Source organism: Camelus ferus, chromosome 16 (assembly GCF_009834535.1).
Source record: "Camelus ferus isolate YT-003-E chromosome 16, BCGSAC_Cfer_1.0, whole genome shotgun sequence".
In the NCBI taxonomy this organism is placed as follows: Eukaryota; Metazoa; Chordata; class Mammalia; order Artiodactyla; family Camelidae; genus Camelus; species Camelus ferus.
Window position 1 is genome coordinate 31,426,782 of NC_045711.1, and position 71,168 is coordinate 31,497,949.

Sequence of the window (71,168 nt, forward strand, 5' to 3'; positions counted from 1 at the left end):
AATCCTTCTGGAGGGCAATTTGGCATGAAGTAACACGAGCCTTAAAAATGTGCTTACACACAGCAATTCTAGCTGCGGGGGATTATTTTTTCCCTACGAAAATAATCAAAAATGCACATGAAGGCTAATGTACTAGGATTTGGTTCCTCTCAGACACATTGGTTTGCAATAAATATACACATGGACCCACCTAGGACCTGGAAATCTCTGGATTCTAGGCAGTTCCAAGAGGTGGATTTTTTTTTTTCTGTCACTCATGTTAGCATCTCAGCTTCTCTGTTTCTTTCAAGATCTTTTATTTTGAAATCACTTGACTCAAAAGAATTTGCAAAAATAATACAGAGTTCCCACATACCCATCACCCAGTGTTCCCCATGATGCCGTCTTACATAACCACAGCACATCATCAGATCAGGACATCGACCTAGCAAAGCACTGCTCACCAAAGTACAGACCATACTCAGATCTCACCAGGCTTTACGTGCTCCGTGTGTGTGTGTATGTGTGCGTGTGTGTGTGTGTGTGTGTGTGAAATTCTCTGAAATTCTAACACACACATAGATTCATAAAACAACCACCAGAGTTGAGATCTAATCAAGAGCTGTTCCATCCGGAAAGAAATATTCACTCGTGCTCCGTCACAGTCACCCTCTCCCCCGACGACAGTCCTGGCAGCCGCTGCTCTTTCCCCACCACGATAGTTTTGTCGCTTCAAGAGTGTTACATAAACGGAAGCCCACAGGATGGAAACTTCTGACTGTGCTTTTTGCTTCTTCTGCCTGTCTGTTTTCTCAAACTGTAAGGCGATCACACCTCTGCCTGTCTCCTCCACAGCGGGTCTCTCCTGGAACGCCTCCCCCACCCAAGAAGGGAGACCAGTGGGCTCGGGCACTTTCAGGTCAGGCCACGTCATTGGTCACCAAGAAGCCCGTGGGGTGGCGGCTGGGGGAGTCAAGTGCCCACATCTGGTCCAGTCATCTGTGACTGAGGGGAGCAGCCATTTGACTGAAAACGGCCACCTCAGCTCACCCTGTCGTCAAAGAGATGAGCAGAGAGAGGCCTCCTCTGAGCAGAGGCCAGGGCCGGGCCGGGGCTTTAACTGGTGTAGCTGCCCCCCAATCCATGGGGAAAACGGTTCATGTCCGCGGCCTGCCTGAGAGCCGTTCTATGTTCTTCTTTGCTAACCGAACTCAGTCTGGGGCTGATCTGGCGGTAACCATGTGCTGCCGGGGTCCTCCAGTGCCCTGGGGGTGGATGTCCACTGTGTAAGCCAGTCATGGGAATTCCATTCTCCTTTGCCCAGGGCTGGTTTAGGCGAGAGCCTGAGACACCGTGAATCCTGTGAACCGTCTCAGACAAACTTCCGAGGCCTGTGCAAACCACCCTGGGCTGGAGGGGTGGTGGGGTGCGGTGAGGAGAGAACAGCTCGACACCAAAGGGCTCTTGAGGGGTTTTCGGGTCTGAGGGAGCCTCCTTCTGTGTGATTTTTCCAGAAGTTCTTAGCCAGGGATCATTGACAAAACCCGCTGCTGCAGCAAGAACAATTTATGGCAAAACAAAACAGCACACATACACAAAATAAAACCCCACAAACCCATAAACTAACTTTGAAGAGAAGATTCCAGGCCAGAGAGGAGGTGTTGGGAAATGTTATTCAGCTGGGAAAACACAGAGTCATCATTCTGGGGAGTCAGGAGGGGCTTTGGGTCCCAAAGGCCCTGAGTGGTTTCTGTGTCTCTGTGAAGGTTCCCGTCCCCTCCCCAGGCACCTGGCACTCACCTGTCCCCTGGCTTTGATTCAAAAGGAGCAGAACACTGTCCCCTTGTCCGGGGGACGGTGGATGGTGTTGGTGCCTGGTGATACGGTGACTATGTAAACTAATTGTCCACACCAGGTCATGAATGAAAGTAAATCAGAGATCTATTAATCCTGCTGCCGCGGAGGACGTAAACCAGGGCCCCCCAAAGCAGACGGGGCTGGAAGGCCCCCTGACAATCTGCGCCTTTCTGGCGAGAGCTGCCATCTGCCCCACCCCATCCCACCCCACCCTTTGGGAAGTGTCGTAATGCCGAGTCTGAGAAACCCTCATAAGCCTGAGGCGCTAGGGTTTGTCCCCCTCCAGGGAACTTGCGTCTGCCTCCTCCTCCCCCTGGGGAAGGTCGGGGTGGGGGGCGGTCTGCATCCTCCCCTGACAGCATGAGAATAAAGGAGTAATTTAGAGATTCTCTGTCCTCTGCGGTTGTCCTGACTTATCAGTGGAAAAACTGCTTACCCTCCTACAAAGACCATCACTTCTGAAGTTTAGGAAGATATCAGATGGTTCTGACCCAAGTCAAGACCCTTCCGACTGTGGTCATAGGTGGCTGGCACTCGGCAATGCCAACAGACTGACAGGAGACACCGCAACCGGGAGAGATGTAAGCTAACATCCCTAACCCTTCCTTCTAGGTGGAGTAACCACCTCCCTCCCCAGCCCCCACCCTCCCAGGGGGCCCTAGAGGGGTCCTGGCGCATCTGTACCAGTAGGCCAATGGTGCCCAGAGGGCATGCTTCCCCCCCTGCCCCCCGCCGAGTTCCCTCCCTGCCTCTCCCGTGCTCTGGGGCTGCCAACGCCTGCTCTCAGGAACGTGTCTGGCACTTTGGTAGATGAACAATCTAGAAACACTCTCCTCCCCATAAGGATTTATAACTGAACATGCATCCAAATCTAAACAATAATAATAAAAAGTTGCTACTTTTTGCCAGACCCTGTGCTGCACACTTGGAATATATTGACTTTTTTATTCTCTCAACAAACCCTCGAGGTGGTGTTATGTAGGCGTTACGTGCATTTTTCAAATAATGAAACCAGAACTTAGAAGGATCGTGTAATTTACCCAAGTCACCCAGTGGCGGACAGAGGAAATTTAATCTCAGACCCATCTCACACCAGGGCTCATGCTTACACTTCTCTGTGGATAATGGACTCGTCCCTTCACCCGAGCGGACCACCCGTAATTATCAGCATCTTGAAAAAGGGCGGGAAACACAGTCTGAGCTAAACTTTCTCCTACCAATTCACAGAAGACCCGCCAGGAAATTTTAGACATTTGCCAGTAGGTGATAATGACTGAGGGAAAGAAGATTTTTTTCTTCCTATCCCCATATATGAGCAGAATCTATGACCTTTACAAGTGATGGCTGATGTCATTTTTAATCAAGATTTCCAGAAGCTAGAGGCTTTCAGGTAACCTGAAGCAGGTCCTTTTTTTTTTTTTTTTTTTTTTTTTTTTGAGAGGCCAATTTGTCGTGCCCAGAGGGAGACCCACTTCCTAGAAGCAAGCCCAGGTGAATCCTGCAGAACTTCGCCTACTCTGAAAGGACAGCCAGAGCCGCTGGCAAAGCAGCATTGCTAGGATTTCCGGGACCAGCTCTGCCCATTACTGACTCCCATTCCCACCTTTGCTACCCATCTCCTCGGACTCCTTGTCCTGGAAATCAGCGTCATATGCTTCCCACCAACTAGGATGGCGATGGTTAAAAAAAAATTAATAATTTTAAAAATGGAGAGAATGTGGAGGAATTGGAGCCTTTGTACATTGCTGATGGGAATGTAAAACAGCTTAGCTGCTGTGGAAAAGTCTGTCAGTTTCTCAAAAAGTTTAACATTGAATTATTGTACGATCCAGCAATTCCACTATGAGGTATGTGCCCCACAGAATTGAAAACAGGTGTCCAAACAAATACACGTCCATGCACGTTCATAATCGCACTGTTCACAATAGCCAAAAGGTGGAACAGCTCAAATACCTGTCAGCCGGTGAACGGATAAACAGATTGCGATATGATGGAATATTAGTCATAAACAAGAACGAAGTATTGACCCATGCTACAATGTGGATGAGCCTTGAAGATATAATACTAAGTGTTAGAAGCCAGACAAAGGGCTGTATATTGGAAGCTTCCATTTGTATGAAATGTCCAGAAGAGGTAACCCCTCGGAAACAGAAAGCAAACTGGTGGTAGCCAGGGGCTGGGAAGAGGTGGGCCGGGAAGCAATTGCTTTTAATAGGTACAGGGTTTCCTTTAAGGGTGATGAAAGTGTTTTGGAACTAGACAGAGGTGGTGCCTGCACAATATTGTGAATGTACTTCCAAATTGTTCACTTAAAAAATGGTTTATTTTATGTGATGTGAACTTCACCTCAATTAAAAAAAACCTCTTATTTAAAAATATTAGTGACATAGTTCTACCAGCCTGGGCAGGGGGCCGGGCTGGTGCATTGTAAGAACAATTCTTCTGTTAATGTCTGTGTGGCGAGCATCTGCTGATTTGCTGAAAAACATCTGCCCCTTCTTCCAGTGTCTGTTCCCAGGTTTTCCTCTGAGGACCCGTTGCCACCATCCTCTCTCAGTCCAGATGCCAGTTACATAAGTCAATTAATCCCCTTGCCTGGTTTTCTCTCATTTGCCACCAGAACACTCCTGACTGCTACAGTCAGTTTTATGTTTCTGTGGAGCAGACCCTAGTTTATGTCTGAGTCCATTTCAGGAGACGGTTCATGTTGCAATTTGAAAATTCTAGCTTCCAGCTTTCTGCCTCAATCTAAACAGAAAACTTCAAGTTTCAAGTTACATTAAGAATGTTGTTTTTTTATGATGGTGATGGTTCCCCAGCAATGTAAATATACCTAGCAAACACCAATGAACTGTACACTTAAAATGGTGAAAATGGTACATTTTGTGTAACACATTCTTTAACCTTAATTTAAAATAATAACAGCAAATGTTATTTTTTCTGATTGTAATATTAATATACATATATTCATAGTAAAAAATTTTTGAACAATATGGAAAATTATGAAGAATATAATTATCACCCATACCCTTTCTTCCAGGATTAATAATTGTGCACACTTTGGTGTATTTCCTTGGATCCTTTTTATTTTTCACAGCATGTGTATATGTATAATTTTATTTTTCACAAAGTAGATCATATTATATAAATATTTTTGTGCCCTAATTTTTACTTAACTATCTAATAAATATATATGTGGTGTTTTTATATATATATGTATATATGTAATTAATAATATTTAGAAACTCTGAGTATTTTCTGTGTCTTTAAATTGAAAACTTGATTTTTGATGGCTGCATAGTATTCCATTCTATGGGGGATATATATATATATAAATATGCTTATCCTAACTGATTCCTGTATAGTAGCTGTTTAGGGAGTTTCCTATTCCTCTCTATCATAAATAAGGCTGTGATGAATACTGATCACTAGATTCGTAGAAGAAGGGTTTCTAGGTCAAAGGTCACTAACAATTTCAATGCTTTTGATACCTGCTGCCAGATTGCCCCCCAGAAAGTTGTTCTTTTCTCAGACTTTAATCACTGCCTTGGGGAGGGGGTCTGATGCAGCCCAGGACGGAAGCCAGAGGGTCTCTTAAGCAGACCTAGGGCTGGAGGACACTGTCACGGCTGAAGGGGGCCCATCTGGCCCCCACCCCTCTGGCTGGCTCCTCAGTGACCCACACTGCTTCCTTCCGAGATGCTGCCTGCTTAGAAAACCAACCTCCCTCCTGTCTTTCAAAGTTTTTTTTTTTTTTTTCATTAACTTCAAAGCTAGAAAATAGCTATATACAATGCAATCTTCTGTCATCTCAGGAGCCAGGTAAGAGGGGAGGCAGTTGGAGCCTGGTCCTGCTTTCTTTGTTCTGAAATCCATGGCCATGCTCTCCTTTCCTGGCCTCCCTTTCTCCTCACCACCCCCTCCTGCCACCTTAGTGGGTGCCCTCTCATACCACGTACTGCTGTCTACCCCGCCGCTGCCCAGTTAGCTGAGCTGCCCCCTGCCCAGGGAGCATCCACAAGCTTGCTGTGCTTCCAGCCACTGTAGTCGGTCTTCTCATGGAGGGAATCACTGGATGTTCTCTAAGGAAATGTGCATACGTCACCTGGCCTATTTAACACCTTAGCCCGTGTGAATCCGCACTGATGCTGGCATGGATTAACTTTTCAGATGAGATTGTTGTCTCCCTGAGGCCCAAGGACATGAGTCACCAGGCAGAGAATTTTTCCTGGGATCAGCAGAGAGCAAGAAAAAGTCTCTGACGATTGGGCTGCAATCACTACCTTTTGCAAAGATTCTCCTCCAACCACCTGCTTCCTGAGTCCTGCAGGGACCTGTCCAGGTGTTTGAGGGCCATCTCCCCGGGGCCACCTTCAGTCTTTTCCTGCCACGGTCCTCTTTCTTCTGCCTGCCCTGCCCCTGCTGTGTTCAGCCCCAACCAGGACCCTCATTTTAATGCCATTTCCTTTAACACCCTGCAACTTTCTCAGCGGTCAGAATGGAGAAGAGTCTTCATTTGGTTGATGGGTTCCCCTGCCCTTGGAACTGTTTTATAAGCAATAATCTAGTTGCCAAGGGGACAAATTATGAGAGCAGAGGCTGAACAGCTGGTCTTGGGGGACAGGGAGGGCAGCTTGGAGAATGGCCAGTGGGGGGAATACAGGCGTCTGCTCGGTCACCCGGCAAGGACATGAACAGCCGTGTGAACACTCCCAGGCTTCACACTCCGCTGCATCAAGAGGAGGAGAGAGCACATCCAAACTGAAGAAAAGATGTCAGTTCTTAGCAGGCCTCGTTGGAAAACCTGACAAGCCACTTAGTGGGCTGTGTGGAGGAGAGGGGCACGAGCTGGGAGTGTGGAAAACAGCTCAGACTGACCTGAGAGAGAGGAGATAGAAAAGGAGGGGTGTGGTGAGGTCTGAAAGACAGGGGGATGGGTGAGGCAGACCCAATGTCCCAGTCAACCCCTCCCTCACCAGCAAAGTCAGGTCCAGGAGGAGAGGAGGGAAACTTACAGGGTTGAATCCACGCATCCGTGGGCAAGAAAGAGCAGGTGAGTTAGCCATCTCACCTGGGCGGTTCAGCACAGCCCACCTTCCAGGTCCTGCTGACCAGCTAGTCAGGAAGCATCGCTGATTGGCCCAGCATCCCCCTTGAGGAAGAACAGAGACTCAGTCTCCTGCTTCTTGGAGCCCAGTATCCTTTGAGCCCTGAATATTCTCGTGGCCAGCCTTCCCTGTTTGCCCAGTCATCCGAAATGTGTGGTTCCCAAACAGCTCCCTAATTCCCCCGCTGAGACGAGATCCTGCATGCCTGGGCCCTGACATCCAGCCTAAAGATTCTGGCTGTGGTCCCCACTCATGACATGGGCAACACAGATACAGGTGGAGCCTGAACATACCATCCTCTGTTGAGCGCTATCATTTTGCCATTTCTAGGACAAATTGCTTCTTTAAGCCTCCATTTCCTTATCTGGAAGTAGAGGGTACTAACGTCCTAGCTCTTAGGATTGTTGTGGGAACCAAATGTGCCATCACGTGGAAAGTGCTTAGCAGAATAAGGAGTACTGGTACTCCTGGTAATAGATACTAACATTATTATTATTAATCAACCCTACACAGGAGCAACTGTACATCAAGCTCAGTTCCCCTCTCTCTGGCCTTGCCCAGTTCTGCCCACGCCCTTACCCACCCTCTGACACTTTTACCGGGCCTTCTCCCCTTCCTTCCAACTGCCCCTCTCCCCGTAACACCCACACATGGAAACACCACAAGCCTTGAGTTCATGCCCATTTCAAACTCCATCTGAATCTGCTGAGAAACTCTGATCTCCATCCCAACACTTCTGAAAGAGACTTCCTCTGTCTGTTACCCATTATCCCCACCAGTGTTCGTGACCACTTAGACCTGGAATTGAGGGGTCCCCACACCATTGCCTCATGACACTGAGACCATAACCCATAAGCTTCTGAGTGAATTATCAGGGGTCCCTAGAAGGCACAAAAAAGGGAAGGCGGGCAGGAGAGCTGAGTCAGGTTAGACCTCCCTGTACAGCAGCCACAAACGACCCTTCCAATTTAGTGACTTCGCAACAAACTTTCTTTTTTCTTGCTCAAGCTGTGTGTCTATCACAGGTCAGCAGGGAAATTCTACTCCGTGTAATGACTCGGAGATTCAGAGTGACAGATGCTCCGTCCTGACTCGTGTCTCTACAATCCCAAAGGCAGGGAAAATGGGATGGCAGAGCACTCAGGGGCTCCTACAGCTTCCACCAGGAAGAGACACATGCCACTTCTGCTCATATTTCTTGGCCAAAGCAGGTCCCCTGGACCAGCTTGACTTCAAAGGGTATTGAGCATCAAAACAAACAGCCTCCTACCCCAAAAATGTATCTCCTGTGGACCGTGCCAACCAACCCATCCCTCCCAGGGCAGCCAGCCCCCACCTCCACTGCCAAGGGGTCTGGCCGGACCTTTGCTCCTCCTCCTCCCCTCCTTGATGTCCTCCCAGGCATAACTGGGCATTTCACTGGTTATAAACACAAGGCGCGTGCTGCTGAGTGTGCTCCCATGTATGTGTGTTTCTAATTAAGACCTAATGCATGAAGCCATCAGATTTGCTCAGATTGGCTCAGGATTCAGAAAAGGCTGAGGTTTTATAAAACTCCTCAGCCAAGGGAATGCATGAATTATTGAACGGAGAGAAAAGCGGCCCAGAGAGGAAGGGCTGCTCCATTATTCATCAGGCCCGGAGTCCCCAGGTCCCTGAGCACAGCTGCTGGGTTTAACACCTACAACATTTCCCCATCACGTCTACAGCGAGCGTTTCAAACAAGCTGTATTGGCAAGCAGGGCTCCCGCCCACGCCGCCATCCACTGCCTGTCTCATTAGCTCAACCAGCCCCCAGCCGACTGTCGGATAATGACGCTGGTGTTGGTGCCCACCCACCTTCCCTTCCTGGGGTTTTCTGCTCACAGGCCTCCAAGCCTGAGGTCCAAACTCTTTAAAAGACACAAAAAGCCTTTCACTCTGGGTGCCACATGGCTGCACAGTTTTATCTTCCTCCGCTCTCCACCACCAACCTGCCCCAGACCATTTGCACTTCCCTGAGTGTAACTGATGTTCTCATACCTTTGCCCGTGCTAGTCCCTCTGCCTGAAACTGCCTTCCTGTCCCTTTGTCTAGCTGGTGACCTTCTCTTCATCTTTAAGACCTCATCAGAGGAAGGGAAACTAACTTCTGTTGCCAGCCCCTGTGTTAGATGTTTGTGCAAACATTATCCTGGTGAAATGCCTCTGGCCTTTGCTGGGAATGTTAAATGCAGATCTTGAGAAAAGCACATCTCTTGGCTGCTATGCCCACTTTTCATCTTTTCGTATCACTTATCCAGCTCCACCAGTTTTTTTGCTGGGTGGTTTTCCCCTTGACTTGACAACTTCAGTCTTGGGGAAATTCATCCTACTTAGATTCATTCATTCAGCAGTGCATTAACTGTGCACCTACTATATGCCAGACCTCTGCCTTCAAGGCACTCACAAGCATAGCTGGGGAGACTGACAATAAACTCACCATTGCTAAACAAGGGAGAGCTAGTCAAGAGGCTCCTGGGCCAGACTGAGGGAAAGAAAAGTTAATTATTGGGTCAGAGGGAGCAAACTGAATAAGGTTTTGAAGGATCTATAGGAGTTTTCCAAGTAGTGAAGAGGACAAGCCAAGCAGAAGAAACTACACATTTGCTAGAGTTTAGGGGTGATGAGGGTTGAGAGTTTGAGAAATGTGCGAATCCGTCCTAGCTGAGAGATGTGAACACCTTCAGTAGGGTGAGAAGCCTCTCCATTAGGGGATTCTGGGAGGTAGGAAGGAACACTCATGGGAAAGGTGGGAGAAGAGAGAGAAAGCTGAAAAATTTTCAGGCCTAAAATGCTGTGAATAGGAACCTGGTGCATTCTTTCCAAAGACCTTAGGTTGTCTCAACTCCTCATGACCCCATTCACATGTGACAATGTCCTATGACATCCAGGTCAGGAGATTTTAGCAGTATAAGGGCTTCTGGCGGGGCTGCTGTCTTACAGTTTTCAACAAATATGTTCATTGATGATGTCTCATTATCTTACTTCTGCCCTCAAACATATGCACATTCCATGTATTTGACTACTTCATGGTCTATAGAGATTTTACATACCTTCCAGTGGAGGCTCCCCATGGCCTGGCTGACCAGGCTTACCTCCTGGAATCTCATCCTTGCAGGGTGACCCTGCTCGTTCATAGCAGAGGGCAGACGCTGCTGGTCTGCAAGTAAGCCACACAAGCGTGTACGACAAGGATGTCAGTCAGGTTGTCATTACAGAGAAATGAAGATGGGCAAGTGTTCAGGCCAGAAACAGTTAACTGCTGGCTTCTACCATCCAACCTGGCTGGACAGGCCACCCTGGCTCCAGCTGCAGCTTTCAGATTACTCATAGATTAACAAACATTTATTGAGCACCTACTGGGTGTCCAGAGCCCAGAGAATCAAGGAGACACACACACTGAAGAAAGAAGAAATTAAAAAATTGGGGTTGCTATCATTTACTGTACACATATTTCCATTCTGTACTTCAGAGGGGCAAACTATGTACCTAATGTCACAGAGAAAGAAAGCATAGTGATGTTTTCAAAAGTACAGATCCGGGAGCCTGACAGATCTGAGCTGCAGCCCCGGCTCCTCCATTTTCCACCGTTTGTCCTCAGGCACATCACTTCATGACTTTGTGCCTCAGTCTTTTCATGCATAAAATGGGATTGTTGGGAGGGATGATTTCATCGGTGCAAAGTGCTTTGAACAGTGCTCGGGGCACAGGAGGTGATCACTACATACTAGCTGATGGTGGTGGGGTGTTGTTTTGGTGATGATGATAATAATATGATGATTAAACGGAGCAGCAGCAGCTGAGATTTGAAGATAAGTCTAACTCAAGCCAGGGACATCCCAGCCAAGCTCTGTGCGACCTCCCAAAGCCTCCTCTCCCTTACTTCAGCCCCCAGCTCTCCACCTGCAAACCCCACCTAGGTGCTTCCCCCAGATGCGCTCACCTCCCGGGGTGGAACCCGGCGTCCGCAGGGTCCCAAAGCCGGCCGGCAGCTCGCAGCGCGGGGAGGCGCAGGGGTGGCGCAGGGGTGGGGAGGCCCCGCCCGCGGCCCCGCCCCCTGCCTGCCCCTCCCTCCCCGAGTTCGCGGCGCAAGCGGCGGTGGCAGCCACGGTCACTGGCGAGGAGCGGTTCGTGCGGACGCGACGGGGCGGGCGCCCCCGGGTGCCTGGCGCGGTACCGAGCCCGCGAGGGACATTCGAACAGGGTCAGGTGCCCCTGCGGGTCCAGCGAGGTAAGAGCCGGGGAGACCGGGAGAGACCCTCGCCCCCCTCCTGGGGGCCCCACAGAGTATTTCCCGCCAGAGCCTTGGCCACTGCGCCGGGTCCTTCCCCGTTACCGTGGGGCCAGGGGCTGGGGCCAGACTGTCCCCTGCGTGCTGGCATCCTAGCCCATCGCGGTGAAGAAAAGGGTAGGGTTGGGGTGTGTGTGTGTGTGTGTGTCTGTCTGTCTGTCTGTCTCTCTGTCTGTCTTGGGGATGTGCGAAGGAGGTGATGAACACCCCCTCTTTGTGGACGCTGCTGGGCTGCCCACTGCAAAGCGGAGGACAGACTCCCACGACAAACTTCAATAGGACTGGCAGCAATTATCTGTATAGCGTGGAAGGGGAAGCCCACCACCACCTGTTGAGCTAGGCTGTCCACCTGCAGAGTGGCCTCACTTCCCCAGCGGTCCGACCGACCGTCCCAGGACGCCTCCCGCCTGGCTGTGGGGATGGCAAGGATGCCCGGTCCTGCTGGGTAGGAGGAAGTGTCCCTGCTGGATGCCACAGCTCAGAGACGATCTCACAGGGGAGAAAGGGGCGGTGGCTCTGGGGGATCTGCAGGCAAATGCTGAGTGTAAGACATCCACCCGCCAGGCATGCATCGAAGTATTTCCTCAGTCACTCCAAAGCCTCACTCCTCATCTTAATGACTTGACCTGTCTCTTTGCCCTCATCCTAATTTGGCAACTGATGAAGATGCAGTGTACTAAAAATTTTCAATGAAGTCAGATTGTCACTTCCCAGGACTGAAAGGGACTGAAGAGATAATTCCTGGGAACCTGGTTGGGGGCCGAAGAGGCTCATATTCTGCGCCCCTCCAGTGCTGACCTGGTGCCTGCTCACAGTGGTGGGGCAGTGTGCTCTCACTGGCCCCTAGGACCTGCCAGGCACATCAGTGTCCCTTTTTATGGTTGAGGACGCTTTCATTCAGGAAAGGGCAGGGATTCGCCCACTTTATGCTGAATTATCAGCGACTGGACAAGGGCAGGACCCAGGAGGGGGTCTCCAAGAGGGAGCCTGTCTTAGTTTAATAGAAGTCACATTCCAGCTGTCAGCGGTGCTGGTTCTTCTTGCTTCATATCCGTCCCAGGGAGCACAAGATAGGACCTTCCCTCTCGGCCATCGCAGGCCCACTCTGTCTTCTCCACAATCCTCAGGGCTTGAATAATTAACAGCCCGGATTGCACTGGAAGTAGATGTGGGGGAACTTTGGCTCAGATCTGATGTCCTGCCTTCAGGACATCTCAGGACCACGGGCATCTTTGTGACAGGTTGGTTGCACCTCTCTGCTGACCCCCCAGCCAGCGCTCCCTCCCAGAGTCTCCTGCCTGCCTGGCTCTGTCTTATTCCTCTGCTAATTTGGCAGCTGGAGATATCTGGGGACATCTCATCATGGGTCAATTCCCAGGGTGCTTAGAAAGGGTGAAAATTGTAGCTGCACCTGAGACATCCTCCACCCCAGACTTCAGCCTCCCTCTAAGGTGTGGAAGGCTGTGGATGCCCTGAGGGGCAGGCTAGAGCCAGGGCTGCCCTGTCCACACACATCCTGTTTGTGAGACACCTGGCATCCAGGTGGGTTACACCCTGGCTCCCTTGCCGCCCCCCAGCTGGCAGCAGGCTTTGAGACCTCGGTCATTCTCAGGCTATGAATTAAAGTTCCATGACGTAGTGTGGGGGAGAGGAAAGCTGGGGAAGATTGCCTGAATTGGTCACATTTGGCCTAAGGAGGCAAGCCTTATGTCACAGTGGAAAATGTGGGCTCTGACCCCAGCTGGGTCACTGACTATGTGACCTGGGCCAAGTCACAGAGGCTCATTCCTCATCTGTAGACCGAGGCCAGAGGTGTGGTATAAATCGAGGACACAGATGTCAGTGTTGGGCTCCCTGGACATGACCAGGGCCGTTCCTCTCCGCTTCGTCCAGCCCCCAGCCTGACCTCAGACACAGGACTTGAGCGATGACTGTGCTGCCAGGATCCCGCATGCCATCCTCAGAGCTGTGGATTGGGGTGGGGGGGGGCGGCATGAGTTTTTGCATCAGGATAGCTCACAGATTGAGTTTGGATAAGCAGAAAGCACGGATAGGAGAGTCGGAACCCAGTCTCCACCCAGCCCTACCTCTGGGGGAGCTGGCACTTCTGACTCAGGCTTCTAGCCATCAGTGTCCTGGGCCTGTCCCACATAGCCTCCTGGCTCATTCCCCGGGTGGTCACTGGGCACACACCTGCTCCTTCATTCCATCCTGGGTTTTTGGGTCAGCCTTCCTCCCTGGCAGAATTGGAGCCAGCTCCATGTGACCTCAGGGACACCAGGAAAACCCCTGCCCACCAAAAATCATCCTATTCCCCCAAGCTTAGCTGTCTGCTGCCTAATATTCCACCATTAGAGACTCATTCCTTCTGCTGACGGCCTTGTACCCAGTTAAGTCAGCTGCTAAACCTTAGCATCAGTGACTTGTTTAAAAGCTTTCAGGACCTGTGAGGGGAGAGGGAGAGGGGAGGAAAAAAAAGGTGCAGAGAGTGGGAGAGAAATGGTACTTTGTCAGCGTGTTCTGCAGATCAGCTGTGAGCCCAAGGAGGCCCCCAGGAGAAGGAAGAGCTTGGGGAGGTGGGGCGGGGGGCAAGCGGCAAGCAGGGACAGTTGTGAATCTCAAGTGGGAATTCTCAGCGGGACTGCGGGGTGGGCGGCCTGCCAAAGGGGCGGAGGAGCCTTCCAGTCTTGTGGCTGGGGCGGGGCCGTGAACTAGGCCCTAGGCCGAAGCGGCCTCCGTTTTCCAACTGTTCTCCCGTCCCCTGAGAACACAGCCACATGGTGCTTAATGTGTTCTCTGGTGGTGTTCTCTGCAGGGGAAGAGCCCGGGCTAGTCGCGCTGGTGAGACTGTCAGTGGTAATTTATTGGTCTGCAAGAGGCCTGGGCTGAGCTGGGCCGGCAGAGGGTTCAGCGCCTTTGCCTCCCTGCACATCCCGCACCCCTCCCATGACCTTATCGCTAAAAGAGCAAAAACAGGGTCGTAATTCACTCAGTCTCCTGGGCTGTGGGAGGCCCAGGGGTGCAGGGTTTGGATGGGATCATCTAAAAGGCTCGTGGAAGTGGTTCCTGGCCCAGCTGGGCACACGGTCCTGAGTTTTCCAGTGGAGGGGGGGGACGTGGGGGTGAGAACTGGTGGTGTCCGCTGAAGGAGCCCACGGCAGGCTTGCCGGGAGGAGGGGCAGGCTGGCATCGCTTAGGCTCTCAGTGGGCCTGAAGCATGGACTGGTCCTGCCTCACGATGGCCCAGCCATGCCCCGTGGGCAGCCCGTTGTGGGTGCTGCTGAGGGCGGAGCTCAGGTCAGAGGGAAGAAGTTATAGTCACCAGGACGACCCATTGGCAGTGACCTCCTAAATAATGACTATCCTTAAAGATCACTCTCAACCGTATCTGTCCTTAAATAATAATAATGGTGACAACAATGATAGTAGTAGTTTTTGTTCCTCATCAATCATTTATTGAGCACCTACTATGTACAGGCTGGCTACTGTTGTCAGTAATAGGGATGCAGCTGTGGCACCATTGGCATTTGGGTGAGGGATTGGGGGGTTTCCTGTGTGTTGTAGGACTGTAGAAACCTCCTTGTCCTCTGCCCACCAAATACCAGGAACACCCCTCCTCCCATTGTGACACCCAAAAATGTCTCCAGACATGGCCAGATGTCCCCTGGGAGCCAATGTCGTCCACTATTGAGAACCACTGGGCGTACAACCATGAACAAAATAGACCAAATCCCATCCTGTTCCCTTAGAAGCAAGCATTCCAAAGGGGGAGGCGAACAACACATATGCTAAAGAAGGAAACTAGCTGGCTGGCTGCGTGGTGCAGATGCTACAGAGAAAGACAAGGCGGGGCTGGGGTTTAGAGTGTGCTGGGGTCCCAGGTGTCATTTTCAAAGGGGGCTCAGAGAGGCCTCCCTGGTGAGGTGGCACTAGAGCAGAGGCAGGAAGGAGGGGAGGAGGAGCAGAGACCTGGGGGCAGGGCCTTCCAAGCAGTAGGGAGAGAGAGTGCAGGAACAGGAGGCGGTGGGCGTGGCTGGGTGGGGAGCAGTCCGAGGAGCTTCCTTGGGCACGAGGGCCCTGCGAGGACATCAGCTTTGTCTGTGAGTGTAAGGGAGAGCCAGAGTGCACTCATGACCTGCTCGGTGCAAACACCGCCCCAAGTGTTTCTCCATGCATACTCGCAGCAGTCCTGTAAGGTGGGTGTTATTTCCTTACGTCATGTTTCAAAGCCCAGAAATTTCAAGTGATGTTCGGGGTACCACTGGGACATGAGCTCAAGCAGTCCGTGCTCTATTGTCTTATCCTAAAACTAGGACTTTGGAGACACACAGAAGTGGGTTCAAATCCTAGCCCAGTCACTTCCTAGCTGTGTGTGGCCTTGGACTAGCCTCGGTTTCTGTAGGCAGTGGTGCGTTGTCCTTTGTCCCCTTGTCTGTCTGTGCCATCTCTCGTGGGGCCTGCCAGTCCGTCCGTGCTCTTGTGCCAGCAGGAAGCCAGAGGGCAGGCAGCACCCCCCATTCCTCCCGGCCTCGGCCACGGGCTCCTGTTCCGGATTCGTGCATCTGCTCGCTGAGCTGCAGCAACACCATCTGGTGAGGTCAAAGCCGAAATCTCCAGAGGTCAGGGAAGTTAAATGCTCCCTCTCCCTCCCTGGCCCCGAGAGCTGGGGAGGAGGGATCACCCTTTCCAAGTCACCATCTCCCAGGGCCTTCGGGGCCAGGCTTTGCCCAGTTCCTCCAAGGATGCTGGCCTGGCTCCTCTTGGGAGCTAAGCGGGGCTCAAGCTCCAGACCTGTTGTGTGGTCGAGCAGGTGCTGGGGCGGCCGACACAAGACTCTGTGACTCCTAAGGCCCCAAGACTCTGCATTAGAGAGTCTCAGTGAATCCACTGGCAAGTTCTCACTTTTTCATGTCAGAAATAGGTTCTTAACTTCAACGGTAGGTTCAGAAATTACCCCAGAGAAGACACTGGCTGCCCTTAAAAATGATTGATTCAACTCCATAGGGGACTCGGGGAAAGAAATTACCCCAGAGAGTTGACAGCTAAGAAAAGAGGAGCCCTGATGGGAGGGGCAGACGATTCCCTGGTAACGCGTCCACGCATGCGCAGGGACGTCTTCCCTGGGCATGTGATGGGAGACCCCAGGAAGGACGTTTTCAGGACTGAACCCCCCACCCAAGTCACCCAGTTAGTAAGTGGCAGTTGGAGATTTGAACCAGGTCTCTCAGGGGCCAAAGCTTGAGGGCTCCTTCTGCTCAAGTAGCTCAAGCAGAAGCGAGGAGTTGATGGAGAGGCCCCAGGCATGTCCTAGAGCCCAAGGATGGCACTTGAGGTCTGATTTCACGAGGACCTGGAATGAGAGCTAGGGAGGAGGCAGGACTGGGGTTCTCAGAGCCCTTCCAACCTCAGGGCTCCCCGGCTCGTGTCCTCTGCAGACCACGGGCCACGGAAAACCCAGGAAGCCGGTCTGACCTTAAAAGGGTATGAGCACACCAGTCAGCTGTGTGCGACTCTGGGGACCGCTCCCGGGGCAAAGGGCAGTGCTTGAAGAAAGGGCAGGGGCCATGGGCAGGCAGACAGGCCAGAGGGTGAGTGGGACAGAGGGCCCAGGAGCAGGCTGTGTAATTTTCTAAAGTACTGTCTTCAGTCCCACGTGTCAGGCCAATGGAAAGAGACTGATGTCGGACATTTTCAGAAGATAGTGGTTCAAGATAGTCCCCACCACTTTTGCGGCATCTGGTTTGTACCTGCTGCTTCTTGCAGTGTTTAATTAAATCCCCACAACAGTCTTGGGCAGCGGGCTTTATTATGCCCATTGCACAGATGAGGAAACAGAGGCTCAGAGGCAGAAAGCAACTTGCCTGAAACCACGTGGTGGATAAGTGGCAAAGCAGGGATGGAACCTAGGTCTCTGCAAAGCTAAAAGGGGCAAGTTTTCACTGTGCCACTGCAAGCCATTCCCTGAGCAAGTGCAGGCCATAGGGGGAGACAAGACTTGGAGCGGAGAGGGGACACCGGACATTTCAAGAGCTACATTTTGGAAGGAGGGGGACTGAAGTTTTAATGACCCTCATTGTTTATTGTTTTAATTTCTTGTCATTGAAATGGTTCCTGTTTATGGCAGAACATTTGGGCCCCGTTGTGTGTAATTCCAAGGAGCAGAATCTGAATTGGCAGGAAAAAGAAGTTACTGGGAGCAGCCCTGGCATTATCTCGGGCAAAGTTCTGCTCACTTGGTGCTGTCGCCTGATGAGGTGAGGGGGGGGGTTCCCATGTTCCCAGAGGCCAAGCCCAGGCCGCCTGGGTCACAGCCTAGCAGGGATGCTGCAGGAGGCGTTCCTGCTCCAGAGGCTGGACTTCCATGAGCCCTCCTTGGAGGGAGACAGTGTGCCATAGACTCAGGCCCGTGCCTGAGGGCAGACACTGAGGCAGCTGGCACCGGAGCAGAGGTCGTGTGGAGGGTGCCGCTCTTGCCTACGCAGGAGCCAGATGCCAGCCTGGTCCTGAGTCTGGGGGAGGCAGGAGCCCCTGGAATAAGCCGGTGTTGGAATCGCTTATCCAGCAGGGGTTTTCAAGCAGAGGTCCAACAGCTGCCCTAGGAATTCTCTCTGCAACTTGGCACGGGGTTGTGGGGGAGGGCACAGCTGGGCAGGAAGGATGATCCTGATTGGGAGAGAGAGCCTAGGTTGGGGGGGGGCACCCACACACTGTGCGGTCCTGAGATGATGAGCCGGGCGGCAGATCTGCACTGGCCCTCCCAGAGACAGACTCCCTGGGGAGCACAGGTCCCTGGGTCGTTCTCCCGCCAGGAGGAGGCAGCCGTGCTGACCGCACAGGTAGTTATAGAAGCTAACGTTCATCGGGTGCTGATTGTGTGTGAAGTCTTGCATAAGCCTCCTGCTGTCTAATCCTTACGAGATACACCTCACTGTCATGTCCAGGAATCAGGGTGGGCGGGAAGCACTGGCGTGGGGCTGTAACCATGGGTAGTGGACAGATTGGAGCTCGACCGCTCTGCTCTGTGTGACCTTGGGCCAGTTATTTTACCTCTTTGAGCCTCAGTTTCCTTAATTCTAAAGTGAAGGGGAGAGAGTTCCACATAGGGCTGGTGCAGTGAGAAGACTAAAAGGGAGACAACAGACCTCATGCGACGTCAAGCAGCAGCACGAGGTGCTCTGTACACGGTGGCCACTTGCTTTGTCTTCCCAGCCCTGTGGACACAGAGCCCATCACCCTCTCCATGATGCCTGAGTGGGATTCTGCTGAAGTCTGTGGCTGGGAAAGAAGGAGGCCAACGGGTCCTTATAGACCATCTCGTCAGTGACCCTGGCCCCAAAGCCACGGGCAAGTATAAAGGGAGTGGGTACAATGACAGTAGCTCCTGCGCATATGTCCAACCCTGGGACATGCTCAGTGCTCCACTGGCCTTATCTAACTCAGGGAGGTCATGGTCATGAACCGTATTTTATAGATGAAGAAACTGAGGCACAGAAAGTTCAGGTAACTTGCCTTTGGTCACCCAGCTCATAAATGGTGGAGCCAGGATTTGAACCCAAGGAGCCTGACCTGCCTTCTGAGACCCTTGGAATTTGTACAAGGAAAATGTAACCAAGTCGCTGGGCACAGGGTCCAACTCTTCCAAAATTCCCTTCTCCTTCCCTTCGTTTAAAACCCAAACGCTTCTCCAGACAGGGACCAGGGGATGTGAAGGACTCAGCTCAGGTGTCACCTCCTCCCAGATGTTCCCAGCTCCAGGCCCTTGTTTGCGCTTCTGCGGCATCACCCCTCCCCACATCAGCTGACTTGTCCCCAGCACGGCCAGCATTTCTTCCTTCTCCCCTACCCCATAGACCAGGACTCCCCAGGGGGTGCTCACTGCCTGCTGTTGGACAGCATTCCCTCCCACTGGTCTCTGAAATCATTGCCTGGTGTTTCCTCTGCCCTTTGTGGATCTGCCCTGACCCACAGACCTTGTGTTTGCCGGTACTGATCACGGCCCCCTGGCAGGGGTCAGTTACCAGGCATGAAAGGCGAATTCTAGAGTCCTGTGCCTGGGTGTCAGGCTGCTCCAGGAGGCAGTGCATCGCCTGCTCCACAATGTACACAATGTGCAAGACCTTAAAAACCCATCCCACCTGCGTCTCAGGGATGCCAGACGATGGGACGTGTGGAAAGGGTGTGGCCAGCAGAGTGGAGTTCTCTTACACAAGGAGTAAAAGCTGGAGTTTACTGAGCAATCACCTCACATTTAATCCCCTCCCAGCCCCTGGCAACCCCCCCCCCAATAATTGCTTATATGCACACACTTTTGGTATATGCTCCTTAAATTGTGGTGAATCATATTTTTGATATAAATAGATGCAATCTGTAGGGATTTTATTGTGGTAAAATATATATATATAACACAAAATCTACCATTTTAACCATCTTAAAATACAGATTTCAGTGGCATTTAGTACATTAAAATATTGTGCAACTGTCACCACTGTCTAGTTCCAGAATATTTTCATCCCCCCAAAAGGAAATGCACCCATTAAGCAGTCACTCCCCCTTCCCTCCTCCCCAAGTACCTGGCAACCACTTGTCTGCTTTCTTCCTCCATACGTTTACCTGCTTGGGATATTATAAATGGGATCATACAATCGGTGGTCTGTTGTGTCTGGCTGCTTTCACTTAGTGTGGTATGTTTAAGGTTCCTCCATGTTGTAGAATGTATCAGAGCTTCTTTCCTTTTCATGGCTGCATCTTATTCCATTGTGTGGATATACTATATTTTGTTTATCCATTCATCAGTTGATGGACATTTGTGTTATTTCCACCTTTTGGCTATTATGAATAATGCCGCTTCCTTTGATCTGGGGGCATTGACTGCCCTCAAGGATGCGAAGAGAAGGACCCCAGGCTAGGGGCTCAGCAAACCTGGACTTGGTTCTCTGAGGGTGGGGGCTGGGCCTGGCGCCCCACCTCGGAGTCCCCAGCTCTGAGCACTGTCACAGGCACATGGTGGATCAGGACCCCACTCAGCCTTCTGCACCCTCAGCTGCCTCTGAAACTTTTCTACAGGACGTTGCTCCAGATCTGCAGACACCCCTACCTCCCCACCTCATCCCACTCCCATAAGAAACTTCTAGAAGCTTGGGGTGGGGGCAGCTGCCATGTGCCAGGAACTGTACCAAGCCCCACATACACTGCTGTATTTCATTGTCTTGGCATCTCTACGAAGGGGTATTATCTCAGATGCCCAGATGAGAAGATGGAGGCCCTGCAGGGTTAACTAAAATGTCCAGCTGAGAGCACACAGTTGGAAAAACAGTTGATGCCAAAAAAGTTGGGGGGCTGGAGGGCCAAGGCCAGAGCTGGACTTTAAGAGTAGGTTATGGCAGTGCCAGGTGTGAACTGGGCCCTGTGCATGAATTGCCTACTAATTCAGACTAAAGTGTTACTGGCTGATAATGCTATTTGTACCACTTGGATTTCAGCTCAGCTTTGAAGGTATTTGAGCCCAAGGCAGGTAGGAATTTTTATGTCTGCAGGGTGCCTTCCCCAGGCAGACCCCAGAACAGAGCCCTGGACTCCCTAGTGTAATCCCCAGGACTCAGGGTCGGGGGCCCCTGGAGCCGATCCAGGCTGGGTTGGCCCTTTCCCAGGCCTCCCGCCTCTCCCGGGAGGCAGAGGCAGAGGCGGGAGGCCTGCGGCAGTTTTTCTGCTGCCTCCTAAGTGCAGGCGGGCCCCTCCTGCCTCCCTCCCTTGGCTGACCTCACCCCCTTCCGCCTGTGCCCAGTGTGGGTCCCCGGGCCCCTCGGACGATGCGTGTTCTTCATCCTTTCCACAACAACACATTCATCAGGAGGGAGACAGACGTTCCAATCCGGAGGGAATAGAGAGGGAGTGGAGGAAATCAATAAGGAAGAATGATGTCTCTATATTGTGGCTCCCGTGCTTTATTTCCCTCTGCAGAGGCAGGATGGAAAAAATGTTCGCTACGGTTTTGATATTAATTGATCTTGAAGCTGGGTGAACCCAGTGGTGCTCCCTTAATGGCCAGCTATCGCCTGCTGGCACTGGGGTTGACAACAAGTTCTCAATCAATGTGCACGGGCCATGCATTTATCTGACTGGGGTGTCCTGGCTCCTCTCTGCTCGCGATGCTGGGGCCTTCTCAGTGGGGCCTGTACACAGGTCACCGGCTGGGTGGGCTGATGAGGGAGGGGGTCATATAAACAGAAGCAGGACCACTACCACAGCCCCGAGCCCACCTTTCCTGCAGATATAAGCCCATAGCTTAATGGACAACTGATTTCTGTCTGCAAATGCCCGAGTCACATGGAGCTCAGCAGGCTGTTAACAGGGTCCTCAGGCACCGCACCCCAGTCAATTTCAGTCCAAGGCTGAAGAGCAGGGGTGCAGGTGGGGCTGCCCAGGGGATATGGAGCAATGTCCTGTAAAAAGGTTTCAGAGAGGCAGCTGAGGGTACAGAAGGCTGAGTGGGGTGGATGGGGTGAACACAGGCAGAGGCCTGGACTTCAGAAGACGCAAGTTCAGGTCCTGCCCTACCTAGCCTCCCTGGGCAGGACACCTGTCTCAGCTGTAGTTTTCTCACTTGCAGAATGGATCCTTCCATCCGTAACAGCATCATCCCAGGCTTGATGGAGGTATCTAATGAGGTCACAAATCCATATGAAAGCATTTAGTAAAACATCTTTAGTGCCAGGGTCAAGGTCAATGCAGTCAATCAGTCAATCAACAAACACTCCTGCCCCATGGCTTCTCCCTCTTTGCCTGATGACTCACCCATTTGTTTTCCAAGCTCCCAAGTGTGTGACCTTTATGGGGTTGGATGGTCAGAAGATACAGTTGAGATCACTGGGAAGGTCTAGCAATTAAATACTTAAGAAAGGAGATGAGGAAGAAGAATTAAAACCCCTTAATCCTCCAAAAGGTGGATCTCAGCATAGCTCCTAGCCAGCCAGGTCAGGAGCTGAGTTCAGTAAATCATAAGCAAACCAGTAGAGGTGCAAAAACAAGTTGATGGTCAGCCAGCCTCCAGCCGCTCATCCCCTGAGCGCAAGCTACAAGTGCGCACTGCCCACAGGTCTGCAGTTCTGTCCTCAGCACTCCCTTTCTGGTGTGTGCTACTTGCTTCACCCCTTCCTGGGTCTCCCCTGGGCAGTCCCATCCCCATCCCTGCTCTGCAGCCTTGGACTGAAATTGACTGGAGTAAGTTGCCCAAGGACCCCATGAGTGGCCTGCTGAGCTCTTGGGAATTTGCGGACAGAGGTCAGTTGTCCATTAAGCTATAGGAGCACTCCACTTAGCCATGTATATGGGACATAGTTAAATAATGAAAACAAAAATAGAACATTGCAAAAGCCTGGGGCTGGCTGGCTGATGCCCCAGGAAGAAGCAGGAAGGCTGTCTCAGGGAGGGCGTGGGGGGAATTCACTGTCAGCCTTCCTATGTCATGAAGCTGCTCTGGTTTAAAATACATTTTTTTCTTTATATATAGGTCATCTTTTGTTAACCTTTAAATGAAAGTGTTTATGCACACATACCCACACACCTCAATCGGAAAAATAATTTGTGCCTGTTTTAGCACGGTGGGAAATTCAGAGAAGAAAAGACAGTCTTCCCTCCTCTTCCTGACTCCATAGTGCTGGCTGGAGGTGTTGGAGCTCTTTGGTACCACTCCTAGGAAAAAAAGGGCAATGAAAAGTAGGTACTGAGTTAGAGAATTCCAGTTTTGGCAACAGAGCAGGCTCAGCTAACATATACCCCAACTGCCAGCACTTAGGAAGATTTTTAAATACATAGTTGCCTCATAAGAAAGATGGCAGTCTTCAAGGAACTCAAAACTCCGAGCCTTGAGCATATAAACTGACACCAAGGGAGACTGAGTGTGTTGGACCCAGATAAGGTCATAGTAGCTCAAATCTAAAGTCTTAATGCCCACCCAGGGACAGGAAGATGTGACCTTGGGCCCTGACAAGGCCAAAAGTTGCCCCTAGGACCACTCCGTGAAAAAGGCCCAAGAAAGCTGCCAGGATGTTAACTCTGTTCAGATGCTCCAGGCAGGGGAGAAAAATCTTTCCTTTAAGATATCTAAGGGCAAAGACAGAGCTACCCATAGATACAAAGTTGAAATTTATAACACCCTCAAAGGGAAGAAATCTTCAACTAAAATTTACTGTAAAAATAGGTCCTGGACTGATAGAATCCCTAACTCACCCAGCTAAATCAAATTCAAAACTGCCTTCCAGGGATTGTCCAGGCCCAGAGTACACAGGATTCCCACGGAGGGAAAAAAAGCCCTGCTAAAGATGAGCTCACAATAAAAACTACAAACCACTGAGGACATGGTTTACCCAGGGAAGTTAGCACAGACAGCAAATGGGGATATTAGCACCTCAATTGTAGAACTTGAACTTGATTGTAGAGCCCAATGAAAAAATCAGTAAGTCCAATGTGTTTAAAATAACCAAGGAGATACCACCACTGATCTGCTTTCTATTCCTACAGTTTTGCCTTTTCTACAATTTCACATAAAGGGAATCGTACAGTACGTATCTGTGGCTGGATTCTTTCACCCAGCATAACGCATTTGAGATTCATCCACATCGTATGTGTCAGTAGTTTATTTGTTTTTATTGCTGAGTAGTATTGTGATATGTGAATACAGCATGATTTGTTTATCCATTCACCAGTTATGGACAGTGGGTTGATTCTCATTTAGGGCTATTATGAATAAATCTCCTAGGAATATTCAAGTGGAAGTCTTTATGTGACCATAATTTTCACTTCTCTTGCAGTCCCACTGAGGAGTAGAATTGCTGGGTTGTGTGGCAAGGGCATGTTTACCTTTATAAGAACTTCTAACGTAGGGGTACCATTTTGCATTCCCACCAGCAATGTGTAAGATCTCCAGCTGCTCCAAATCTTTGTCAGCACTTAGCGCTGTCTCTCTTTTTAATTTTAGCCATCCTAGTATGTGTGTAATGGTTTATTGTGTTTTTAATATAACCTTCATGACAAAACTAAACGGGACTTTGGGAAAAAAGTATAGGTCAATCTCACTTATGAATAGAAATACTAATGTCATAAATATAGTGTTAACAAACTCTATATGAAAATAAATATTTTATACACACCCACATATATATACAAATACACAATATATCACAACGAAAACAAGATTTACACCAGTAACGCAAGAACAATTTAACATTAGGAAATCTATTCACATAGCTTACCTCATTAACAGACTAAGGGAGGAAAATAAACATGTTGTGTCAAAAAATGTAGAAAAGATAATAAAAGAAACAGAAAAACAAATTCATCCATAATCCTGCTATCAAAGCAACAACTACAAATATTTTTATATTTGTCACCCCACATGCTAACAGATTTTTTTTTTTACAATTCAGCAAGCTGTCAATATTTTGTACCCTACTTTTTTTATCATTTAACATTTTCCACCAATGACTACATAATCGTAGATGGAGTGGAGAAACCATAGTTCATACAAACCTTCTCTTTCAGAAAAGCATTTTTGTGGTTTTGAGGATTTTGCTATTACAGACAACAGTGAATACACATCTTTGTGTATTTTTGTACTTACATTTATATCTGTTTCCTTAGAGGCAGTTTCCAAAAGTAGAATTTTTGGGACCAAGAGAAATGAAATGGTTAACACCCAATGCACGTTGCCAGACTGGTTTCCAAAAAGGTACACTACTTAATACTCTCACCAGCAGAGCCTGAAAGATGTTGTTTCAGAGGTGAGGTGGTTTTTTTCTTTCTAATTAAACTTTTACTTTTTAGGTAAATTGTGGATTTACATGCAGTTGTCAGAAGTCATACAAAGAGAGCCCATGTACCCTTTGCTCAGTTTCCCCCAATGGTAACATCTTGCAAAAGTGTAGCACAACCAGGGTATTGTCAGGGATGCAGTCAAGAGGCAGAATATTCCACGTCACAAGGTTCCTTCCTGTTACTTTTATAGCCACACTGACCACCTCCCCTCTCTGGTCCCTGATCCCCACAGCCACTGATCTATTCTCCATTTCTCTATTTTAGTCATTTCAAGAATGTTATACAGATGGAATCACGAGGTAAAGTTTAAGGAAAATTATTATCAAAAAACAGATGTAACAAAGTTACAAATAGAAGAACTATAAAAAATACATTTTGAATTAGTCTCTAGACTAGGACTGTCCAACAGAAATATAATGTGAACCACATCATACAATTTAAAATTCTCTAAAGCTACATTAAAAATATATATAAAGACATAGGTAAAAGGAATATATTTTTAGTTCAATATACCATTTCAATATGTAACTGATACTTTTAGAAAATCATTAATGAGATACTTTACATGCTTTCCTCGCATGACGTCTTAGAAACCCTGTGTGTGTTTGTACTCACAGCACGTCTGAACTCGGACTGGCCATGTGTCCAGCACTCAGGAGCCGTGTGTGGCTAGTGGCCGCCATATCGGCTAGTCCAGACTGTACTGAAATCCAGCCGTGAGTGTGGGGTCTGCAGATCTCCAGGCTTGTGAGGGTCCCCATGCTGGCTAGTGGCTCTCAACCTTGGTTGCATGTTGGAATTTAAAAAGTAACACGAACGCCCCATCCCTTCCCCCCTTCCACCCCCACCAGAGGGTTGGAAGTAATTGGTCTTGGAAGCAACCCGGAAGTATTGGGGTTTCTTTAAAACTCCCCTAGTTTTCTGATGGGCAGCAGGGGTTGGCCCACTGGTACAAAGGCCTGGGGTTGCATCCTGTCCCATCCTGTCGGGAATCGGGGGGAGGTCCTGGGGACACCACTCCCTTTCCTCCTCTCAGTCCTCGACCTGACCTCTTGGAGAGCAGGCACTTTCTGATCTAGCGGTTCTGGGGGTTTCTGTGCTTCCAGCCCTGCAAAATCCCACCCCGATCTCTGCCTTGTTCAGTCACCCAGGCTGGTTTTAAACTGAGCTGCACGCAAGTTTCCTCCCCCATTGCTCCCGCCCCCACCTGCCCCGGCTCATTACCCTGAGTGTTTTCCGCCCTGGGGTCAGCCCCCTCAGTGGGCAGCCTTGCTTCCTCTCTGGATCAAGGGATGAAGATGAGCATTTGCTGAGAGCCCGTGACCTACTTTACGTCGTGGAATCCTCACCGCCGCTCTGTAAGGAAACAGTCATCCCTGTATTATTGATGAGGCTCTGAGAGACCCCGGCTCTTCCAGCAGAGGCAGGACAAAAAGCCAAACCAGCCAGCCTGGGCATGCAGGCCGGCTTGATGGGGTTATGAGGTGGGACAGCCGGGCTCAAGCCAGTCCTGCGTCTTCTTTTTCCAGACCAGTGCCTTTCCGTGTCCAGTGGCCCGTGAGCTGGTGTCCCTGGCTGAGAAGCATACAGAGCAGCGAACCCTGCCTCCCCCGCTTGTCATCAGCCATCTCCTGGGTGTGGGGGCCTGGCAAATGGCGAAACCCCTTCTTCTTGGCCCTGGTTTCCTTCCCAGGCCTTCATTTCTGTCATCCAGTCAGGAAATATTCAAGCCTCTTTAAACCACTGTCAGCACCTTGCTCTCAGCTGTTAAGAGTCACAAGTCCTGGGCGGGAGCACACGCTTGTGGGGTCGGTGCCAGGATCCTCCAGGGGCGGCCGGGCTACCATCCAGGGCCGAGGCAGCACACTCAGAACCAGGCCCCTGGGGAGCTCGGGTTGGCTCAGACATTGTTCATCATAAGTCCTGCGGGTGGGTGGAGGAGGAAGCAGAACGCCTCATGCGGAGAATGAGCTCCTCAACGAAACACATCACGCTGTTCTGTGCTTTCCTCTCCTTGCCCATTTGCTCAAGGTGCTCACCCTCCAGCGGCTGGCACGGCAGCTCCCTTTCGCACTAACGTTGGGAGGGCTGGAGTGCTGGGCTCGTGGGTGTTGTTCCTGGACCCACAGCAGCCTGTCCAGCTCTCTGTCTGTCTCAGGGCCTGGGACTCAAGACGGCAGGGCTGGGGTATCTGGAAGAAGGATGGGGACACAGGGTGGCGGAGAGAGGGGAGGCTTGGGTGCGTGCGCTCCGTATCACTAGCATCTTGAGTTACGGTAAAATGTGCTGAAGAGAGGAAAACGGTGCTGGCAGGACATTATTTATAGAAGCACATCCTGGTGCTTTGTCACATGGCCAGGCCACGTTAATCGTCCTGCGAGGGTCCCCCTGCGCCAGCATTTCTCTCCCGAGGGGTACACCCGCTGCAGGGCTCCGAGCTGACTGCTGAGTGTGGTCCAGGTAGCTTCTCCAAAGCCAGACTGCTTTTCCTCCCCACGCTTCCCCCAGCCTCTTTCCTCCCTTCTCCCAGAAGGAGGAATCAGCAGAAAAAGCAATGTCTTTCTTGAAACATAAATACTGATTCTAAGCATGGACGGGGGCTGGGTGTAACCAGGAATAACTCGGTTGGCGTGTCCGGCAGGACACACTCAGTTGCTTCCTTTTCTTTTTCCTCTTTCTCTTCCCTCTCCTGGCCTCCTCCTCCTCCCTTCCTCCTCCATAATCACTATTTTATTAGGAAGATATCTGGTTCGTCCATCCACCTAAGTGATGCAAAGGCCAAAGAGAAAAAGACTTGAAAGCCTCAGCCCTTTTATCTTGGGCAAGAGGCTAATAATGTTGAGGAAAAAGCAGAATGACATTTCCATTTGACAGTCAGGAATCTGGACGTTTTGGAAGAGAGAGTTTCCAAGGTGGTGAGCTAAGCAAACTTCCCTCAGCAGCCCACCAGGCTGAGAGATGGAGGAGAGGCGGTTTAGCATAGCGGGTAACAGGGCCAGATTGCGGCGTTCAAATGCCAGCTCTCTCACTTTCTAACTGGGTGAACTTGGACCGATGGCTGAACCACCAAACCCGTCGTGGGATAATGACCCCGGTTAAGATGAACTCTGTGCACTCACTCTGCGCCAGGCTGGAGCCCCTATTTTAAGCTGGTTACATGTGTTAGCTCGTTAAGTCCTCATAACCGTATGAAGAAGTTACTAGTATTAAATATCCCCGTCTTAATAACAGTGCCTACTGCAAGGGTTGTTGCGAGGATTAAGTAAAGTCACGTGTGTAAATTGCTATGCGCTGCGTCTGGCACATTCCCTGGGTCCAATAACCGTCAGCCCGCAGGAATCGGGGAGGCAGAGTGTCCATTAGGTAAAGGAAGCAGCAGACTGAGAAGCAGGATGCTGAGAGAGGAGAAAACCCTGGGTCAGCTCTCTCCGCGGGCTTCTGCAGCCTGGGTCTGATGGATGGCCAGTGTCACCAAAATTAGATCGAGTCGGAACATTTTTCCTGTCTACACATATTAAGACACAGGGAACAAAATTGTTTTTCATTTCTTGCCGGCTTTTATCGCACCCAGCAGCCGGGTGGAGGCGGCCACACGAGCGGGCTTCTAATTGCCAACAATTAAGACTTCATGCCACTGAATTATGTAGTTTGCAACCCCTATCGCCCCTCTGTTTAAGTGGAATCTAAAGGAAAAAGGAAGCATGCAACCCTCCCTACCTTTTCTAAAGGGGATTTTTGGTTTCCACAAATGCTGCAAGATAAAAAATCTATTTCTGTTGGGGTAAAAGTTGAGGGGGGTGGTTCCTTTCATTGTAGGATTGGCTTTAGGGCTGGACAGGACATCTGCTCGTGGGCTGGTGCGTCTCCTCTGCTGCTGTGGTCCCTAAAGTGCGAAGCAGCCAGGGTGTGACTTGGGCGGAGGGGAGGGTTCGTGGCTGGAGGCAGGGCTGGGAGTGATGGAAGTCACAGGACAGAAGCTCCCAGGTACAGACAGGCTTGCTCAAGAACCTACATCTGTGCTGTTGAAGGGAGGAGGCAGAATTTTTTTAAATGTATGGATTAAATGGAAGACAGGGCTGGTCTCCATCGCTGCATGGGGGAGAAAGGCACAGAGTCTGTAGTCAGGGGCCAGACACACCCAGGTTTGAATCTCTGTTGCTTAGGAACTGGGTGACCACCACGTCTTCAGCCTCGGATTCCTCGATGTAAGGAAAGAATAATAATGAGACTTAGCAAGGCAGGCGTCAGAAGGAGATTAGGGATGCTCAGTGGGTAGCAACTGTCATCCTTCTTCTCACCATCACCGTCACTGTCCTGTTCTAACGCCCGTATTCTGTGAGTCTTCAGTACATGTTTGTGCCCGGCATGGATTCGTAATGCAGGCACGTGAAACAAAAATAATGGTCTCCGTTATCTGCAAGCTCCTAAGCCAGCCGCGAGCAGGAGCACCCCCCACACCCCTCCCTTATCAAGTGCTTCCCGTCTCAGCGCCTTAACACGTATCAATTCACTAGTCCCCAAAGCCACCCTTTGAGAAAGCATTACTGCAGTCCCATTCTACAGATGAGGAGGCTCCATGTGAAGTAGAGTCTTCACTTGAATCATTTAATGAAATCCTGAGACAGCTTGCCAAACTGGGTGCCTCTCCAGCCAGGAGCTGAATCTGAAATCGTTTGATTCATTGAGCCATGGAAGGGATGGATGGCTGGGAAAAAAAAGAATAGAGGAAAAGGAACTCCTGTCCTACCCCAGGCACCCTGGATGGGCTCAGCTGATGGGCAGAGACGCAGAGCCACTGAGGGGTGCAGACACCCTGATTTAGAGCTGGGCTTTCAAAGAGGAGAATGGCCTACTCGCCCCCTGCACCCCTGCTGGTCCCCTTGCCAGTGCAGGCTCAACCCCGCTCAGCCCTAGAGAGATAGTACAGAAGCCTTAGTCTTGAAAAGCAGGTTGGTGTAGAAGCATAGCCATCAGGGTTGAGCAGATCCCAGGTTCCAAAGCTTCCTTTATTCTCAGCAGAGATAGGGGAGGGTCTCCTTCTATCCGGGACAGTCTGGAGTTCTCTGCGTCCATACAGGCGAACCTATGTTGGACCTTAAGTAGCAAGGGTGAAAATGCCTTTGAAATCTTTCCAACAAGTCTGGACAATACTTCCAAGACTGCTAAGGCATTTCATACCCTTTAACCCAGAAATTCCACATGCAGAAACATATCCTGCGAAAATACTTGCCAATGTCCACAAATATTAGCTATACAGATGCTTATGCACCATTGTTTACAATAGGGAAATTTGTGTAAACAGCCTAGCCATTCCATGGTAGGGAAATGGTTATATCAGTTTTGGTATATCCAAATCAAAGAATATATATTCTGTAGCTACTAATACAGAAAATATTGACGATATTAAGTAAAATAAAATCAGGTTATATTGTGGTGTGTGCAGTATGGTCACGTTTGTAACACGTAGAAGAATCCTGCAGAGACTATAATACCAATGATATGGTCACCATTATCACTACTTAACTAGCACTCCGTGTTCTCCCACTCGACTTGGTCCCTGTGGCCATGCCTTTGGAGGAACATTGCGGGTCTTTTAAGAGGCCCCTTGAACCTTAATAAAGTGTTGGCCACAGTCTCTCCAGCTGCTTCTTTTTCAGGAAGAGCAGTGACCTTTGGTGGGTGGTCGTGATGCCTCTTTGTCCTCTATGGAAACTGGCCCATCAGTAACCCCCTGGCAAACCAAGGGCCAGAGGAGTCTGCTTAGACACTGACCTTCACTCCAGGAGGTTCGGACGCACAGCTCTGCAGCCTCAGCTCTATAGCCTGGACTCCTGGTGGATGGGCTGGCTGTGGCTTCTTGGGGCAGGGAATGCTTGAAACGCAAGACTCCTTGGGTCTCGCTTTTGTCAAAGGCCAGTGAATCTTTGCCTGGCAATGTTCACATTCTCCAAAGGGCCTCAGCAATGTGGCGGAGAGAGAGCTCGGTGGGGCCAGCATGGAAAACAGGCCACTCACCCACCCCCGGCCAGCAGCTTCATGACCTCTTGGTGGAGGGCAGTGTCTCTGACTAGGGGGCCCCAAATTGGGAGAGTGGAATAGTGATGACACCTGGAGGCCTCCAGGCTTCAGGTGACGCACTCCCTTCTGGTGCTGAGCCTCTGTTGTGTCGGACACTTCATGAGCACTTGCTACGTGTTTGATAATATCACATTTAACATCTATGTCAACGGAGATGGCTCTGTGCCCCCTACGAAGACATCCTTTACATCATTATGCAGAGCAATTTTGCTCCTCAAATCTCTCCATTCCAAAAGCCTTCGTTGGTTTGGAGATGAAAAAGGAGACAGGGGGGCTGAAAATTGGCCGGGAGCAGGGGGAATGAGGAACATTTTGCAGGGACCAACTGCCATGATGAGAAACTCTGGGCCTTTTTGCCCCTTTTGAGGGATAGATTTACCCTGTTGAATCCACTGTGCTTTTCACTGCTCTTTGGGAGTCAAGTGGTGCTACCTTCTGATTGCAGCATTGTGCTGAGATGGCATGAGGTGGCCCAGCCTTATTCAGTTACACTTTCATAAATCCTCACACTAACCCTTATGAAGCTATCCCTGTTTTGCAGAGGAAGAGACTGAGGTTCAGAGTGATCACATGACACGTCCAGGATGTGACAAGGGAGAGCCAGCATTCCAACTCAGATTTGCCTGATCCCAAAGCTATGTGCCATTCACTCCCTGACAGAGCTGTCCATTCCAAGGACTGAACTGTGACCCTCAGGCCCCCCATTGCTAAATTACATTCTGGCCAGTCACACCTGGGATTTATATCGTACTTAGGCAGTGAGAAGGAGTTGCTAATAAATGAGTAATGACATTATTTTGATAACTTCTGCTGCATAGCAGACTGCCTCAAAATATAGTGGTATGAAACAACAACAATCTTATTTCACTCACGAGTTCCTGAGTCAGGAGTTTGGGAAGTTCTCGTCTGGGCAGTTCTGGCTTGGAGATTCCCATGCAGATGCAGTCAGATGTTGGTTGGGGCTGCAGCCATCCAAAGGCTCACCTGGGCTGGATGTCGAGGATGGCTCAATCTTGGGGCTGGCAGCTGAAGCTGGCTGTTGGCTGGGAGCTCACCAGGGCTGTCAACCAAACACCTGTGCATGGTTGCCAAAGCAGTTTCCTCAACCAGGGGCAATTTTGCACCCTCCCAGAACATTTTTATTGATTATAACTTGGGTGCTGCTGGCAACTGGTGGATAGAGGCAGGGAAGCTGCTTAACATCCTGCAAAGCACATGACAGCTCCCCTCAATAAAGAACTGTGCAACCCAAAATGTCAACAGGGCCGAGGTGGAGAAACCCTGCTCCAAAGCCTGGGGGTCTCGGGGTCGTAGGACGTCTTACCTGGGTGCCGCTTCCCCCTTGACTGAGCTCCCAAGGGAACTAGGTGGCCACCACATGTCCTTTTATGACCCAGCTTCAGAAGTCACATAGCATGGGTACTGGTGGGAGCAGTCACACACCTGCCTAGACTCAAGCGGAGGAGATGTTTGTGGACCCCATCTCTCAATGGAAGGCGAGTCTGAGAATCAGCGGTCACTTTTTGACCATCATAGAATAAACTGGGGATCAGCACCATGGGAAGCAGGCAGATCACAGAACCGCTGGGGGTTGCCCTCTGGTCACCAGGTTGTCCTGCTGGAAGCTGGCCAAGCTGGCACTGAGTCACTAGACCAGCTCACAGGAGCAGCAGGTGTAAGTGGCTCAGGAGCCCTGACAGGAACCCCTGGTCCCCAAACCCTTCATCAAACATCACTGGGTTTTCTCTGGGCTAGGTGGAAATGGAGATCAGGGTGTCTGCCTTGGACTGTCCTTCTATCTCTTCCCCCTTTCTCTACAGTTAAACCCCATCCGTCCTCCCCTGCCAGTCTCTAACTGGGCCCTCCCTCACGCCTGTACCCTCACCTACCTCCAAGCACCTAAGCACTTCGTTGCAAGTCCTTTTATTATTGGCTTGGGCAGGGAAATGTGCCATTTGTGATTTAATTTCCACAAGACATTTGTCCCTCATTGCTAGTCATGGATGGTAATTAGTGACTATTAATTCCTGATAATTAACAAGCTAATACTTAGAGGTAATGGCACCTGGGTAATCATCTTAAAAGGCTCAAAGCTGCCGTGCTTTCGAGGCCCCAAGCTCCAAAGGATGACACTACATTTCAGCATCTCTCCCCTGGGAGCTGGGACTGCGTTTTGTTTACCAGGGCAGTGATTGGAGAATTGACAAATCTAGCCTTTAGTTTTCTTCTCTGAATTTAAAAATAATACGTATTCTGTTTGAAGCTTTGTTGAGCCCAGAAAAGTATAGAGGAAATCAAATATATATAACCTTATTACCTGGAAACATCCACGGTCAAAGTTTTGGTTTATTTCTTCCCAATCTGTGAATTTTTTTTCACAATAGAGTTTGTGTTAAATATGTGCTTCCACATCCAGCTTTATTTGTGTAATATTACAACATAAACATCTTCCCTTATGGCAGCATCTTATCAAATATGTCTGCCTCCCCCAGCAGAAAAATCAAAAACTGTTGTAGAGAGGGGGGTGGAATTCATGGGAAAAGAAGGAACAGCGATGTGAAAGGAAAGACTTGAGCCTCATTAGGTGGGAACAAGGAATTCATTCTAGAGCAGAGGGTCTTTGTGGGGACTCCTGTCCCTGCCCCGACTAACCGAGGACATTGGGTAGAAAAATACGTGCACAGTTACATAAGAAGGAAGACTGGAAGGCAGTGACCTAAGATGTTAATAAGGGTGTTGATTTCAGCGTGGGGTGGCGCCAGTCATTTTCATCTTCTGCCTTACGATTTTTCTGTGCAGCACAGAGAAAAAAGCATTGAATCAGCCTTCCAAATCTTTTCAGCACACACTCTTTTCCATCTACAGAACTGCCTGCGTGATCGCAGGTAAAGTCTCCCCGCTGGGCCTTGATTTCTTTCTGTGTGGTGTGAGGGAAATATTGGTCCTCCTGCCCTAAGAGGTGCTGAGTGAGAACGCACCTCCAGGAAATCGATATGAAAAGATACGCCCAGGTGACTCCCGTCAGTAAGCCCAGTAGGATCTTGAGTAGCACTTGGCTATTGGTAAAGACAGTCTTCCAAAATTCTGTGTCACGTACGTGTCTGGATTCCCTAGTGGCCCACCCTGGGGGTGCCTCTTCATCCCAACACTTCTTGAACCTGTTTATTTCTTCCGTAGGGAGGCAGTGTAGCTGCCACACAGACTTTAGACCGAGACCTGGGTTTAAATCCACAGTCTGCCACACACCCGCGATGTCCGGAGGCTGCTTAGCATCTCTAAGCCTCAGTTTCCCCATCCATGAAATGGGGCCAGTACGCCCTACTGATGGGGTGGTTGTGAGGTCCTAACGAGATACTGTGCCGTAAAGGGCTTTTCAGTACTCAGTCAACGATGATTGATTTACAAATAAAAAATATTTCCTAATTGAAGTGTAAATTCAACTGCATAATGAGTGAGGTTGTTATCTTCCGCTCTGTGTGGAGTTCCATAAATGGGTTCCCTGCTCTGGAAAGGGACTTTTCGGTTTTCCCAAGCTCACTCCAGGCTTCAAGCTCAGCTATTATAGAGTTCGGCAGCTTGGGTCAACTTGGGCCTTTTCTTTTATTTCTTGCTTTTACAGATTCAGATCCAATCTTCTCTCCAGTTTCACCTTCCCAAATCTCCAAGATCTGAATCTTTTCTGTCTACCAAGCTTACCATTAAAACTGGCTGTTCAGCTCTGACCGGCGCTAGCTGTTGTATTTAGAAGCCCTGATCCGTCGACTCTGCAAAAACAGGGTCTTTGCCCATTGTTGGCTAATAGCAATGCCTTACACCAGGCTTGGGCGTTAGGTTTTGCAAAGCACGTCCACCTCTGCTGTTGCATTTACTCTCCCAGCAGTTTTGCTCTGTTATTCTTCAAGGGGGGACAGCACTGTCCCCTAAGTGGATTTCACAGAACGAAATACCACTGTGTGGTCACGTAAGTTTGGAAAACACTGGGATGAGCCAAGCTAAACAGACTTTTCAGGCCTTTAACCTGTAACTGTGCAGTGCGATTCTTCAAGATCTAGATGCAGTGTTTCCACAAGATTTTTTTTCACCAGAGTCCCTTTTGCTAGAATATTCCGTGGAAGTTTTGCTCCATGGACCCTCATTTGGAAAGGTCTCAAGACTGAGGCAGGATGAAGTTTAAATGTAGGCACCACCATTTGCTGGCTGAGTGATCTCGGGCGAGTTTCTCAACCTCTCTGATTCTCAGTTTGCTTACCCATAAAACTGGGGTGGTAAGAAGGTTGTAAAGATTAAAATGAAGTGCTGAGCAGAGTGCAATGATAAACATTCAATGTAATTTAGCTTTTATTATTATCCTCTTCCTCTAGGTTACCTGGGAGAGGAATGGATCCCAGAAAGGCAAATTTCCCAACGTTGCACAGTTACTAAGTGAGAGAGCCGAGAATTAGATCTAGGTGTCCTGCCTCTCAGTTCAAGGCTCTTCACCGCTTATGGGGCTGTTACTCTCATTCAGGCAACTTACCCATTTGTTCTTCTCTCCTTCCCTTACCTCCATTCCTTCTGGCAGACATTGGGGTTTTGTGAGCCTCAAATATAAGTGAAAGTACTTAGGAAACTGCTAGAAAAATCCTAATGATCATGACCCGTGGCATTACCCATCCCAGCAGTCCGTGTAGTTGATTCCCAAAGGCACCTCCAGACAGCCTGCCCTGCCACCCCTCACGTCCTCCTCGGGACCCAAGGTTCCACCGGTTGAAATACTGCCCACGCTGGTGTCATGGTCATGATGCCGTCATTTCATGCTTTTCCGGCTTGTGAACTCCGACAGTGCTTCTGATTCCTTTGCTTCTGCCATGGCCGCCATCACAGGGCACCTCACACCGTAGGTGCTGTATGAGATATTTGTAACCCAGTCAGGGCCCAAGCTATCCAGCTGCCCCTCCCACACCACTGCGTGCAGAATGGCTTGGCTTAGTGGGGAGGGCTGGCTGTTTTGCAGTTTATTTTCCCCTTCTTTGTCAAAGTCAGTGCAGGAGGGATGGGCTTGGATTAAACCCCTTTGCTCTCCAGCCTGGTGGACAGGTAGGTACGTGCCTTTGCTTCCAGGCACTCACATGCCTCCAGGAAGCCGGCACGGTGGTTATTCTCTCCCTTGTCAGCTGATAGAGCAGGGTTGGTGCTGTGGAATCTAGGCCAGGATGTCCCTTCTTCTTGCAAAGAGCACCCATTTTCCTCCCCTTCCATCTTTTCCCTGCCCCTCCAGCAAGCTCAGACTCTGCAGATGAATCAATGATCGTGAGTGTGGTTTCTGTCCCCTTTAAGCTGGCTGAGCTGAGAGCCACCTTTCCTCAGCTGAGATTCGATGCCGTGCCTGGGGGAGGGCTTCTGGGTCACCCCCCGGGGCCCCGAGGGTGATGGCCTGAGCCTTCCCATCACAGGTGCTGTGGCACCTGACTCTTCCCTGAACATTAACATCCTCTTGCAAAATTTCCGACTTTGCATTATTGCAAGGGGCCAGTGAAAGTTGCTCCCAGCCTGGCAACATTCATTGCAAGCATGACCGGCTTAAGGGAGATTCCCCAGACCCTGCCTTCTTCTAGAAATAGCTCTGCTGTTTCACTCAGCCCCACTGGGCGACCCTCTTCTGGGCTCTGACCATATCCTGAGCTTTCCTGGCCACAGCAGTCACTACATTGTACTGTAGTCACCTGTTTGCTTGGCACAGTGCTCCTGGGACTTCAGCTGGTATATGACTCACCTGAATCGTGTTAAAATGCAGCTTCTGACTTAGAAAGTTGGAGGGGCCTGGGATTCTGCATTTCTACCACGCTTCTGGGGGATGTGGATGCTGCTGGTCCAATGGCCACACTTCAAACAGCAAAGAGCAATCCTCACCCTGAGCTGCAATTAGAACCACTGGGAGCACAACGATGCCACTGCCCTGACATGAGCCCAGTTACATCAGAATCTCTCAGAGTGGCACCCGGGCATTAAGGATTTTTAGACACTGCCCGGGTGATTCCAGATTCCAGCCAGAGTTCAGAAGCTCTGAGCTGGGCTGTGGGCTCTGTGGGGCGGCATCTGCTTGCCTTACTCCTCACTTTTCCCAGCTCCATCACTGAGCCCAGGGCTTGGCCCAGGCAGGTGTCAGTAGGTGTGCGCGTGGCTCACCTTGCGTCGACTCTGAGCTTCTCTGTGGCTGACTCAGAGCTGGCTCCTACCAACACCGCATGCTGGGCAGGCACGAGTCAGACAATGAGGTGGGTTTAGGAGGCCTGTTGAACGTGGCCTGGGGTGTGGCTTCTTTCCCGTGGCCCACCCGGGTCTACAGCTGATTAGAATCCATGAGGAAGACACCTTCCGGGAAGCCTGCCTTCTCTACCCCTCAGCCTCTCCCCCAGACTCCTGCCGCTTCCCTGCCTGGGCCCCGCTGCTCTCTGCCAGGATGCGCTCATGCTCAGAGTCCCTCTCATCCCAGGGAAGCCCACCCTGGCAGAGTTCGTGCCTCCATCCCTCCTCCCTGCCCCCCCCCCCCGGCTCTTGGGCAGATCTCTCCCACAGCCCCCACCAAGCTGCATTCCGGCTGCCTTGAGGGTGCCTTAGTCTTCTAGATGGGAACTCTTCGAGGCCAAGGATAACGTCAGGTTCATCCTTTTGTCTCCCCTGGCAGGCACAATGGATTGCTGAATGAATGAGTGAATGAATGGCATTATCCAGCCAGGGGGTCTCCCAGAGAGAACCAGGCAGCCCCTTGCAGTGGCCTGTCAAGAAAGCTGTGAATTTCTGGTGGGGAGAAGGAGGTGGCACCTCGGTCGCCATGGCCTGACATCCAGGGAGCTGGCCTGTTGGTTTTCAGTCATCCATTTGGCCTGGCCCGGCTGACTCAGTTACCCTCCAAAGGCCCCTCACCGTGGCCTCCTCAGAACCTTGGCTGCTACTGCCTGCTCACTCTCTCTTCTGCCCCCAGAGCCCACTCACCGCGGCTGGCACCGCGGCTGCGGGCTGCACGCTGACCGTCGGGAAGATGAGTGCCTGCGGGAGGAAGGCCCTGACCCTGCTGAGCAGCGTCTTTGCCGTGTGCGGCCTGGGCCTCCTGGGCATCGCCGTCAGCACCGACTACTGGCTGTACCTGGAGGAGGGCGTGGTCCTGCCCCAGAACCAGAGCACCGAGATCAAGATGTCCCTGCACTCTGGCCTCTGGAGAGTCTGCTTCCTCGCAGGTAAGGGTGCCCGGGGTTGGGGACAGCCCTTCCCCGCCACCCCAAGAGAGCAGCAACCCCCACCAGGAAAACCTACCTATGAGACCCCCCCCCACTCCCCTGGGGGAGAGATGTCCCTGCTAGGAGGAGGCAGTTCACACCGGGTGAGCCTCATGAACTCCGGGCAGCGCTCCCGCCAACGCTCCTGCCAGCGATCAGGACTCAGTCCAAACTCCAGCCCCAATGTTTGAAGTCCATTTAGGCAAGTCCTCTCATCTCCTGGGACCTGGGTCTTCCCACCTGAAAGGGGAACGTGACCCCGGCTTCCCCACGCTCCATGCCCTGGCTGTGAGGCAGCCGTCGCACAGGTCCACCGCCCTTTCGCTCATCAGCTCGCTGAATCGTGGACCTCAGTGTCTTCCCAGGACCTGTTAACATGTCCGCTTTACAGACGAGGAGATGAAGACTCAGGGAGGTGCAGTCCCAGCATGGGCACGTTCTGGCGAGGGCCCTCTTCCTGCTCCGTAGCCAGCACCTTCTCGCTGTGTCCTCACGTGGTGGCAGGCATGAGGGAGCTCTGTGGGGTCTCTTTGATCAGGGCATTAAACCCATTCATGAGGGCCGCACCCTCATGACCTGAACACGTCCCAAAGGCCCCAACTCCAAGTACCATCTCCCTGACTCAGTGCCACTTGTCTCCACTCATTGGCAGGATGGGAAACACTTAGCACTTTCGCTGTTCCTGTGTCCGTGACACGGCAGAGAGAAAACACAAGTGCAGGTCTTCCCTGCAAGATGGTGTGGGTTTGGACTCCACCCATCTGGGCCTCCCACCCGCTTGCTAGGTCTTCCCTGGACCCCTTGGAGTTGCTACTCCAAGTGCTCTGTCCTTATCCGCTCACTGTGGCCCCAAACCAGCCCGCACGAGAAGAGCATCCTGCGCCCTGTAAGACTGGCCAGAAACACTGCAGGGTCGCGGGTCGCAGACCCTTTCTTGGAGGGCTCTGTAACCGATGTGAGCACGGGGCAGAGGGAGCACTTGGTCCTCCCAGCGTCATGGTCGGGCCCTGGGGGATGGGGTGGTGGTTGGCGCCCACCAGTGTTTAGCAGGGAGGACACCTCAAGGCCTAGCCTCCCGGTGACATGCTGAGTCTACTTTGGGAATGGCACCTGACGCTGACCTCCCCTCCCACTGCCCTGAACTGTGTGTGTCTGTCTCTGCTTAAATCTGAAGCAGAGTCTGAAGTCACCACCAAAGTGGTTGACAAGGCTTTGGGGGTTCTGCTCCATGACACCCGCTCTGGGGACCCAAGCCAGCCACGTGCCATCATTGGTGGAGTCTGTCCCAAAGTGACGAGTCAGCCACCAGACTTTGACTCCGTGTTGAGTTTGCAGTGCTGACTGCTTTCACATGACTCTTGGTGCTTCTCCAGGAAAGATATGTTGTCAGGTTGGGCGCCCACCCCCACTGTGGGCCACCAGCCAGGGACAGGACCCCCTAGGGTTTGGATCCAGCCCAGGCATAAATACACAATGGGTCAAAGATCCTAGAAGCATCTGGAAATACCACTTGAATCTGCTAACTTCAAATCCATATTCAAGGAGGACCTGGAAATGTAAGGGATGCTTGTCTCCACAGGCGAGGAGCGGGGCCGCTGCTTCACCATAGAGTACGTGATGCCCATGAACACCCAGCTGACCTCCGAGTCCACTGTCAACGTTCTAAGTAGGTGCCTCACACTTTCCAACCCGGGCCACGGGGTGGGCAGAGCAGAGCCGGGCAGAGGGGAGAGTCAGGGTGACCAGCTCGTTTCTCAAGAGCTCGTGTCCTTAGACTCAGCCGGCTGTGCTGGCCTGAGCTCACCAGAGCCAGCTCTGCCACTTATTTACCCAGTGGTGGCAGCAGGTTGCTGGAGTCGCCCAGTGTTGTGCCCTGAGCAAATGAGAAGGCGTCCGGACCCCGTGTCTTCCTCCGTTTGGGCTGTTATAATGAAATACCACACACTGAGCAGCTTAGAGACGACAGAGATTTAATTTCTCTCAGCTCTGGAGATGAGAAGTTGGAGATCAAGGTGCCACGTGCTCACGTTCTGGTGAGGGCCCCCTCCCCGGTTCATAGCCGGTGCCTTCTTGCTGTGTCCTCACATGGAGGCAGGGAAGAGGGAGCTCCGAGGGGTCTCCTCCAAGGGCACTAATCCCATTCATGAGGGCTCCACCCTCATGACCTAAGTGCCTCCCAAAGACCCCCAACGCCAAATACCATCACACAGGGTGCTAGGTTTATCAAAATGAATTTTGTGGGGGACACAAACATTCACACCGTAGCACCCAGGGAACCGAAGCAAGCTCTCTGGTCCCCAGTGAGACTGACGTCACAGCCTTGCCTCACCAGAGCTGGTTCTGACCACCCGAGGAGGGGACGGAGCCCAAGATGCCCATGCAGGGTGGGGGCTTTGGGGACCGGCTGGCAGGTACTACCAGGAACACTTGCCTCACGGGGGTGAGCTGTGGGGAAGACACTCGAGGCTGACAGCATCCTTTCGTCCCTTAATTAGAAATGATTCGCTCGGCCACACCGTTCCCTCTGGTCAGCCTCTTCTTCATGTTCATTGGGTTTATCCTAAGCAACATCGGACACATCCGTCCCCACAGGACCATCCTGGCCTTTGTCTCTGGCATCTTTTTCATCCTCTCTGGTAAGTCGTGTCATTTTCGTTCATGCACTCTGGACTTGTGACATTTGATTCCTAACCAGCTCTGCTCTGGGAAGTTCTGGTCACGGCGGTGAGTCAGTTCCTGGCACGGGACCAGCTGAGCCAGTGGTCCAGGCAGTGGAGGAGACTGCTGATGACCGTGGGCCTGTCCCGCACCTCCGAGGAGCAGTGACCTGACCGGCCCCCCCCACCGGGCAGAGCTGGGATTAGAACCCCGGGTCCTCCTCACTCTGCACCATCACCACCCCTTCCTCCTTAGTTCCCACTGATGAGTATTCCTGTTTTTGAAGAGCTATGTCCTCATGTTTTTGCGTGAAAGAGAAAGACAATGTGCCTTTGGAATAATGGCCTCTTCACCTCCCAGACCTCTACCATCCCCTGGAGATCCCTAAATTCCCCTTCACTTTCCAGGGATGCCCTGTTCTCCGTACCCTGGGCCCACCCCAGTTCCTTCTTTACGGATCTGTCTTCCTGCCGACTTCAGATTGTACTGCATTATTCATTCTTTCTTTCATTTATTCATGTGTTTATTCATTCATTCGTGATATCTGCCAGACCTTATCCTGGGAGCTGGAATCACTGTCTACTAGAAGGGCAGTGTAATAGGAGCTAGAAACAAGTGGACAGGAAACATGAACCCTGCAATGAAAGAGGCTGTGACAGCAGTCAGCAAGGACTGCTATGGGGGCCAAGAGCAGTGGCTGGAACTCAGACCAAGTGCCGGTCAGGGAGGACTCCAGGAGAAGGCAAGATGAAGGGTGAGTCAGAATTAGGTAAAGAACGTGAGATTGGGGTGGGGTGGAGCCTGGAGGGAAGAGAGAGGATAAAGCTTTGGGGAGTTGAAGCGTAATGATTCCTCCTTGCGGTGGGAGCACAAGGAGGGATGTGGTGAGAGGTGAGCCTGGGGAAGGCACCTGAGGTCGCCTTATGGATTTGGGACTTTGTGAGAAGCCTCAGGAGGATTTTAAGCTGAGGAACAGCATGACAGATTTGGATTTTGGAATGACCTCTCTGGGGAATGACAGGAGGGAGGGAAGCAAGACAGGGGGCAGAGAGAGTGGGTGAGAGGCTGTTTAAATAGTACAGGAGAGGGGGTGGGGGCCCAGACTGAGGGGATGAGAGAAGAGAGAAATGAGAGGGTTCAAGGCCTGCCTGGGAGGTAGACTCAGTAGGAGTAGGACTAAGACTTCAGGGGAGAAGTCGAGGGCGAGTGCCAAGTTCTTGCTTGGACACTAGGTGGACGATGCGTTGCATCACTGACCTAGGGATCATAGGAAAAGGAGCAGATCTGGATCAGAGATCGTGAGCTTAGAGTGGTAAATGCAAAGCCTGAGATGTCCACGTGATGTCTTGAGGCAGAAGGCTGCTAGAGGTCAAGGTTTGGGGCTCATGGACTTCAAGATACCAAAGACAGCGGTGGAGCTATCAGCCTAGCGAGTAGGGGAGGGAACCACAGGGATGGAAGAGATCACTACAGGGAGTGTGGGGAGTGAGACAGGAAGGAAATGTGGTAAAGGAAGCTAGGCTCTTTCTCCCCTTCAAGGGGACCTGTGCAGTTTCTTGACGACTTTTTTTTTTGGAGATCAAGCCAAAGGCGTGGCTCTCAGGGCATGTATTTTAGGTGCCCTGGAGCCCTGGACTTGTTGATAAGAGAGGAATTATAGGTGGAAGATGGGTAGAGGGATGGCCTGAATAATGGATGGATGGATGGAAAGAGAAGAGGATAAAGAGCTGCTGGGCACCAGGCATTCTGACGGCCACCTGATTCCCAAGTGACTTTAGGTTCCTTTCCCCAACATTTTCTTGTCAGTATAGCTTGGGAGCCAGGTGGCAGTCAGAACACCTGATGCCCAAGAGGTTTTCTGACTTTCTCCTTGCTTCCTTCCCATCCATCCATCCTTTCTTTCATTCATCTGTCCATCTTTTTTTCAATCCACCCTCCTACCCATCTTCCATCCATTCTTCCATCTATTAATCCATTCATCCATCCTTCCACCCATCAATCCAACAAATATTTACTGAGCACCTGCAACGTCCTCAGCCCACCCTCTGCATGGTTGTATTTCCACCGAATCCAGGAGGTACAGACAGGGTTAAGCTCTTCCCTGATCTTTCTATGGATTTCACACTAGTCAAGGCTACACAGTAGCTTTGAAGCGTCTGAGGTTTCTTCAGCCGTGGGCAACAGAATGAGAAATCTCAGGTGAAGCCGGGTCCCATGAAGCCGTTTTCATGAGAGCCATCGAGAGGGTTCACTTGGACCAGCAATGATTCCAGTGTGAGTTAAGTGCCGGGGACGGCTTGAATCCCAGCTGTTTTCTTTTAACATTCATCCTTCAGAATGCCCTCATTTAATCAAGTGAATGGAATTACACCCTAACAGTGCAAAACAGAGTAATGAATTACGTCCTGATTCAATTACAGTCAGTAATTGATGAGACGGATGCCTGAATTGGCCATTCGCACAATGGCAGCAGGAGTTTGGGTGCCATTGGCCTCCTGATTGGACACTTTTCAGAATCTGGATGAACCCTCTTTATCTCTCCTGCACACCCGTGGTGGGTGGGCTGCACCGGCCATGGACCGCATGGTCTCCATGGTCACGTGACCATCTATCCTGGGACTGGAGACCCTGGCTGAAGAGCCTGTTGCTCCTCAGTTTGGCAAAAGTCACTTGCTAACTTAGTGGTTCTCACCCTTAGTTCACATTAGCGTTGCCTGGGGAGCTTTCAAGGCAGTACAGTGCCCAGGCCCGGCCCAGGCCACGGGACTCAGCATGTCTGGGGGCGAGGCTTGTGGCGCAGACGTCTGACAGGTGATTCTAGCGGGCCGGCGGGGTGAGGACCATCGGGCTCCCCGTGGCTCAGAAGGTGGCTGGACGGGGAGCTTTCTTACCTGAAGCTGTCCGCTTTCTAGGAGGCAATGGTCTAAAGAGAGTCCTCAGGAGAACTCTGGCTCCCCTTGAACTCCAGAATGAGTTCGCGGTCCCCACAAGGCTGGTGGCTTCCTCCCTGAACCACAGGAGGCGGGGGTGGGGGGGGGGGGTGCCCGGCCGCGAACTCCCCAGGCCTCTGCGCTGAGCCCCCGCTGTCCGGCCAGGCCTGTCTCTCGTGGTGGGGCTGGTGCTCTACATCTCCAGCATCAACGACGAGATGCTGAACAGGACCAAGGACGCAGAGACCTATTTCAACTACAAGTATGGCTGGTCGTTCGCCTTCGCTGCCATCTCCTTCCTTCTAACGGAGGTAAACCCCTTCCAACAGGCGGAGGGGATGTGGGGAGCTGGGCGCTGCCCGGGCTGAGCGGGGAGGAGGGAGAGGCTCCGCGCCTCCTGGACCCGCCCACTCCACCGCCCTTCATCCCGAGATTCTGTCACGCTCCTCCCTGGGACATCCCCCAGCCGCATCCTTTCGTCCCCACTGCGTCTGCTCTCCTGGTGGTGTCCAAGGCCAGCCCCACCAGCAGCCAGCTCTCCTCTGCTCTCTCCTCACCGCAGAGCGCCGGGGTGATGTCCGTGTACCTGTTCATGAAGAGGTACACCGCCGAGGACATGTACAGGCCTCACCCCAGCTTCTACCGCCCGCGTCTCAGCAACTGTTCTGACTACTCAGGCCAGTTCCTACACCCGGACGCCTGGGTCCGGGGCCGCAGCCCCTCCGACATCTCCAGCGATGCCTCCCTGCAGATGAACAGCAACTACCCAGCCTTGCTCAAGTGCCCCGACTATGACCAGATGTCCTCTTCCCCATGCTGAGGCTCGCCGCCACCTCCCTCCCTGGACTACGGATGGCCAGGCAGCCTTCCCATGCTCCCCTGTCAGTCTGTGAGCCCTAGGCCCTTGGTTGACAGGCCCAGGCTGCCCCATGCTTAGCTGTTGTCATTTGACCCCTGTCCTCTCCCTGCTTCCCCTAGAGTAGGTCCAACTACCACAGGATGGATATCAGGAGCCTGGAACCAGCGAGCAAGCTGATTGGCTGAGAGCATGGGTGTAGCCCCACCCCCTTGAGTGCCAATCACTCCAGCAGCTCTCTCCTTTCCTGGGAGAGGTGGGTGTGAGGGCTATGAATTCATCCCCGCACACCCAGCTTCATGGTCCCGGCCAAGGCGAGCTCCGAGATGCCAAGACCCTTAAAGAGACCCAGCTGGACTTGGGTGCTGGCCCTCACGTTCATGATCTGGGCCATTGGGCCAAAAGGTGACTCTGATGTGAGGCCTGACTGGTTCAGAATCATCAAGCACTGTTCCTCGTGAAATCCTTTCTCCTTTCTCGTCACCCACATCCCTGCATACAACATGCCTGTCTGTGCTCTCCACCTCCCCTCTGCCCCACAGCCTGTGAATCTGTTTCCCTCTTCTCCCGGCAGAACTCAGCTGCCCCAGCCTCTGTCCCTAAGGGGCTAAGGGTGGGTCTGAGGCCTCTCTCATGAGTCACAAAGAGGTGTTAATGGCTGATGATGTCTTAATATGACTGGCCCCTTGATAACAGATTTAACGGGTCTTTCATGCCTTAACCCAAAGAGGTGACTCTGACTGTGAGAATTTCAGAATTTGGCTGGTCCTAGTTAATGTTACCAAGCACTGTTTCAGGCCCTAGAGATACTGTTCCTGCTCACATGAGCTCTATTTTCAGTCCAAAACCCTAAAATATAATCATGTAGACAGATGTCTTTACCACCTAAGGAGAAGGCAGCTTTCAAAGAGGCTGCCTGGGACTGGGAGCTGGATTTGCCGACACCTGAGTCTGAACAAGCCAGACTCAGAATGATCCAGCTGCTCTCCTGAGGATGCCTGTCAGCATTTGGGGTTTGCCAACTTAATCCTGATACAGGGTAGCGTCTGCTCCCTGGGTATGGGGCATACATAGGCAAACAGATTCCCCAGAAGACGAGGTGGCGTGATGCCCATTTTCCTGGTAAGAAACCTGAGTTGGGAGGTATGTAGCACCTGCCATGAAGTTCAGAAGGAAACTGGTGAAAGGACCACAGCAGGACGGGACCCCCCCTCAGATCTCCAAGCATCTTCTCAGCATTCCCACTTTTGGATTGGAGGTTTGGGTAACAGAACAGCGCTGGGCTCTCCGCCGTGTGTTTCTGCCATGCCAGCTTTTCTCCCTTTCTCTTGCTCTCTTTAAGACAAGTTCTCGGCACAAAAAGCCACCGTGGGCAACACATGGGCTCTGGAAAGAAATACAGAAAACTGCATTTCTGGCCCGGGCAGACTTCGGAAGGGCAAGGCATTCATTTGCTTGGGCTTCCACGGGCTGGGAGGCTTAAACCACAGGCATTTATTTTCTCACAGTTCTGGACGCCGGAAGTCCGAGATCCAGGGGGCAGCTGATTTGATTTCTTCTGAGGCCATTCTCCTTGGCTTGCAGATGGCTGTCTTCTCAACGTGTCTCCACATCATTTTTTGTTTGTTTGTTTTTTCCTGCCTGCGTGCATGCGTGCCCCTGGTGCCCACATACCCTTGTATAAGGACACCCGTCAACTTGGCTAAGAACCCTCCCTGATGCTTCATTCTGACTTCATCACCTCCTTAAAGGCCCCATCTCCAAACACAGCCATATTCCAAGCGTGGAGGGGAGGGTCCCAACATGTGAACATGGGGCACGGGGCGGGGGGGCACAGTTCAGCCCAGACCAGGCAGGCTGCTTCACCTCTGGAGTATTCTACTGAGAGTGGAGGAGACACAAGAGATGTGGACTCTGGTCCTTGTTCTGCCACTATCTCAGCATGGATCCTTGGGCAACGCCTTTCTGCTCTGAGGGACTCGGCCTAAACTATTTCCAACCTCCCCTCCCTGCCCCAACTCTCACGGAGAAGCGCCATGTGGCCCCCACGTGTGACTTTTCACCCCCTGTCTATCCCCAACTTCCACTCCGTTGGTACCTGCCGTGACGTGTACTCCCTGGTTCCCATTTATAGATTAATACGGAAACCACGTTCTTCCCCGTGGCAAAGGACTCGCTGAGTGTCCTTGGAGACCATTAGGTAGCATTTCCAAATTGGACAGTTGTTCAGATGTGCTCAACTCCAATTTTTGTCAATGTAATTAGCTCCTCAAATGCACTGTTCTCTCCCTAAAGCACTTTTTCTCTGTCACTGTACCAGGTTTGTTTTTGTGCACATGGAAAAAAATAGAATCCACTCCTGAACAAAGCTGATTGTCGACTGTGACATCATTCGGGTGGGTCTTTGTCGTCCAGCTGAGACAGGCAGCTCCCACCCTGGGAATGCGCGATTTACGCGTATCTTAGGAACGGGTTCTGGACCCTTGTCTTCCTTCCTGGGGGATGGGTGAATGTGTCACTTACTGTGCAATGGTGACAGTTTCTTTTCTGTCTATAAGCTGAGAACTGGGGCCTCTTGGCAGCCCCTCCACAATCAGAAGATTTTTATCAAACACTGAAGTGTATAAACTCAACTCAGAAGCCATTAATTAGGACACCTTCCCCAATACATTTTCTGAACTTTTATTTCCCCAGGAGGAAAAAGAAGACTGACGATTTTTTATTTTTTCACCCTCAAAATATGGGAGGGGGACATTAATATACCGAAGTCTGATGAATTATGGAAGAAAACCAATTGGGGTTACCAGCCGGGTGGTTCAGACAATTCTGACAATTGTTCCCTCTCTCCTGGAACTCACCAGCCTCCTTCTTGCTCCAGGGGTTAGTCAGTGGTGTCCGCCTCCTCCACGACAGACACTCAGAGAAGACCTTCAATGAAATGATCTGTTATCAGGGCTGCACGGAGTTGAGGGGGAGCAGTTGGGGGCAGAACCACACCAGCGTATCAGTGATGTTCCTGAGGACTGTGTGGCAGGGAGCCCTTCTATTAATGTTTGGGTAACTATCCTTCATCCCTAAATAAAAGTAGCATATTAGGGTTTACCAGAGAAACAGAACCAGAAGAATGTACATATAGAGAGGTTTATTTCAAAGAACTGGTTCCTGTGATGGTGGAGGCTTGGCAAATCCAAAAATCTGTCCCCTGGGGAGGTCAGCAGGTGGAGACTGAGGGAAGAGTTGCAGTTTGAGGTGGAAGGCTGTCTGCCAACAGATTTCCTTGTTGCTTGGGGGAGGTCAATCTTTGTTCTGCTTAAGCTTTCAACTGATTGGATGAGACCCACCACATTAAGGAGGGCAATCTGCTTTACTCAGAGTGCACTGATTTCAATGTTCATCACATCTGAAAAACACCTTCACAGAAACAGCCAGAACAGGGGAAGAGGGTGTAGCTCAAGTGGTAGAGCACATGCTTAGCATATACAAGGTCCTGGGTTCAATCCCCAGTACCTCCTCCAAAAATAAATAAAGTTAATTACCTCCTCCCACAAAAATAAAATAATAAATAATAAAATAATTTAAAAAAAGAAACAGCCAGAACAGTATCTGGGTACAATGGCCCAACCAAGGTGACACATGCAGTTAACCAACACAAGTGGATAAAGGGAAAGGTGGGCAGGGAAAATAGCATTCCGCCTTGAGAACTGCAGGGCGGGTGGCGGGGGAGGGGTGGGGGGAGTCAGCACAGCTATGCACAGTTGCGCATAGCCACAACAGGAGCACTGCTCCTTCACAGGCTGTCCCTTGGGCTGAGGCCATCTGCTTGATGAGGGTGTGGGTCCCCTTTGCAGGACCCCACCCCCAGCCTTGACTTTCATTCCGCACTCAAGGTTGGGGGACCTGCAAATGAGACCCACACCCTCATATGCTAATACAACCCTTGGGAAGTTAATCAGCCTTTGGGACACACGTACTCTGTGTCGCGAGTGGGCACAAAAGTGGATGAATGAGTGGATTCTGCAGAACGCACTTGTGCTCAGGCCTAGACAGGCCAGGACGCAGCCTGCCCTGTGCATGTGAGCTCAGTCATGGTGGTGTGGCTCAGTGGCTGCCACCTGCAGCCCCAGTACTCCCGGCTGTAGCCCCTCCCTTCTGGCAGGATAAGGTCTCTGGATTCCCACATACCCCTGCGCTGGGATCCTAGACCTCTGCTCTGTGACTTTGGACAGGACACACCCTCCCAGGGCCCACCTCACGTGTACCTCAAGCCTGATCTCCCTGTCTGTTCTGGAGCAAAGACTTTCTGCTTGGGGGGCCCTGCCCTTGGGTCTTCCATACAACAGGCCCTCTGCCCTGCTCATTCCAGGATGAGCAACAGATAGACGACGTCCTACAAGGTCAGCTGTAGGTTTGGGGGAAAATGGATCCGCCATCTTGAATCAAGACACAGTTTCTCACAAACGTCAGTTTAGACACTGTGACTCCAGCTTCAACTCCAGCAGAGAGGCATCACAAATATCCTCATCATCAACAAGCATACAGCCCCCTTCTTAGAGTGCTTGGCACGTAGTAGGTGCTTGGCAAGCACAATCTCATTTGACACTCTCAGTTCTATGCATAGGAAGACACTGAGCCCTAAGGATGGGTAGGGACTTGCTCACGATCACAGTCAGTAATATTTGCAGTGCTTGGCAAGTGCTGTTTCAAATGGTTGCTGTCTGCAGTTCTAAATGCCCAGTGTGGCCAAGGCATCCACTTCAATAATCAGAGAAGTGGGTTCCATCCAAAGATAGATGGAGAAGGAAAGCTCTCATTAAATGGGAATGAAAGGTGAGCTGTTGTTCCCCTGAAGGCTACTGATTAATCCCATCTCCTTGTCTCCCCTCCCTACACATGATGCCAACCTGTGTAGGAAAAACTCACTGCTTCTTCCTTTACTCGCACACAATACCTCTGACACCAGATGTGTGGGTTTTTTCCCCCAACTCCAAGCAATTCTTGGTGACACCAGCTGGGTGTGCTACAGTCCAATTCACAGCTGACACGCAGACACCACGGGTTCCTGGCTCGGTCCCACGGGACTGCCCCACTTCAGATGCCAATCCCAAGAAGTAGGTCCCTAGGTTACCCACAAGTTCTGTCCGACTTGGCTACAGATTAGAAGCTCCCATGACTCTCTTCCTTGGATCTGATCGTTTGCTAGAATAGTACCCAGAACTCTAGGCAACACTGACTTCCATTTACCAGTTTATTATATAATAAAGAATATGAAAAAGGATTTGAATTAATAGCCAGATGAAGAGATATATAGAGTGAGATCTGGAAGGGCGCTGAGCCCAGGGGGCTCTGTCCCTGTGGAGTTGGCACGCACCACCCTCCCAGCACGGGGCTGTGTTCACCAACCTGGAAGGCCCTCCAAACCCTGTCCCTTAGAATTGTTACGGAGGCTTCGTCACTTAGGCGTGATCGATCATTAACTCAGCCTCCAGCCCCTCTCTCCTTCCTGGAGGCTGGAGGTGGTGGGTGGCTGAAAGTTCCAAGCTTCCGATCATGGCTTGGTGTTTCAGGTGACCAGCCCCCCAACCCGAAGCCATCCAGGAGCCCACCCAGAGGCACCTCATTAGAACAAAAGACACTCCTATCACCCAGGAAGTTCCAAGGCATTTAGGAGCTCTGTGCCAGCAACTGGGGGCAGAGACCAATATGTATATATTTTTTTTTTGCATTTTCACACAAGCAATGTTGGAAATGGCTGCAGAGCAATTCCAGATTTTCTTGACTGGGGTCCAGTCAGGGGTGGACACTCACCACACTCTCCTTGCTTGCTAACACGTGGAGGAAGGCTCAGCACGTGTGTGGACTGACAGGGGAGGCTGCGACCAGGGGTCACCTCTCGCATCCCAACAACCTGATCCAGGCAGAGTGCTGAGGAGTTGCGCTCAGACTTGGTCTCTGAATCCCATTTTCCTGGCTGAATCCCAGGGCACCATGAAGCAAGTGGCCAGTGGGGGTGCCGTGGGAGGTGAGACTCCGGCAGTCTCAGTCCATCAGCTGGCGAGGAGGAAGGAATACTTCCGTTTGTTCAGCACATCTGAAGCACTGTATGTGTGAGTTCCCATCCTGGTGGCTGGCTGAGGTGCAAAGAAAAAAAGTGGAGCGTAAATGAATTTGCCTTCACCACACTTAAATGTGACGAGTGTCACCTTGTTTTTCTAAATCAGATGAAATCTCACTTTGAGCCCCTCAGCTTGGTGGTGGGAAATTCAATGTCCCCAGGGGCTGCTGAGAAATCCAGTGGGGAGTGGGTGCAGAGGCTCCCAGGCAGCTGGAAATCACAGCCCGACCCAGGGGAGGTGCGAGGGTCCTCAGAGAGGCAGGTGTCCAATGTCCTCAGAAATACCACGCCAGCACCCCTCGAGGCCCCGCAAGGAACTCTGGTCCCCACGACCCCAGGAAACCACCAGTTACACTTTCTGACTCATTTTCTTCCCAGGCATGGGGGCTGTCCCCAGAGTGGGCACTCCTCCCTGACCTCTTCCAAGGACTTCCTTCCAACCTGCCCCCTTGGGAAGATTCCATATGGCCCTCATGCATCCCTAGAGACACCGCGACGGCCTCTCTTTCCTGGCTTGGAGGCAGAGGAAAGAGGTGGGGAAAATAGTCAAAGTATTCTTATTAATTCACCCTGAGAGCTTACCAACAATAATTGAATTAGTCCTACTTATTATTTTGGTTATTGCTACCATTTATTTGGTATCTACTATATGCCAGCTTCTACCCTAGGCAGTCCTACATGATTTATTTATTTGTTCCAACCCTCAGAGCAGAGTCTGAGTTAATTATACTCTCCAGTTCGTGGTGCACAGCTGTCACTGGTCCACGCAAGCCTGGGCTCTTGGTTTTTCATTCATTCATTCATTCATTCACTCATTCGCTTTTTCCGCTCCCCTCCCACCGCGTGAGCAACCTTTCCCATGTGTTTAATAATGCAGCTTTTAGACATATGTGCTTCTTCAAATGTGCACTGTTGATTTTTGTATATGTGTTTTAATTTGAATAAATGGTACTGCCTTTTGTACGACATTCTTTTCCTCGCTTTTTCCATCAGCACTGCTTTATGGCGTTTCTGTTTTGTTCCGTGAACTTGTGGTCCATTGTTCTAACCACCGCCTAATACACCACAGTGGGCATCCACTGTCTTTTGCCTAAATCCCAGAGAGAAATCCCAGTGACAGACACCAGGAAAATGGGATTGGAAAGTCGGAGTCGTGAACTCATCTCCAAGCTCTGACCCTGATTCCTCCAGCAACTTCGCTTGGGTCAGGTTGCCTCTGACTCCCCACCACTCACAAACAGAGATGCTAAAATACAGCCATCTGTCTCCTTTACAGATCCGTGTGGCCATTTGGGGGGGATATACCAAAAAGTGGAATGCACGCCTCACAGGATACGTGTGCACTTAATTTGACCACACAAATCCCTAATGTCACGCTGCTTCTTCTGTAAATAGTTCACTGTGTATCTGCAAAGCTAGGATTCTTTTAAAACCATGTAATGCGACTAATAGCACCCTTAAAATATTAATAATTCCTTAATTCTTTCACATACCTAGATCAATGTTCAGATTTTCCCAAGTATTATTTAAAACAGGCATAAGTATCTGTGTTTCTCCGTTTATTGAGCACCATACTGTATCCTCATGCTGCAGATGGTTTTCAGGTCCCTCACATTTCTTTTTATCTATAGGTTTCTCTATCTCACCCCCATCACTTGCCCCATAGAGTTTCCCATCTGACTGTATCCCCAGGGTGTCAATGAATATTATCTTCTGTTCCTTCTGTAAATAAGTTCGTGGACCCTGAGGTTTGACAGGATGCAGGTCAGATCTGTTGGCAATAACACTCCTTCAGGAGGCACGAACCATCCGGCTGTCTTTCCTTCGTGACATTGGTGGCTGATGATAGTCATGGCTCAGGTCCATTATTTTACTGGTGGCCGCAAAATGCTGGCTGTCAAATCTCACTCTTCATTGATGAGCTGAAAGACTGCTGTCCAGAGAAAACTCTCCTCATCTGCTCTCTGGTTTCTGTACCTCAGTCATCATTTTGCAGCTATATATATCTATAGATCTATTTATATATATATACATATATATGTATATATTTAGATGTTCCCAGTCCCCAATGGATGGACATGTGGGTTGTTCCCACTGATAATATCCACTAGCAATGTTTTGCCAACCCTCCCGTGGGAGCTACGCTTTGGTCCTATCTTAATTTTCAAGACCAGTCTCCTCACCGTGAATATTAATGTTGCTATTCTTTCTGGTCCCTGTGTTTGTCCTCTGCTCCAAGGGCATTAAACCAACGGATCTCAAGTCTTCCTCTAAGCGGTCTGCCCTGATTAAATGACTCAGGAATGGCCATTTCTTTGCCAGCTTTGGGAGATGCTCCAAGCAAGGCTAGAAGGCCATTCCCAGGGAGGCTGGGTGAGTTTCAAGTTCACCAGTCACAGGACAACACTGCCAGGAGCTCACGCCCCACGGCTCCCGCCCCCATATGCAGAGGGGCCTTTCCTGGAGGCCCCCTCCAGCTGTGAGTCACCAGCTCCCGAGTTCCCAAACCCCACAGGAAAAATGCAAATGGATTCTGGTGAATAGGAACTCAAGCCACCCGTGTGGAGGAGGATGTTATAATATCAGGCTGTCGCCGAATTAACGTTATTAAACAAATGTGCAAAAATAGCAGCCATAATTACTCCTATACAGTAGCTCAATCTGGAGCTCCCCATGCGGTTTTGTGCCCCCCTAAACACAGAGCTGTCTCTCTTCTGCTCCTGTGGGCCTTCTCCTTCCTTCTTGCCAAGATGTTGCAGAGGAAAGAGGCCCCCAGCAAGCTCCCAGAACTTCTTTGTTTCTTTGGGAAAGAAGAAAAGGGTGGGAATGAAGATTTCTTCAGCACCTACTATGTGCCAAACCCTTGACACACGGAACTCCATTTAATCCTCGGAACAATCGAATAAAGTGTCATTATTCCCATTGGACAGATTAACAAACTGAGTCCAGGAGAGGTCACTGGGCTTGTAGATGTGAAAGCCTGGGTTTGACCAACCCCCAAACCTATGCCCTTTGCCCTTTGCTTTTTGCCCTGCTCTGAATGTTCCTCTGACCAATATCTCCCCAACCTCCCCCTCCCACTCTCTCTACAGACACCTCACATCAAAGTAACTGCCCATGGCATGATGGCTTTTAGAGTTGGCCCTGTCCCAAGCAGGCTCTGTGTGTCCCTGAGTGTGGCCTGTCCACTGCCTCAGTTCGGCCCCGGGGCCAGGATCTCTAGCGGGAGAGCAGAGCAGGTGGGATGGAGGAGAGGTGGGGCTTGGCTCCCCGGCAAGTTGGCGTGAGGACACTGGGACAGGGCAGGGGGATGGAGGCTCAGGAACGGGAGGCCCAAGCCCAGATCTGGTCACCAGGCTGGCTTGTCTGGTGAGGGTGGTCGCATGGTGGCAGGGGCAGGTGCACAGCAGCACACGGGGCCCTGTCCCCACTCAGCAGCCTGGTCCTCGTTCTGACGACCATGTGCCTTCATCTCTCTGAGCCTTCATCTCGTCCATGGGATGGAAGGAAAGATGCTGCCTCTACGTTACAGGCTACAGACATAACAAAAAACTTTGCAAAGACTGTAGATACAAGGTGTCATTGGTCTGTGTGTACACAGCCATCAAGGGCCTTCCCCAGAGAGCCAAGCTCGGGTTTGGAGCTGGGGGTGAAGACAGCAGTGGTCAAGCCGAGATCTTCTCCCTTTGTTCTTGAGAAGCTCACAGCTGAGCAGAGCAGTTGTGATGATGATGACAGCGACTGTTACTACCAAGTGGTACATCCTGTGCCCACCACCAGGGTCCCCCTTCAGTGAAGGGCTTGTTCCTGTCTCTGGGAGGCCTGCAGCCAGACCCTCAGCCACCAGCGCCTTCCTTTGGGAACTGCCCCACCCACGGTCACGCCCTTCCTGGGGCAGCCCACATCCATGACAGCTCCGTTTGGGACTGTAAAGGCCTGGTTATCCGGGGCCAACTCAGGAACCCCGCAGGGCCTGTCGGCCTCCAGCGCCCCCTAGGGGTCGAGCCTGCCCCGCCGCTGCGCTCACTCCGCCCAACCCTGGGCTCAAGGACACCCCCGACCCCAACTCCTGCCAGCACCTCCGCTCTTTCTCACTGTGCTCCCCTGGGAATCCAACCTGCATCAGGGTCTCGCTATAATTATATAATCCCTGCTAAAATCTCCCAAGGGTGCTTGCAGGTGAGCCTGGCCGACAGGATTCTCAGAGCCGCAGAAACAAGCCTTAGAGGACATCTTCCCTTTTCCTCTACTCAGCGCCCCGGCTCCTCTTCTTCAGGTCAGGGAGTGGGGAAGGTGCTCAAGCTGGGACGATTAAGGTCCCTCACACCGGATGGGCTAAGGTGGGGAGCCCCCTGCCCCCAGCCCACCTCAGTGAGGGCAGCACAGTCTGTACCGATTTCACACGCCAGGCGGATGCCTCCCTGGGCGCGCATCTCAGGACGCCCCCACATGGTGTTGACCTCCCGCTCCGCACCCACCCGCCCCACAGAGGCAGCTCTGGAGTTGGACAGTTAAAATTGCTGATGCTCTTTACTGTGCATAGTTCTAACTCCAGTCACTTCAATCTGCTGGTATTGCTCTGCCTTTAAGGATGACATCAAATAAATCCTGCTTTGCAGCATTGCATCTGAGGATAGTCATTGGTCCCCATTGACTGGTCATGTCTTCTCTAGGTAAACTATGTCCACGTCCCCTTCCCAATCTAGAGGTGCTGTGATCCTGGGGTATTTCATCATCCTGGTCACTGCCCTCTGTACACCCTCCAGATGGCAATGTCTCTTTTGAATGCCATGTTCAGAATTGATTCAAAACTCCAGCGCTAGCTGCTGGAGACCACCATTTCCCTCGATGTGTGTGCGTTGTGCATTTGTCTGTTTGGTTTGTTAAGAAAATGACATAAACTTGTAACCTAAGTTGAGTTCCAGGCCTTAAGTTGGTCTTTACCAGCCTATACCTGGAATATTGGTTTTTTGGAGTTGAAAGTCTGCACTTGGCTTTTACACCATTCCTTTATCAAATTGTGCACTTGTCCATTCAACCTAGAACTTGCACCCACAAAGAAACATTTTTTTTTTTCAAATCTCGAATGTTTTCCCGATTTTACAAAGAAAAAAAGCTAACAACTCTGCCCTCTTATGGCCAATTTATTGATTTCCTTCTCTTTACAACATTGCCTTGGGGTGGAGTGGAGCCAGCTAACTCCCTTAGTGGCTTTGACACTAACTGACATGCATTTGCTTCTAAATAACACGTCTGCTTGCACAAAGGCAGAAAACCCTGTGGACCTCTGGGTTGATTCCAACAAAAACATCCACTAGGAACATTTTGCCAACCCTCCCACATTTTCATTTTCGTTATCTTTGATCATATCTTCATTTTCGAGATAAATCTCCAAGCCGTGAGTATGAACGTTGTTGTGCTTTCTGGCTTGCCCTCTGCTCCAAAGGGCATTAAACAAACACATCAGAAGCTTCCTCTAAGGAGTCTGCCCTGGTTAAATGGCCCAAGAATGGCCCCTGCTTTGCCAGCTTCAGAGAGACCCCGAGCAAAGCTGGAAGGCCATTTCCAGGGAGGCTTAATAGCAGTAGTCCAATGATGTTGTGTTTCCCCTAAAACCACCCAGGAGTTCCCTGCAGTACTCTGGGCACTGCAGGACACAGTTTGGAAACTATGGTCCCAAGCCAGCAAGTTGGTGATTTGATGCCCCATCACCCTTGAATTCTTGTGTATTTCCTGCAGGGCCCTTCCCAGCCCAGCGCAGTCAGCACCATAGGGAATAAACAGTGATGCCGTGGAGGTCAGTATAAAGGACCACAGTGGACAAAAGAAGGGAATTGTCAGGCGAGGTACTGGGACTCTCTGCAAAGGTGAAGGGGGAATAGGAGCTTCCTGGTGGGAGGGGGCATTCTACGCCACACCTCCCAGGGTGGTGGAGCTCCATGTGCCTGGGAACTGTGAGTTCGCTCAGCCTGGAGCACAGAGAGTGGAGACCTAGGTTGGGACGAGACACTAAAGAATCTTGAGGAACTCACACATGTCCCCTTAATGATGTCAAAGCAGACCTGTCCAAATGCAGATCTGAGAACCCAAATGAAGCAACATCGGGAGGTCAGCCTTCAGGACGCACAACATCTCAGTTCATTCTGGAGGCTCTGAAATCAAATGGCTTGTGTTTCTAGGCTCCACCATGCTCTCCCTTCCTCACCTCACAAAAAGGTAATCAGCATCACTCTATGCATTGTCATGGAGATTAAATGAAGACACCTGTAAAGGGTTCTTAGCCAGGGCCCCGCACAGAATAAAATCAATGTTAGCTAATGTCATCACACCTCTTGAAAGATCTGTGTCCCTAATGAAGGAGGCACTTTCATCAGAGGCCAGTCTAAGGACTGACAATTTGTTTAATCAGCAAATTCTAAGAAATAGAATGCCAGGCTGGGCTCCAGGAGCTTGGATGGAGACTGGGAAGGGGCAGGGTGGGCTCTCCGGCTGCAGGGTGGGGAGCTAAGGGGAAGAAAGTTTCCAGAAGGGAGGCTGGCATCCAGATCCCGGCAGAGTGGTCAACAGTTTTGAGTCAAGAGGCTGGGCTGAGAGGCAGAGACTAAAGAGAGGCCATGGGTGGACCAAGAGGGATCAGATGGGCTGGAGGGCGTGGGTGGAGTTGGGAGAGGCTGGAGGGCGTGGGGTGGGAGGAGGAAGGGACAGAATGAGGCAGAGTCAGGTGCCTCCATTCACTATGAGCACAGACGGCCTTTCTGTTGATTCCTGGTGTCCTCAAAGGGGAATAGGAAGGACTCACAGCCTGAGGTTCAGACTCAGGGGGACCCACCCCTGGGGAGCCTGGGAAGAGGAGAAAACATCCCTAGCCTGATCTCAGCTCCCGGGAAGTCTGCTGGCCTGTACCAACACGGAGGGAAAGCCATGCCTATGGTATTTCTTAGTTGCAATCACTGGCACACACTCCTTCTAAGAGAAAGGGCTTTCCTTTGGGACAGCAGACCAAAGATGATTGAAATTTATTTCTTTAAAAGATGAAGCACCAAAATGCATCACCACTGTTCAGACGCATTTACCTGGACAGAAAATTTTCAGCAGGAAAAAAAAAATGATTGCTGCCCCCCCCCACCCCCAAATGCCAAGCTTCCATAGGCAGAGCAGGTGTTTCCCGCTGGGAGAACGCTGCAATCAGGAGGCTGATAATTAAGCTGCAAATATGCACGGAGACACTTCTTTGGCCAGAGAACATTGCAGGTTGCTCTGAAATCCCATCATCCAAGCCAGAAAAGAAGAAAAATATGGAGAATCTAGCAATTACCTCCAAAAGCTTTCACTGCCAATGGACTCTGAGAATGAGGAAGAGGGCAGGGAAGGACTGGACAGAGAGAGGCCGGGGGAGGGCAGGGCTGGGCATCAGATGCGAGCCCGGTGTCTGAGGCAGCATCAGAGGAGGCTGAGAACAGGGGTAAGGGCTGCAGGCTTTCCTATCTGGGGGCTCCCAACCCTCCACCTGGGAACGCAGCACTCACCTTCTCGAAGACAAGTCTTTCTGTCTTTGAGAATGAATTTCTTGACAGTGGGATCCAGTTGTATGAACTCACAAACCATGACTTTAAGTCTCTTGCCTTAATAGAGGCACATCTGTAATTAACGTGGGCCCGTTTAGGGAAAGGAGTGCTCCGCACCAGGACCCAGCTGGTTGCCATGGAAACGTGCAGTGCACAGATGTGGGTTCTGGCAAGTTCTGGCATATTCTGAGGTACAGCATAACTACCCTGCTGTTCTGCAGCAGCCATCCTGGTGCTGTGGATACTCTGACTGCGGCTGAGAACCAGACCGCTTCCACATTCAGATACTGTCCACTAACAAGTGACCTGTCAGCAGGTAATGGAAAAGCTAGATGCTGAGGAAGTAAATACAAATTTGAACAAAGCTGAGCCTAAAGGGGGCAGCTGATCTAATGGGCTCAGATTGGGGAAGGCTTCCCTGAGGAAGTGGCATTTAAGCCGAGCCCTGATGAATAAGAGTTCCCGGGAAAGACCTCAGGCAGATGTTTCCAAGCTGGGACCGACACGTGCAAAGGCTCTGAGGTGGGTTTGAGAACCTGAGGGAAGCCCAGGACAGCAAGCTGGAGGGTGGAGGGACATCAGAGATGGAGGTTAGGGTTGGAGGAAGGGTCCAGATTATCAAAATTTGGCACACTACTTGGTATTTTTGGAGAGGAAAAAAGCATCTTACAGAACCATTTTCCGTAAAAATGATCAAGTCAAAACTTCTGCCCAGGCCAGACAGACTAGTTCACAAGGGTCTGCATCTGTCCTTTTTAAACGGTATTCTAAGTTAATTGTCTATTTCTGAACACTCAGCAAGAGAACGCAGCAGAGAAAAATGCTGTCACATTTTCAGCATGAATTTTCTGTTTATTCTGAATTATTCCCCAAGAAAAGGGTGGAGAATCACTCACATTTGTGAAGTATCAACCACGTGTCAGATACTGGATGGACCACTTGAGGTTTGTGGTCTGCAACCTTATTTTCAGAATGACCCATTGAAATAGTGGCAATTTTCCCCATTCCACTCACAAGAAGATGGAGTATTGGAGAATCCAAACAACTTGTCCCAAACCACCCGGCTAGCAGGTGGAGGAGCCCCACGTTTGAAGTTAGGTTTACCTCTAACACCCATCCTCCAGGGTCACCTGTCAGCTTTAGCTAAGTTTTTACCAAAGGGTCACCCACTCAGCCATTGAATGATATTTATTGAGCGCCTACTGCGTGCCAGAAGCTGTTCTAGCCAGAGCCCCTGCCCTCCGGGAATTTGCCTTCCAGTGGGCGGGGATGGGGATGGGGATGGAACCCAGTAACCAACCACCTTAGCACCCACTGGAGGTAGGTTCAGGTGCCATGAAGAAGATAAAATAAGATCAGGTGGAAGGGGGGGGTGCCTCTCCGAGGAGGGGACATTTGGGTTGAGCCCCGTATGGTAGGGAACATTTGTGGAACCTATTGGTAATAAAGGTTTGGATTAAGTTCAGAAAATGGTGGCATAACTCTCTGGGCAAGAAACACAGTGCAGAGCCATTGTCAAGGCTGCCTGCTCGGACACAAAGGGAGAAGCCCCATCTAGTGGCCAGATCTGGCAACTGCATGGACCGAGCCCGCAGACTTGGTGCGTCCAACATCCACAGGTATAAGAGAGAAAAGCAATTCTTTTAAAGCCCCTGCAATTCAGAGACTGTACTTGTACAGGTAGGTGCTCTCAACTCCTAAATAAGTAAACAAACAAATAAATAACCCCTAGGTAAATAAATAGTTCCAGACTACATATGTATCTGTACATGTGTACGTTTTTTTTTTTTGCCCCGTCTAGGTACCAATTGTAATGCTATTTTTTCTGTAAACCAACTTTCTTGTTTGCTTAAATGCATTTCATTTAAAAGAAAAATTTTCATCAATGCCATACGGTACATGGATATCCAATGTCATGCACAAGAGAAGTAGAAATTTAGGATCAACCTGAATCCAGGGAACATCAAATCTCGTGGTTGACTTCTGGCCAGGTACTGCTGCCTCCTGAGAGTTCTGGATGCCAGGCCTCGCTCTGTTAAAGGGGCAGATTGGCAAGTGCGGCTGGGATGTCAGAGCTGGAGGAGCAGAACTGAGGCTTGCCTTAATCAGAAGGGACAGAAGACATGGAGATGGGATATTATTTAAGGTCATGCCCCAAGGGCTCCAAAAACACATGACTACATGTGTGTGCTTCCCAGGGGGGCATGGAGTCTTGATAACAAACACTGGAAATGGCCCTGGTGACCATAAACCCATCCCCTACCCCCACCCAGGCCCTGGAAGGTTAACCAAGCACGAACCAGAAACTAGGTGCTCTTTTTCTGCACCTGGGGGAGGCAAGTGTCATTCCTTAAGGGGCACAAAAATCCTCCTTTAGTACAACTGTTTCGTTCTTTGAAAGCAGCTTTAAAACAAATCCAAATGATGTAGATGATTCTTTGGGTTCTTTTTACTGAATGTGTGCATTATGATTTGGTAGTCAAGGGGAAAATAAAGAAATTATAATCCCAGTATAATTTTTTTGCATTTAAAAATTTTTTATTTTTCAATTAATAGGCTTCATTTCTTAGAGCAGTTTTAGGTTGACAAATGTAAATTTCCAAGTAAAACTTTCAGAAAAGTTGTCAAGAGCAATTCTTCTTCAAAATTCATTTCACAACCTCATTCCTCATCAGTCTGTGGAAATAGGTATTTTTTGATCTCCAATTTTGCGTTATCTGTGTTGTTGCGGGAGTCTGGGACTGAACCTCCAGCATCTCTGAGGTCTGCCTGTATGTTCAGGACGCGGCAGCCACTGCTTCTCCAAGTGGACTTGGAGACCCTGACAATCAGTCGCTATCCCTCTGGGGACTGTGAACCTCTGCTTTAAACCATTCATGAAAATTTATCTACAAATCAGAAACAGACTCACAGACATAGAGAACAAACTTATGGTTACCAGGGGTTAAAGGGGATGGGGAGGGATAAATCAGGAATTTGAAAATTGCACCTCTTGCGGAGTGAAGGCAATGTTAGCTACCTTGAATGTGGCGGTGGTTTCACTGGTGTATACATCTACTAAAGTTCATCAAATTGTACATCTGAAATATGTGTCGTTTACTGTACAGGAACCACACCACAATAAAGGTGTTTAAAAAAGAAAGTAATGTTAATAACTGATATTTACATAATGTTTTACATATTACGAACTTGGTCTTTTCAGGTCTATTAGATTCAGGGAACCAGATTCTGTTAATTTTTTTTAATGTTATTCTAAAGCAACAGCGTTGATGTATGTTTATCAAATACTAATTCTGAGCTCATAGTATTGGCAATTGCATATTTTGAATATAATCATCACTCCAACACACATGTATTCTTAATGGCTACACACATAGAGTAAAAAAAATTTATGAAAGTAGGACTTATGTTCCCAGGGGGCCTCAAACAGGGGCTCCCTGCACACCTTCAGGACTTGTTTTTTAGTTTGATTGACAGTCGCTTTTTTAAACTCAGGGTTTGTGGCTCCAGAATTTCAGATCAAGCAACTGCTTTGGATTCATGGGACTTAAAGAGCTTCCCTCCTCAAAGCACGTCCATCCTCTGGCTCCGGGACACCACCCTTTCCTGGCCACTCAATCTCCAGCTCCTTTGTTGAGTCCTCCTCCTCCTCCTCTCGAGCACTGTAAGCACCAAAGCATCCCAGCGCTCAGTTCTTAGACCTTTTCTCTTTGAACTTGCTCCTCGGGGACTCCACCCAGTCTCACGGATTTACACGCCACATGCCATGTACGTATGTACATGCACTGACACCTCCCAAACATGTGTGTCCCCCGGGACCACTCTTATGAGCCCCAAACCCCAACTGCCTGGTTGACACCCCCACTGGCAGAGCTTACAGGCATCACTCATGTAACTACCCCAAACTGAACTTCTGTCCTCCCCCGGCGGCTACTCCTCCTGGTCTTCCCCATCTTGGTCATGCCAGCGCCATCCTTGGGGTCACTTTTAGCTGTTCTGTTTCTCCCCATCCTCTCTCAATCCAGTCCTCTAGGCTCTGTCTTCAGAATTCATCCAGCAGCTGTCCACTTGTGAACCAGATGTGGTTCATCCAAGCAATGGAATATTATTCAGCCTTAAACAGGAAGGAGATCTGACACGTGCTACAGCGTGGATGAAACTTGAAAACATATATACTAAGTTGATTCCACTTATATAAGGTGCCCACAGTAGTCAAATTCACAGACACAGAAAGTAGAGCCTGGCAGGAGGGGAACAGGGAGTTAGTGTCCAATGGGTCGAGTTTCAGTTTTACAAGATGAAAAGAGTTCTGTGGATGAATGCTGGTGATGGCTGCATAACAGATGTATTTAATGCCACTGAACTGTACACCAAGAAAGGGTGAAGATGGTAAATTTTATGTTACGTGGGTTTTACCACAGTTAAAATTAAAAAGAAAAAACAGAATCCGACAACTTCTCACCCATTTTTCTGCTCCCACCCTGGTCCCAGCCACCAACCTGACATCTCTTGCCTGAATTATTGCTGTAGCCTCCGTCTGCACCCCAGCCTCCTTGCAGACCCGTCTTCACCCCGCACAAAGAGGAGTCCCGTGAACTTCGTCCATGCTGCTCCTCCCATCTCACTCTGGGTCCTGATGGTCTATGACACCAGGGCTTGGCTCCCCAGGCTGTCCCCAAACACACAAGTCCAAGGTCTGGATGGGACACAGAGGCAAAGAGAAGGTAAGACCCAGTTCTAAGTCTGCACCTGCACCTCTGTTAGCTCCTTGACCTCATGCCCTTCCCCTCCCCCCTCTAGCTATTCCTAACCGCCCTGCTGACCCTCAGCATTCCTGCCCCAGGGCCTTTGCTCCAGCTGCTTCCTCTCCTTAAAACTCTTCCCACCAATATCTGCCACTCTTATCCCTCTACTCTTGCCTCCTTAGGACTTTCCTCACTACCCTGGCCAGCCTTCCCTTACCGGCCCATTGAAAATTGCCGCTCCAGCCCAGACACTCCTCTCCCTGGTCCAATTTCCTCCATATCCTAGCATTCTATACGCTTTGCTTTCTAATTTTCTATATTGAGTGTCTCCCCCTGACCAGAATATAAGCTCACGAGGCTGGGGACTTTTGTCCATTTTGCTCATTGATGTACATCCTCTGTGCTCAGACCAGTTCCTGGCAGATATTAGGCCCTCAGTAAATCTTGAATGAATGAGTGAACGAGTGAGTGAGTGAGAAACCATGGGCAAGCGCCCTCACCCCCCTGCACTTCCGTTAGGCCGTCTAGAACAGCGCTTCACAAACTTTACCAAGAGTCTGAAACGCCCAGGAAGCTGGCTGGACGGACGGCTGGACCCCACTCCTGAGGTGCTGATGCAGAGGTCCGGGGAGGAGGTGAGATTTGGTACTCCTAGGAAGCTCCCAGGTGTTGCTGGTTCAATGTCTGCCTACCTCTCAGAGCTGGCTGGGGTGGAGGGTGAGGGGGTCAAAGGGTGGCCTGACCTGGGGGAGCTTGGAAGAGCTTCTTGGGGGCATCATAGCCCGTGGTTCCCCTGGGCACCAGCGCCCCAGGCTGGGTGAGGCCCTGCGGCAAGAGAGGGAGGCTGCAGCAGCCTCCAGCGCAGGGCTGGCGTGAAAGCCCCCTTTCTCCCAGCAAAGCCTCACACCCCCCCCCCCCCCCCCCCGCGCTGCCTGGGCTCCCGCGGGCTTCGCAGGCCCAGGAGAGGGAGCCGCTGCCCCGCGGTAAGCTCGGGAGGCGCGGGAGGCGCGGGAGGCGGGGAGGTGGGCGGGGAAGCAGCCCCTCCTTCCGGCTCGGGGTCTCCAGCGCCTGAACCTGCGGGGCGTCCAGCCGAGACTCCGCTCATCGACCAGGACCCACAGCAGGAACGTGCCCTTTGTGCACAAACTGCACGACACCTGGACGAATTTACCTCCCAAATAAGGAGCTGCTCATCCACCATCTACACAGGACCCACAAAGCCCAGCGGTTCTCACGTTGAGAAAGGTCATATAGATTCTGTGCAGACCCTGATTCACAGCGGCCTCTCACAGGCTCTGAGTTCACGTGCGTCCTATCTCTCCTCCTCCTCTTCCAGGGCTGCTGCTTCTCCCCACCGCCCACCGCCCACCCCCCACCAAGCGCCCCTCCTCCTCCGGCCCTCTTGCACATACAAAGGGCATGCACACCTCGTCCCTCCGCACAGAAGCAAATGCACAAGCACCAAGCCTGGCGTCTTACCCCCCGGACACCCTACCCCGCAAGCACACACACTTGCATGTCTGCAGCTCCTGTGCCCAGAACAGCCCCAGGGGGCTGACTCACCCTCAGACGCACCCCTGTCCAGAAAGGCACACCCGCACCACGCCCTCCTCTCCCTGAAGTCTTCTCTAGGAGCTATTGGTCTCAATCTGCTCTGACGTTTTGAAGACACACACACCTCACAAGGCAGGCGTCCCCCCTTCCAGAAACCCAGCACACCTCCCACCGCCACTCCAAATGCCTGGTTTTCTCACCTCAACATCACCTGCTCCCTCAGACCCAACACCCAGAACCAAGACCTACCTTCAGGACAGTCCAGGAGCAGTCAGGGGGTGGCGTTCTAGGATTAATCTGAATCATTTCTGCTGGTGCTTGAGAAGCAGTTGTCTGCAAACTTGCGGCAGCTCCGACAGTGTGTCCCACACTATGCTGGACCAGGAGCAGCCGGAAATAAGCACCTGCAGGCCCTGCCCTCCATGAGCCCACGGTCCAGTGCTGGCAGGGGAGCCGCTCTCGGTGTTAAATGCTGTGACACAGTGACTGGGTGCCAGGGGACCCAGAAGGGGATAGTCAGAGATACCTGGATGGGTCGCAGAGGAGAGGATACTTGGGCTGGAACGACAGAGAATGAGCAGCTAGTTGGCCAGGCAGGCAAAGAGGCTGAGACATCCAGGCAGCAGACGGAGGCCAGAGCCGAGGAGGCTTCCCGGCCTCAGGGATGTCTGTTGGCACCCGGTTCCCCAGCCCTCCCCAAATACCCCGTGTTCCTAATATCCTTCCGACAGGTTTTCTCCAGTTACGTTGGCCAGAGTAATTTTTGTTATTGTCTCTCCTCAAAGTACCTTCCTCTCTACTGTGAACCTAAAACGTTCTTTAAAAAAAAAAAAGTCTAAAAACAAAACAAAACAAAACATCTATTGCCCACCTACGCTCTTTCAATAGGCAAGACATGCAGTCGTGAACAAGATAAGACATCAAGCGTGCCTCCTGTCCATCTTCTGTCCCCTGTGGTGCCCAGCACACGCTCAGAAGATCAAACTGGATTCCACAGCCCTATTTGTGTGGGGAGAATTTCCTCTAAGGGAGGAAGGGGAATATGTTCACAGGGCTGCCTTTGGTCAAGGTAATAGGAGCCACTCCCAGCTAAAGCCGGGTCTGTTGTTCTTCCCTTCTTCCACAGTCACAGAACCCTTGATGTTTGGCTGCCTTGAATAAAGACGACATTTCCTCTCCTCTCTTCGTAGCAAGGCAAAACCGACGTGACTAAGTTCCACTCAAAACAGAAGTGGCGTATATAATTTTCACTTTCAGAAGTTGTCCTTAAGTGGATGACGTGTATTTCCTTTTCCCCTTCCCTTCTTCCTTCTAACTGGAATGTAGACATAATGCCTGGCGCTCCAGCAGCCATCTTGTATCACAAAATGACTATGCGAATGGAAACCACCTATAGAGGAACCACAAGATAGAAGGAATCTGGCTCCCTGACACCAAGAGAACCACACTAGCCATTCCTCCAGGTTTCTGGAATATGAAAGAGAAGTATAATTCTACCTTGTTAAATTATTATTTTGAATTTTTTTCTTTATTCCTTTTAGCCAAATCTGATCCTATGATATATCCATGGATGCCTCTGGGCCTTTCTGTCTCTAGTTGTGTTCCCATTCCAATCCCTCCTTTCTGTCTCCATCAGTGTGACCCCCCACACAACACAAATCTAATGACTTCCAATAGTTCTCTATTGCCCATAGGATAAGAAATAAACTGGTTGGCCACTCATGGTCTTAGCTGGGAGAAAACCAGTTTAATTCCTCCTCCTTGCCTGGTGCCCTGCTATGACACTTAAAGGAAATACTGGTGAAGAAGTCAGAGCTGGGCACAGAGCCGAGGGGTGAGGGCCCCTAATTGGTCAGAGGGGAGTGAAGATGTAGGGCGAGCCTGATGTGATTGGGAGAAAGGGAAGCCACGTGGTGACCCCACAGAACTGGGGGGCCCTAACAGGTAATATAGTGAAGAGAGAGCCCAGCCGATGGGCGGGGAATCGGCTGAGGCCTGCATACTTGGGTTTCAAGAAATAATGGCTCCTTAATTGGGATGAAACTAATAGCTCGTTAGGCTGTGAAGAAAGGAAACCACATGACCCCTTCAGTCCCCATAGCCTTTACTCTGGCATCTTAATTGGTTATTTGTGTGTCTGAAACAAATGCTTAGACAATTGCAGCCACGACCCCAAGGGAATGGATCTTCTGTTCTAATTCGTCATTCTGGGTGCTGGTTCTTGGCCAGCCTCATGAAAGGGGCACGTGGACCGTGGGTCATCCTTTGGTTTCTTGGTGGTTGCTGGCACAGAATGGGAGCTGTGTTTCCAAAGGCTCCTTGACCAGTCTGTCTGGGGCGGTGATCCAATTTTATTTACTGTCCCAGAAGCCACACTGGAACCAGTAAACGTCTGATTGTTATGTACTGTTCTTCCCAAGTGACGGTGGTAGTGGAGGGGGGCAGACACTCCACAGCTGGAAACAGAGCTGGTCTTAGGGAAGGAGGAGCTGCCTTTGACTAGGAAAGCACTGGGATCAACCACTTTGGGGAGGAAGAGGAAGACCAGGGGAATGATTAGACAGGGATAACGAAGTCTGGTGGTGGGTGTGCATGGTGAGTAGGGGTGTGGGGGACCACGGTGCATGAAAGCGGCAGGATGGCGCAGCTCAAGTTAGTGGAAACGACTATTTAAAATAGCAAAGCCAACTTCCAATGATCTTTCTGGTGCTGCTGAGATGTGCCTTCCTTTGGCAATACCCTGAGTACAGCACCAAAGGCCATGTCATAGGGTGACCCCCGTGAGTGGTTGTTTGTGAAGGACCCCGGGTCAAAGGACAATGATCTATATTAGGATCAAGCTCAGGGTGATGCCACAGACAATCCTATGAGATAACAAGAGGAAACAAGGAGTCGGAAGAAAATTGCAAAAGGCTCGGGGAGGTGGGATGGAGATTCAGGCAGATCTCATCTGGATTTTAAGGGACAGGGTGAGCCCAGTTGATAGCTGGTGGTCTGGGGAACTGAGTGTCTCCCAAAAGAGCAGGTGCTCAAAATTATTTCTCCAGGAGAAGGACAAGGTTAGGTGGGTTGAGCTGGGCTGGCAAGGGATAGGATAGGATACATGAGATGGGCTCAGCCACTAGGACTCATTTGCCTGGGTCTTCTTGGGAAGATGTTAGTCTAGACTAGAGGAGCTTCCTGTGGTTTGAGAAAAGTCAACTGGGCCATTCAAGTGCGAAACCCATGACCTTGACCTGAATTCTGTATCTAACTTCATCTACAGACACTTCCCGCCTTCCAACAGACTGATCTGGGGCAGGTTTAGAGCTTAGAAAACATTTTCCAGTAGAAATGGCCCTGTACAATATTCTTCAGTCTCCTTCAGTTGTGGTTTGTGTCCAGCCCACAAAACCGGGGTTAACTTGCAATGTGTCTGGACCATGCTGCTAACATGTCTTGCGATCCTAACTACCATTTAAAATATTTTTTCCCCACAAAGGAAAACACAGTGCTAGTTGTAATTTTAAAACCAAACAAAGAAACAAAGAATGATGCTTTTCCAAGCTCATCGTGAAAGTGGACATTTCCAGGCCTTCATCGCTAGCTCATGGGGGAGGGACAGGTGTGAGAAACTCATGGAGGGGAGAAATTCTGGCAGTGAGGACTCAGATGCGAACAAGGGAAGCACAAGTTATATTCATGAGTCAGTAAAACTGATGTGAATCAGTTAAGAAACACTTAAACATCAGGCACTGCTTCCCTAGTTATGGATCGAGACATGGAAAGGCACCATCTATCCACCCACCATCTTGAACTCCCCCTTACACATCCTTGCCAACTGGTTACTCAACCTCTGCTTGAATATCCCCAGGGACAGGACGCGCACTGCCACCCAGGGGAATAACTTTCTGCTCTCAAGAGCTCTCCGTTGATAAAACGTGGCATAAACACGTGAACCACCTTTCCTGATCTCATTGTGTCCTTGGAGTTGGAACCCTCCCACCCCTGGGGTTGGGGGATTAGTGAGGAGGATGCATGTCTGGGGTGGAGAACCCAAAGCCAAGGTGGTTCACAAAGACCTGAATGTTGGTGTCCCTCTCTGCACCCTAACACACGCCAGTGTCCTATGGCACTGTGATGACTTGTTTTAATTTGAGGTGCTATAAGAATACCTCAGACTGGGGGACTTGAACATCCAACATTCACTTCCCACTGGCTGCGGAGTCTGAGTGCTGGATGGCAGCATGGTGGGTTCAGGTGGGCTCTCTCTTCCAGGATTCCTCGCGTGGTGGAGGGAGAGAGCTTGGTTCTCTTCATCCCCTTGTAAAGGCATCAGTCGCATCATGGCAGCTCCACCCCCATCACTGCACCCAAATCGAGTTACTTCCCCACCTCCACCTACCATCCCATTGAGGGTTAAGGCTTCAATATATGAATTAGGGGAGGGGAGTACATAAACACGCGGTCCGTAATACCGCTGTTTATTGAGCCGTTTGTATATGCTTTAATACTTAGTATTATATGCTAAATGTACAATTATTAGGTGGTAATAGATACGACTGCTGTTCCCATTTGACAGATGAGGAAAGGGAGGCTGGCAGCTTTTAGTAACTTGCCCGAAGTTGACTCAGTTAGTAAGTGGCAGAGCTGTCAGGGCCTGGAGTCCATGCCCTTGAACCACGACACTCAGTCCTGCCTCGAGGGCTTCATCAGCCTGCATCCTCTCCATTCCTCCCAACCAGCCCCCTCCTCTCTTCCTTGCCAGAAACGCAGGGTGTTCTGTATTTATCCATCACAAGAGGACCAGGACAGAACAGGGTCCTCCCTGGGCATCTGTCTGTATTCCATGGGAAACTGTGCTCTGCTGAGATTGAGGGAGAGTCTGGTTTCAGGGTGGCACAGATTGTGGCCACGCTTGTGTGGTCTTGCCTCCATGAGTGGCTGCCTCGGAAGGCGCAGGGTGGAGAGGCAGAAGCAGACAGCAGATCCAGAAGCAGCTGCTCCAAACACCTTCTCCCTGGAGGTCATCGATTTTTTTTTTAATAAATAAAAAACCCAAAGTAAACCAATATCTTCAGAGGCACTCTGTGTTCTGTTCCCAGAGGTGAAAAGATTTGACACCTCCCACCTCTTTCCCCTCCCTCCCCTCCCTGCATCCTCCCACCCACCTCCACACTTTCTCCAGCCTCCCTTTCTCTCTGAAGCTTGTTTGTGAAGCTCAGCCTAGCAAGGCTGTCTTCTGGAGTGTCTAGACTTGGTATCAGTGGCAACACCAAAGAAATGTATTCTTTTCATATGCTTGTCTGCTTCTGTCTAAACCCAGAATAATGATTTTCTCCTAAATGAATAGATGTTCGCTTTTTTCTCTCCCCTAGAAAGTGGAGCAGCAGCAGTTTCCTTGTACTGGATCAGGCTGCGCCCGGTGACAACTCAGCATCTTGTCTGTCCGTCTTAGAAGAAATCCTTCCTTGCTTTCATGTGAATTTGTGTCTGAATGACTTGCGCATGCCATGTGGCACGTCACGCGGGGGGGACTAACAGTGAAGCTTGTTAGTGCGGTCGGCAGGAGGAGCTGAGGCCGCACCAGCTCTGTCCCTCCTTTCCCGAGCATCTACTGCGCGCTCCGCACTCGGGGTGTGTGAACTTGTATTCGGAGGAGATGCGTGTGTCTCTCCCCGCCTGGAACGAAAGGCCGTGTATCTAGTGCATGACAGAGTAAATCTTTGTCTGGTGGATGGGTCTTTGGCATCACTGGGTGGTAGCCTGCACAAAGCACCACGATATTTTGTAGCTTCATTCATCAAGAGGTGACGTCATCAATTTCACTGCCTCTTGAATCTAGGCTGGCCTGGTCTTGCGTTGGGATACAATGAAAGTGACACGTGACTTCCAGGCTTAAATGTCAAGAGGTCTAGCACCTTCTGGTCCTTCCACTCTTGCAGATCTTGGAAACTTGAGCCATCATCTGAAGGAGCCCGCTGGATGATGAGAGACGCAGGCTACCACCCTCACCCCGTCCAAATGCCAGCTGACTTCCAGAGGCAGCACCACCTCGCTACTTGGTGGCTAAGAGCAAACACCGAAGTACGCCCAGCCAGCACCTGACCCAGACCCAGCCGGGGTCAGCTGAGTCTGACCCAGCCGACCTTAGAGCTGCTGAGATAAACCTAGTCGCAAAATTGTGGCCTAAAGAAATCATGGTTGTTTTTTATAATCTTTAATAATGTATTTTCCCCCAGCTTTTCAATTAAGAAAGCAATACGTGTTTTTATGGAATAACTTGGAAGTACATAATACCACTGTTAACATTCTGTATTCTTAGTTTTATGCATATCTGGATGTGCTACTTTTTCAAAATAGGATCACGTTCC

General features: G+C 50.7%; 1 protein-coding gene across 1 annotated transcript; it reads left to right on the forward strand.

The window, feature by feature from the left end:
- The first annotated feature begins 11,052 nt into the window (after positions 1 to 11,052).
- CACNG5 (calcium voltage-gated channel auxiliary subunit gamma 5) lies at positions 11,053 to 47,207 on the forward strand. The gene is made up of 6 exons (XM_006177423.3): positions 11,053 to 11,195; positions 38,104 to 38,356; positions 39,975 to 40,061; positions 40,891 to 41,031; positions 44,149 to 44,294; positions 44,546 to 47,207. The coding sequence occupies exons 2-6, from the start codon at positions 38,161 to 38,163 to the stop codon at positions 44,801 to 44,803; spliced, it is 828 nt and encodes a 275-aa protein (XP_006177485.2). The 5' UTR covers positions 11,053 to 11,195; positions 38,104 to 38,160; the 3' UTR covers positions 44,804 to 47,207.
- The last annotated feature ends 23,961 nt before the right edge of the window (positions 47,208 to 71,168 follow it).

Coding starts and splice junctions, on each gene's coding strand:
- CACNG5 (XM_006177423.3), top strand. CDS start 38,161: ATGAGTGCCTGCGGGAGGAAGGCCCTGACCCTGCTGAGCAGCGTCTTT. Junction 40,062..40,890: donor GTCCACTGTCAACGTTCTAA/GTAGGTGCCTCA, acceptor TCCCTTAATTAG/AAATGATTCGCTCGGCCACA. Junction 41,032..44,148: donor CATCTTTTTCATCCTCTCTG/GTAAGTCGTGTC, acceptor CTGTCCGGCCAG/GCCTGTCTCTCGTGGTGGGG.